The sequence below is a fragment of the Saccostrea echinata genome, unplaced genomic scaffold (assembly GCF_033153115.1).
Source record: "Saccostrea echinata isolate AGI-Se365-2 ecotype Australia unplaced genomic scaffold, CSIRO_AGI_Sech_v1 ptg000014l, whole genome shotgun sequence".
NCBI classification, from domain to species: Eukaryota; Metazoa; Mollusca; class Bivalvia; order Ostreida; family Ostreidae; genus Saccostrea; species Saccostrea echinata.
Window position 1 is genome coordinate 16177090 of NW_026889763.1, and position 51600 is coordinate 16228689.

At 34.0% G+C, this 51600-nt stretch overlaps 3 protein-coding genes and 1 long non-coding RNA gene across 7 annotated transcripts; 3 read left to right on the forward strand and 1 right to left on the reverse strand.

Annotated features, from left to right (window-relative positions):
• The first annotated feature begins 7475 nt into the window (after positions 1-7475).
• LOC133186829 (zinc finger protein ZFP2-like) lies at positions 7476-13250 on the forward strand. Of its 2 annotated transcripts, none has more exons than XM_061322176.1 (3): positions 7476-7910; positions 10151-12125; positions 12794-13250. In XM_061322176.1, the coding sequence occupies exons 2-3, from the start codon at positions 10172-10174 to the stop codon at positions 12955-12957; spliced, it is 2118 nt and encodes a 705-aa protein (XP_061178160.1). In that variant the 5' UTR covers positions 7476-7910; positions 10151-10171; the 3' UTR covers positions 12958-13250. The 2 variants fall into 2 exon arrangements, with proteins under 2 accessions (XP_061178160.1, XP_061178159.1); XM_061322175.1 differs by lacking the exon at positions 7476-7910 and adding an exon at positions 9827-9922.
• Positions 13251-14195: 945 nt separating this feature from the next.
• LOC133187283 (uncharacterized) lies at positions 14196-17946 on the forward strand. Its single transcript, XR_009721163.1, has 4 exons — positions 14196-14326; positions 15245-15338; positions 15602-15731; positions 17197-17946. It is a non-coding gene; the product is annotated as an uncharacterized LOC133187283 (long non-coding RNA).
• A 6083-nt stretch (positions 17947-24029) lies between these two features.
• LOC133186837 (uncharacterized) lies at positions 24030-33549 on the reverse strand. 3 transcript variants are annotated; one of them, XM_061322187.1, is made up of 10 exons: positions 33256-33549; positions 32757-32904; positions 31480-31550; positions 31257-31340; positions 30686-30739; positions 29275-29427; positions 28265-28354; positions 25489-25614; positions 25232-25343; positions 24030-25135 (listed from the first exon to the last, which is right to left on the reverse strand). In XM_061322187.1, the coding sequence occupies exons 1-10, from the start codon at positions 33359-33361 to the stop codon at positions 24373-24375; spliced, it is 1707 nt and encodes a 568-aa protein (XP_061178171.1). In that variant the 5' UTR covers positions 33362-33549; the 3' UTR covers positions 24030-24372. The 3 variants fall into 3 exon arrangements, with proteins under 3 accessions (XP_061178171.1, XP_061178170.1, XP_061178172.1); XM_061322186.1 differs by having other exon boundaries at positions 25444-25614; XM_061322188.1 differs by lacking the exon at positions 30686-30739 and having other exon boundaries at positions 25444-25614; positions 33256-33548.
• A 2951-nt stretch (positions 33550-36500) lies between these two features.
• LOC133186839 (uncharacterized) lies at positions 36501-38658 on the forward strand. The gene is made up of 2 exons (XM_061322191.1): positions 36501-36627; positions 37660-38658. Exons 1-2 carry the CDS (start codon positions 36512-36514, stop codon positions 38105-38107), a joined length of 564 nt encoding a protein of 187 aa, XP_061178175.1. The 5' UTR covers positions 36501-36511; the 3' UTR covers positions 38108-38658.
• The last annotated feature ends 12942 nt before the right edge of the window (positions 38659-51600 follow it).

The window sequence follows — 51600 nt, forward strand, 5'->3', positions numbered from 1 at the left end:
AAAAAATTCTGATTATACACACAGGTACTCTAAAGTTGACATTAAAAAGATGCTTTTATTTCTGATTGACCTTAACGGGTTATCTATGTAGTTTTCGGAGACCAGGTCTTCCAACAATCTATTGGAATTCCCATGGGTACCAATTGTGCCCCGTTATTAGCAGACCTATTTTTGTATTCACGTGAAGCAGAATTTATTCAAATTCTTATACATGAGAAAAAGAAAAGACATGTTCTGGCCTTCAACTCAACATTTAGATACTGAGTATATCGATGACACATTATCAATTAACAATAGTTACATCCATTGTTTGTATATCTCAGTATATCCCAGTGAGCTTGAAATAAAAGATACCACAGAGTCTGATACATCTGTTTCATATTTAGATATTTTACTAGAAAAAGACGTTAATGGTTACTTAACAAGTAAGCATTATGATAAACAGTATGACTTCAACTTTTCAATCATCAATTTCCCTTATTTATTTAGCAATAAACCCTTATCACCTGCATATGGTGTTTATGCCTACCTGTTGATTCGATACGTAAGAGCATGCTCTATGTATAAATAATTTCTAAAACGAGGCAATCTATTGACAAATAAGTCGATGAAACAAGAATATCAACAGTCTCGTTTAAAGTCATCATTTCGCAAGTTCTGTGGTTGATACAATAACCTTGTCAGAATGCTGACTGATCATGACGTTTTTCATACTAATTGTTAGGCCATTATTTACACGCTGAATTGACTTCGGATTTTTCCGATCATGACAAGGAGCACACGGCAGGTGTGACCGGTCGGCAGGGGATGCTCACTCCTCCATGGCACCTTATCCCATCTCTGATGTTTTAAAGGTCCGTATATGCTCTGATCCTGATTTGTATCGTTTGAATGGACTTTGTAGCTTGAATACTGTTCGTTATCTCTTATTTAATTCAGATATATCGACATTTTATGAATTAACAATAGTTACTTCCATTCATATGCATGTCGACCCAATATATTCCAGTGAAGTCAAAATTAAAGATACCACATAGTCTGCAACATCTGTTTCATAACTGGATATTTTACTGATTATAGACGACTATGGCCAACCAACAACTAAATTGTATGACAAACGATCGAGATGACTTCATCTTTTCCATATTGTTAACTTTCCTTAAACACATTCAATCAAAAGCGATCTGCGGAAGAGAATTTATCTATTTTCAAATCCAAATATGAATTCGACAGTAACATCTACTCTCCCCACTTTTCTTTACTTTCTTCATATCCTGGCTAATAAAAATCACCAACAGTTAGGCCAGTAGAGGAATATTTCGGGCATTCCAACAGTCACTAGAAGAATTGGACTTTGCAGATGATTCCTAGCAAAGCGGAAAAAAGGATATTTAAAGCAAAACTGGAAAGTTTTCAACATGGCAGACATATGGGGCTAATTATAAATGTCAACAAAACAAAACTAATGAAGATAAAACTTTAGAAAAAGAAGTCACAGTAAACAACAACAGAATAGCTAAGGTAGATAATTTCGTTTATCTAGGCAGTAAGATCACATCCAACCATTGATAGCAAAAGCCATGACACCTTTGCAAACCTGTGGAACATTTGGAAATCTTCAACATTCAAAACCAAAGCCTAAATGAGGATTTTCAAGAAAATGTAAGTGGAATCTTCCTTTGTGGCTCTGAGTATTGAGGTGACAAATGAGAACACAAATATTAGATACCTTCCATACAAGCTGCCCTCACTGAATGCTCAAATTATTCTGGCTTATATCAGTCAGCAATGAGGATATGCACAAAAGATCATCAACAGCATTCTGAACAGTCATATCTGAAGAGATCAAAGAAGACATCAACAACAGTCATATCTGAACAGATCAAAGACTACATCAACAGCAGTTATATCTGAACAGATCAAAGACGACATCAACAACCAGCAGTCATTTCTGAACAGATCAAAGACGACATCAACAGTCAGCAGTCATATCTGAACAGGTCAAAAACGACATCAACAGCAGTAATATCTGAACAGGTCAAAAACGACATCAACAGCGGTTATATCTGAACAGGTCAAAGACGAAATCAAAAGCAGTCATATCTGAACAGATCTAAGACGTCATGAACAGCAGTTATATGTGAACAGATAAAAGACGACATCAGTAGTAGTCATATCTGAACAGATCAAAGACGTCATCAACAGCGGTTATTTCTGAACAGATCTAAGACGACATCAACAGCAGTCATATCTGAACAGATCAAAGACGACATCAATAGCAGTCATATCTGAACAGATCTAAGACGCCATCAACAGCAGTCATATCTGAACAGATCAAAGACGACATCAACAACAGTTATATCCGAACAGGTCAAAGACGCCGTCAACAGCAGTCATATCTGAACAGATCAAAGACGACATCAACAACAGTTATATCTGAACAGATCTAAGACGACATCAACAACAGTCATATCTGAACAGATCTAAGACGACATCAACAGCAGTTATATGTGAACAGATCTAAGACGTCATGAACAGCAGTTATATGTGAACAGATAAAAGACGACATTAGTAGTAGTCATATCTGAACAGATCAAAGACGTCATCAACAGCGGTTATTTCTGAACAGGTCAAAGACGACATCAACAGCAGTCATATTTGAACAGATCTAAGACGCCATCAACAGCAGTCATATCTGAACATGCAGATCAAAGACGACATCAACAACAGTTATATCCGAACAGTTCAAAGACTCCAACAGCAGTCATATCTGAACAGATCAAAGACGACATAAACAAAAAAAAAAAAAAAAAAAAAAACAAGAAAAAAAAATGGTTTATTCAATCGAAAACTTGCTATAACATATTGATTTTAGAAGAAGGAATATCGTAATTCAAAAGTCCATACTTATTAGTGTAAATTAGGGCCTATTTATTTAAGATCGTTCATGCAATCATTCATACAATTGTAATTTACATATTCTAAATAATGCATTAAGTTTATATAAAGAAGAAAAGGAGATATATGAACAAGGCATACGTCCTTTAGAAGCATTTAGATTCGTCTACTTCTTATTGTTATATAGTTTTTTACCATTATTAGGGGATATTGTTACACATTGCAAATCAAAGTAGCTTAAGCAATAATTAAAACAACTTCATAGATGGACTTAAACCTGTCAGGATATTAATATGTATTTTAATATTACATCAAATAAATACCAATGATCATCAATTAAAACTTACTGTTAATTGATTAATTTGTCATTCTTCCAATAATGAATCAAGTTACTGAACTTTTGTGACGTTGTATGATGGATGTTAATGTATGATGGATGTTAATGTCCGGAGGGATGTATAATATACCGGACGAACAGACCACAACGAAATGACCACTGTCCGAGCACGAGGATGTATAGCATCTCCTCGTCTTCTCTGTACTAGAGTATTCACCTGTTTGACGACGATGTCTTGTTGACTAATTCGTTTGTTTGAACTTGTGTTCTTTTCTAAGATGAATAATGACTGCGTTTGACATAATTGGAAAGTATATACTTTGATACATACATTTGATAAACAATCTTATTAAAGCCAAGTGCTGTGGTTTGTAAATGTAAACATATATTGATACACATTTAAAAATTGTTTCCTATAGATGTATATAAATCTATACTAAAAAAGTCCAAAATTTCCAGTTTTACTGAGCGGTCATAAAAAATCGATGTTTGACCACAGAGTGAGATATGGACCGCTTACGTCACACTGTGGGCGGATCAGCTAAATCTTATTTGCATTCATTGGCGTTCGACAGTGACAGAATTGACCGAGTTTTAGTGCAGATAAAGGAAATTGACATAATGGAAGCCAGCACAAGATACATGTATGTCAAAAAAAAAAAAAAAACAAAACATTTGACTGTTTTCAAGCGCAACGTGCGTTTTGTTTAACCATCGAACCAAACTGTTTGCCTTCGGTCTAACAGCCTCAGACAAACAGTTTGGTTCGAGGGGTACACAAAACGCACGTTGCCCTCTAACCCAGTCAATAAATGTGCATAGTATGCCAAATAAACCCCCACCCTTCCTATTCAAAAAAAAAAAAAAAAAAAAAAAAAAAAAAAAAAAAAATAGATCCGCGCCTGTATAACACAACGAGTCAGTCACTTTGAGAATGAAATATCTTGATTTAGATAGTAAATATATATTTTAAAATATTGTAGTCCATATTTATAAACATATGAATGTATTGGCGAATCCAACGAAAGAAGGGATATTTGGAAATGTCAAATTATTTTATAAAGAAATATGTAAAGAAGATTTAGGGGGAATTATACAACGATCGTAAAGGGACGATGTAGTACAGATTACTGACAGTATGAACAAATTAAGTTACTTAATAGATCGATAAGGCTTTGGATATAAATGCTGGGGTACTAATAGGCATACAATCTAAATCTACTTTAATGACCCATTCTGTACATTTTAGACCATGCCTAATATGTTAGAAAGTGAGAGTGGAATAGCTTAGGGCTAACTCTCGTACAGTGACGGGGTGGAGTCAAGGACAATAAATCTTCCTATTACTTGTTTAAGTGGGGTGGGAGGCTACACATTTCTGTGTCATTTGATCAACAGTGAGAATTACGGACAAATGTTCCTGGAAAAGAGATTCTAAAATATAAATGAAACTTCAACCTCCATGCCATAAAAAAAACACGTTTTCATCTATTGCACATAAAACTTTAATTTCTTTGCAAAAAGTATTTTGTTTTCTGAATATAGAGGATTACTGACGTCTTCTTTTATTTTATCCAGGTAAGTATTACATATATATGAGTATCATAAAATTCCTTATGAAACATTTTGAGGAATAAACCAAGGTTAACTCAGTAAATTTCTTGTAATTGACGTTTTAGAAATAGATTAATTGTTAAAGTACTAAATATAAATATATTTTCCGTATTTCTTTTCAGAGAGATCAATAAAGTTTAAAATTAATTAATATTGATATGTTTTAGTGACCAAATTTTGGGTCCCCCAAAAGGTCTTTATAAGGTATTTAAGCTCCAATATGCCTTTGTTAATACAATGATATGAAATAATTCTCTCTCTTTTTTCGTTATGATTTTTACAAATAAATTTTAGTAAAGTATTTTTTACAGTTACATGCAATATACGTACAAAATTACAGTGCATAAAGACACAAAAAGAAAGGGGGGAACTGAAAATGTTTATTCTGAGGGTAAGGCTTTCTACAGGGATATTATCTTGTAAAGAGTTTTTTAGATAACTTGTTCAACATTGATTTGTGAAAATTAATAAATATGTCATTTCTAGTCGCAGAGTATAATGAGTAGCTTGTGAAACATCAGAGGTGATAAATTTGATAAATTTACTATGTTTATTTTCACATAATTTTCCTATAAGAAGCTTACTTGAGTCGAGTAATAGTTCCACTGGGTAACAGGGAATACAGAACCTTATCCGACACTGCAAAATCTCACGATGTTTACTTATTTTAAAAGTAAGTAGTAAGTAAGGCCATCTTAATTTTTTTTCTGTTTGGCGTCTATCTATCATTCAAGAATCTATCCACCTCTCAAGGCTCTCATAGAAAACAAACAAACCGAAAAATACTACTCAAACTTTAAAGTCATAAACGACATCATTTCCCCGACTTAATTCAGTTTTTGTGCATAGAACTAAGGATAAAACAAGGAAGATTTCTGATGAAGAGGAACGTTCCTCTCTTAAATTGCACCTAAATTTCTCAAAAAGCTCCCTTGTAGAGGCTCAGTTATTGACTTTTAGACCATTTTCGACTTCAGATTTGAAAAAATCAGGTTTAAAAAAGGAATTTTGATTTTCTCTTTTTGATTTGGATTGTGTTCCGTATTTCCCGATCATGACAAGGAGCATACGGCGGGTGTAACCGGTCAGGGGATACTCACTCCTCCAAGGCACCTGACCCCACCTCTGATGTTTAAGAGGCCCATGTTTGCCCTGCTCCTGATTTGTATTGTTTGAATGGACTTATGAGCTTAAATACTGTTCGTTATCTCAATATTTCTTTATTCAACAGATTTAATTTTCGAATTCTCTTTGTCTCCTGAAAAGATACACTCCTTTGAAAAATCGAGGTTGTAAATAAAAATATACACATAATCTTACAGACTCTTGAGAAATGTAGGAAGAAAGCTACAGAATTCAAAAACGTTTCAACCAAAAATTCAATTCCTGGGCTAGTGATTGTCTGTGTGTATGTGTGTGATCTGGGATATCAAAAATTAAGAAGCACGCGACCGGATGCTAAACATTAGAATAACATAGTTTTTGCGTTGCACTTAATATGTCATTTTTGAATTCACCATAGACTGGCACTTTGGAGATGCTTACTTCATTTCGATAGAAATACAAATCTAGAATTATAATACAGGGTATAAATTAAAAAAAATTATTTAAAGATTATTATTTTCATATCAATACTCTATCTAAATACAAGCTTTAAGTTAATGAACTTTTTGGACGTTTAATCAGCCTGACCATGCCCTGAAGGCTTTAAAATTATTTAAATATGTATTCAGAGGCCGCACCATGGCCAGACTGCTACGACATGACCACTACACAATAGCAAGGATGTTACCATCTCGTCCCTGTACTATAGACTGTACCAAAGACTGTACTAGAGTACGTGTGTACGTTTTTTGATGACTTCATTTTAAGATGGTTTACATGCATATTTTGATAAAACCAGGGACCTATATACTAACGGGATAAGCAACTCCTTCAGCGCCATGTTTGATTACCCAAAACGCCAACACAACACTGGAAAGTTTTTGAAAGTACGTTTTTTCCCAAAGAAAAGTTTTTTTTCTGATTAATGTTATCTGTTCTTTTTGTGTATGGGAATGGATTTTTAATAAATTTTCATGCACACATTATAAAATAATTCAAATATCTAGTAAACAACCACCAAAATCGGCGAATTCTCGGAAGTACGGCCGATCAACTGATGAAGGGCATGCACTGATTTTTAAATAAACGTTATTACTACTAAGATAAGGAGTAAAAAGCTAACAACAAATCTTGAATATTTTTTGATAGATAAATTAAGGTTTTATTCTGAAATATTTGCTAGCAAAAGATATATGTTTTAAAATAAAATTGACTAACGAAATCCCGCAACTTACGAGATATCGCGAGACTTGCCTATCCCGTTAGTATATATAGGTTCCTGATAAAACGATAACCTCAAAATTAGTTTTCCCAGGCCTTAAATTCTTAGCGCCATAATGCCATGACTCAGACCGCGTGCTTTGCTATTTATAGCTCTGGTAGAAGTTGGTGGAGGAACACGGATTGGGCGCTTAGATCTATCATCGTGCTTTCTGTAGAGGTGAGTGTGTGGTTCTTTTTTAATCTGCAAATAATTGAAATCAGATTGTGGATTCCACGTTTCCGTTATTCTTCTTCGTAATTTGAAAAAGAAAACGGTGTTAAAAATTAACAAGTGGTCAATGGGTATTTAAAGCAAGAAAATGGCAGTGGATGAGGGAGCCATTATGTTTGGCTTGGCAGAGAACCAACAATACTGACCAGGCAGTGAAGGATATTTATTTAATATTTCTCTCGTACACATGTAGGATACTATAGTGTGGAATCAATTAGGCCAGTCGGGAACCTTTTCTGTGTCTTAAAAAAATGATAAGACGACGCTTTGTTTGTTACCATGTGGTCGGTGTTTGCATTTTATACTCCTCAAACAGTGGAAACAATCGACTGGTAACAATAGGCTTCCCGTGACGAGAGTTGAAAATCTTTGCCCCAGGCTACGGGCACCTGTTAATTGGCCTGTCACACCGACTCCAGTGTTAATCCCGTGAGGAATTCTTTTTACAAACACCGCCCTCAGGTAATTAATGATAAAAAAAAAAGCGTTATTCGTTGAAGAGGAAATTAAATTTTTACTGTCCTAGGAGAAGGTGCAGACCAAATTTCGACTGTGAATTTTACTGTTATTATGAAAGACATGAAATTATAATTATTATTTATTAATGTCTCCGCTAATTGCTCCGCTGATGAACTGTGTTGTCATGGTAAGATCTTTTATTCTCCTAGCCTATGGGAATTATAGAACAACGCAAAGCGTTTCTGTTTAATGGGTATAGAATAGCTTTTGAATTGATGTAATTTTTACATGTAGAATGTTTCCGCATTGTGCGTCATTTTGTTTGCTTATTATTTTTTTTTTATCTTTGATGTCTTTGATTAACTTCCAAATCTGGACGTTGGATCTTGAACATCTTTCATGCAAGCTAGATATACGTGCTTTTTATTTTTGATATCATCACTGATTTTTGTTGTTCTTGTTGATATGAAATTTACATGAAGCATTGCAGAGTAAATATGGATAATATAAAAGACGGGGAAAATCAGCTAGATCCAAGTAGACTTTAATTAAGTTATTCTTTTGTAAATATATATTTTATGTGCCGCTTGTGTAATTAACTGTAGACAATATTCTAACACCCAAACACGTGCGAACGGAGGATTTGTCGGTCTTACCATTCATATGTCCGAATTAAGTCTCGTAAAATTGGTAAATATATCAGATAATTAACTGATTAATATAAATGAATACGATCCATGCATGGTAAGTTTGCGTATAATTTTCTACGGAAAAAAAATTGGTAATGCATTAAATGTTTTTTTTTTCTCTCCTCTTGGCCAACATTTTGGTAATTCCTAAAATTTATACTGTAAAACAAAATGAATTGGAGATGCATATGAATTTAAGCCATTTTATGCGAGAAAAATGGTTCTCTAATTCAATGAGTATAATCTATTTGTCCTGAGATGTCGCAGAGTTATCAGGCCGCGCTCGTTGTGAATTGTGAAACATTCTTAACAAACAGAATTTTGTAATGTGTGATATATTGATGCACTGGTCTAAATTATTGAAAATTTGCACATATTCTGAGATTTTTTCCCCTTCAAATTTCGATGTCAATTAGGTCGTTAAAAATATGCAAAATTACAGACTTTATAACGTGAAATAAATTACGTTAGTTGAATATTCTCATTGATATCGCAATGGTTGCCTTTTGTATCTTAGGTAACCGTATCCTATTATTTATGTTAAATAAGTTGAGTTACAAAATGAGGAAATTCGAAATCCGCATCTAGATATTTACGTGCTCCGGGAAAAATGTAATCGTGAGTAATGTTCAGCATCATATGTAGTTTTATGTTATCTTCCTACTTCATTAATCATGTTAATTAATATCCGGGTCAATAACACTCAATTTTGGTGTAGGGCCATTAGGAGGTAAGGTCCTGTGCTACTCTAGTTTTACTGATTATCTCTAAACAAATATCTGCCTGAGTGATAAATTATATCCAAAAGCATTATTTTAAAAAAAAAAAGCTAAGTTGAAAAGAAAAATGAATTTATTTTAAATTTTTTTTTTAATCGTGTAGCTGATGATAAAGTGTATACACTGCATGAACACTTTTACCAAGAAACTGACATCGTAGGATACTGTTCAAATGATAAGGGTCGATTTTTTTTCCCTCCAAGGCCAATGATAACGTCAAAGACTGACTTTTCTATTTCAGTTTTGCAAGCATCGCGTATGTTGATTTTACAATAAGCTGTACATTCGCTGTTTGGCTAATGGTTCAATAGATAGAGGGGTGCTGTGGAGAACAAATTCCTTCTCTAATTATCATTCCACATATTCCATCTCTCTTGGCAACATACACTGTAGAATTAGAATCTCCCGACATAAAAGCGACAGAGAGTTGTTTTAACTGCATGCGATGGATTTGTACAAAGGGGATTGTCTACAAAACGGGGTCATCTGCTATTGTATTGTATGTACAGATCTTCTTATCTCTGTACAAATGGATATAAGTAGATGAGTAAGTCATATACAAAGTCCAGTGAACTTACACAGTATTCTCGGTCGCACGTGATTCTTGATGAAAATGGACATAATATAATCTGATACAGTGGAGGAAAAATGGTTTGCTTGGAGAAAGTAATAATGTCAATATGCGCTGTGATCGGATCTACTACGTGGTAAATATATAGTAAAATTTGAAAAAGGCTCAATGAAATTAATGAATATAAAATTGGTTCTCTTTCAGTTATATCAAACCAGTGACGCCATGTTGGACGACAGCGACACCACGCGGCTAGAAATACGAAAAGGAAAGTTTGTGTTCAAATTGGCGGTCAGAGGAAATGGAGAGAATTTACCTAAATTTCTAAAACAAGAAGGAGACCAAGAATTGTTCACGGAGAAAAAGCCCGGATCTGTTGAGGGGTACTCTGGACCAGACAGATACAGAGATTCCGGGGAGGGAGGCAGTGATTCTGACAGTATGTGTGGATTTCCACCAATACAAGTGTGTAAAAGTCATCCGGGCTCCTGGAAATCATCAAATTTAAATTTCATTAAAAATGAAAATGAACTAGAGGAACGGAGAATCAAACAAAACGATGAATGTATTATTCATGGAGATGGATATGCAAATGTAAATGACGAAGCTGAAGTTGTAATAGAAACTAAACCGTTTGAGTTTGTTACTGATCATGTGAATGACTTTGTGAATCACGCACGTGATATTGACGAGGGTGGACAGAATGACAGTGATGGACAGTGTGAATACGATTACATTCTGGACTTGGACGACTCTCGATCTCAGTCCCCTTTTATGAATGGAAACTCTACATCCTTAACTGATCTAAATAATGCTGAATTTAAAAACGTTAATGAAGAGAACAATTGTCATACACGCACAGAGTGTACACTCAAAGACATGAAAACTTGCGATAATCATGTAAGCCAAGATAATATTGATGAACTTCCAAGATATAAAAATTGTAAAGCAGACAATATGAATACTGAACAAGAGCAGAACGACGATTCTCATTCTCGGTTTAACAAAATGGTGGACGTTGACGACGGAGACGAGACAGAGACTGAATTTGATCCACTTGAGGGCGACGAATGGGAAGGAATGAAAACAGTGCAATCGAACATCACTTCCGGAATGAATAGAAGAGACGTAGACAAAAGCTTAGGGGCTAAAGGTGGCGCTACTGATGAAGAGAATTCGTCTGATGACGATGATCTCATTAGTCAGTACGTAACCTATATGCCAAGGGAGATCAGTCGATCGGTCAATTCAAAGAGGCGCGCCGCGCGCGAGCCTCCAACTTCCGCGACTTACAGACGGTGCAGTTCCGAATTATCTCGCTATTTTTGTGAGAAATGTGGGATATCATATAAATCGTTTTCAGACTATCAAACCCACAAAAGGACACACAAAAAGAACAAATGCGAAGTATGTTTCAAGCAATTTAAAAATGCGAAAGGTCTTCTTAAGCATTCAAACATTCACACAGGCGACAATTTATCGACTTGTTCTTTTTGTAGGAAAACATTTAATTATAAGAAAAATCTTTATCATCATATTCACAAAATACATTCGTCGCATCTATCTTACGAAAAAGTTACCGAAATTATAAGTGCTAAAAACGAGAAGTCGTCATCTTTTAAATCGAATAAATCGTGTTCCGAAAAACTTAAGACAGAAGGATTGAAGGCAGAAGATGCATCAGGCGCGAAAAGGGCGATCGGGAGTCAGCCAGTTGAATATACACGAAAGAGGAAAGGAATTTTGCTTAAGGAGTGCTCTGTTTGTATAAAAAAGTTCGAGCCCCGGATTTTAGAACGGCACATGCGCTCACACACTGGAGAGCGTCCACACGCTTGTGATATGTGTCCGTTTAGATGTTCCCAGCTTGGTAATCTCAACAAACACAAAGCACACGTACATGAGAGGAAGGAGGGAGACCAGATACTGAGATACAAATGTGACAAGTGTGACAAGCGATTTTACGACAAAACCCACTTACGACGCCACGCCCTCACACATTTTGAGAAGTCTGTGAAACATTACGAATGCCCTGTATGTAAGAAACAGTTTCGGTTTGACAGTGGACTACGGAGGCACATGCAGCTTCGCAAAGACGGACTAAAGATCAGCTGTGGTATTTGTAACAGACAATTCTATGATTCCTCTGGACTGAAGAAACATCTTGAACAACACACAAGTAAGACTGAACTACCCCTTTCCGATTAATTTGTCGTCCATACAGCTGTAAGAATACAATTTTAGTTATCGCCCAACAACTGTGTTGTTCAGCGTTGAAATTGTCAATATCAGAATTACTACAGAATCACTAATAGACATTAAATTAGAATCTCAACTTTAATAGTAATTAAAACTGCATACCACATAATGAGTCAACATCGGGCTTAGTAAACACATGGGAGAATACATCTGGTGCACAGAAAACTAAAAAAGAAATATTTTCGATAATTTTGAAAATTACCTGTTAAAGTTGCATGAGTTTGATAAATGTGACTTACCATGTTTACGTATTGTGGAGGTTGGGACCGATTTAATATTTGTCAGGAAATGCATTTACTTGATTAAGCAGTTTGTATTTTTTTTAAAGGTCCAAAAAATTAAAAAAAAAAAAAAAAACTTTAAAACTGTCATTGGCGTTAAAATTTTCTGAATTTCATCGAATAGTGCTGGTATCAGTTACAAACACGGATCTACATAATTAATTTGGAGCTCATAGAAATTAGAACGGGTTTCATAATCGGCATCTGATGTCTGCATTGCTTGAAGGAGGCGAGCGTATTAATATGGAGATGTTTGTAGTATTAACTATTAGTACTACTAGTATATAATTTTTTCCTATCTACGCAGGCCAGCTGCCTTACAGATGTGAACCATGTCAGTGTTCATTCAACTCAGTCCACGCCCTAAGAAGACACAAAGCCAGTCATACTGGAACCAAGAGATCACGTGTAACAAAAGCTTCTCCAGCAAGGAAAGAAACAAATGAAAATCGAACACGCACAAATAAGTGAACTTCCGGTGTTTTTATGTGTATCACACTCCTATGTGAACAATGCACCGTTAATTGGAAAACTCCATAATGAACTCCGTGTAAAGATTGTTTAAAGAGAAAATAAGAAAAACAAATATGCTATTGTTTATAGACTGTGATAATTTACAAAAATTTGAAGTGTCAAGATATTGAAAGTATGTATCATGTAACTACTGATTTTGAAAGACAAAATGAGTTTCTCGTGGAAGAGGAAAACTCATTTCTTTAGCTGATACTAGGAACATATGTTTTTAATGAATAGAAATACTCTCAGTGTTGACTTGTAAATAATGATGGATGTTTCTCGATATTGGTACAGACGTTAATGTAGATGAAATTCGTCCTGAACATCTGTTATCAATATGATGTAGTTAGTTTTCTGCAAGAAATCCGCGATAACTTTATACATAATCCCAAATTTCCTCTGAAGTTAATCATAATTAGTTCATGTAAGAAGAGCTATCCTGTTAAAAAAACACTGTGATTTTTAAAGTTTATTCATCTGGCAATAATGCGGTGTATTAAAAAGGGTCTTAGGAAGCAATTTTAGTTGGGGAAGGGACCACCTACCGCCTAACAACAATTCCTTGACAAGCCCCCTCCCCAAAAAGGTACCAGACATTACTTTTGAGGAGGCACAACAATAAAACTTGTTTATTGTCCTTCGCGAAGGCGAGGGACATTAAATCTCATTCGTCTGTTACAAAACTTAACCTTGCTCATAACTTTTGAATGAGAAAAGATCTAAGTATAAGGGGTTTTATATTTCATGTGTACACAACCTGTGATAAGATCTTTTCAAATATAATATGATTTTTGATCGCCTGACCTTTACCTTGAAATTTGACCTTTTCAGAAATTTCAATATTGGTTATAACTTTTGAATGAGAGAAGACAAGGCATTCATATTTGACGCGCATTACTTGTGACTTAAGGATATGTGAACCTGACGATTTTGAACCTACCGCGCAACTCGAACTGCTGAAGATCAGGTCAATGTCGTGATCATACGTGGTTTTGCTATTAAACTATTCTAAAGGATCGTAAACACCGAATTCCTTGTGAAATAAAGTCAAATTAAATTAATATTGCATGTTTTTCATAAATTTTTGCTTTTTGCTTGTTCTTCCGACCTCGGAGCATTTACGACATACCCTTGCCGTTTTGCGACACCATGTCGGTAGAGAGGGACGCCACGATACATTTGCACGGAAAACACAGTATATATTCCAGTAAAGGATTATATTTAGGCAAGAAATATAGAGATTGATGCTGTTAGGTTTCGTGCAACAACTTCCCAAGCGATGTCACCTCTGAATACAGTATCATGATGCACTACATGGTTTCAGGTTAGTAAAAATAAACAGCAGAATAAACATGCACCAAACACTGAAACAGAATGATAACTTCACACCTTATATACTTATTCTTTGGTTGTAATTAATATCATTATAGCACCATCGACATTCATTTTCTTACTAACCGGGATTTACATCATTCACGTCAGTTTAAACTTTTTAATTTAAGCTTTAATTTAAAATTGCAGAAAATCTGCCAAATTTTCCTATACAGTTTCATATATATAGATATCTCGCTCATAAATTCAAAAAGATGGGAAAAATAAACATCTAGCATGACATCAGTGACCTCTGAGTATGATATTTGGTGCCAGATATTTTGTACCTGTGTTTTTCAGACTTGAAAATATACAAGTTGCATAAAATATTTACCTCTTGGGGTTGCTTTAAAGTCTTTTAATTCTTAGTGGGGTCAAAATTTTCCTTCATTTATGAATATGGAATTATAATATAGTCTGAAGTGACATTTCTAAGATAAACATTGTAATTACTTTTTGTTTACTAGAGTCAAACTATCAAATTACACTTCACTAGCCAAGTGACAAACTTAATGATAAACAATTCAGTATGATGCATGTCTGTGCAATACAAGATATGACTTATTAAAAAATGATGGGTTATGTACTTAGCCTAAGAAATGAAGTAATGTGGGGAAAAAAAGACTTGATCAAAAAGTGTTCATAATTTTTTTTAAGACAACAAATTGACCAATTTTATTCTTATTTCAAAAGAACAGGACTCCTTTTCTTGAGTGAGCTTGAACACTGTGGTGACTTTACACATTCATTCATTAGTCTTTGTTGTTGGTTATGGATGCTTATATGCTGCATAATTCTTTTAGAATTTTGGAATTGTATGAAAATTTTAATAAATAATAATTAGCACTTTTTATTATTATATCAATTTCAGATAAAGGAAGGAAGATGTTTTAGAGAGAGATAATTCCCAAAACAATGTGAGATTACAGATTATGGAAGATTGCTGGGCATTATGACAAACAAAGGTCTGATTAAACATTAAATATCCATTTGCCATTCAATCATTTGCAAACAATTTAACTTCAAGACCTATATGGCTTTGGATCTCTACTAAAATAAATTTTAGCAAATGAATAATTATACTGCTTTAAATGATGTAACTGTTCTATGAAATTATTTACTTACTACCGGTAATAACTAATTGACATTGATTGTACATATTCAAAGAATATCTATAAAATTTACTTGTAAATTGAATATATTTGTGACTGATTTGTTTTTTGTACAGGTATCAAGGAGAAATATGAACAATGTAGGTCAGCAGTCAAAATCTCTCACCTTATTCAACTCTTAGCAGCATGTTCCTATGGATCCAGATGCATTAAAAGATTTCTATTGTGTTGCAACCAATGGGATAGGTAGGAATGAATTAATTTTATTAAAATAAAAAAAAATGGGTTCACTATGCATTCAATTCTGGTGGTGGTGGTGATGGGGGGGGGGGGGGGTAATATATTTTCTGGCCTTCAATAAGGACAAAATGTTTTTATTTCCCAGCTTACCAAAGACAAATTATGACAGCAAGATTATTATTTTATTTTCACTGGAATAAATTAGACAAAAGAAAAAAATATTCACAGTGGAGAAGAATTTTTTTATTTTATTAACATCTTCTAGGTCAGATTATTTCCAAAATCTGCCCTCAAAATCAAAAGGTCCTCCTTTAACTTGCTAGCATGATAATAGAATTTTTAAAAATATAACTTTTTGAAGCCTCATTAGACTAGTAGTCATATTTCATAAATAACTGGAAAGGTGTCAAATTATTAAAATGTTATATAGTAATGTAGTAAATTTTAAATAGGTATTATATACAGTTTAACTTTGATATCTCGAACACTGATATCTTGAATACCATGGATATGTCGAAGTGATTAGGTAGTCCCAACTACTTATCCTTAAAGTATTTTACCCCTTATATCTTGAATGCTCGGATATCTCGAAGTTTTTTCTCAGTCCCATCTAGTTCGAGATAATGAGGTTTGACTGTATTTACAATTTTACTTGTATATATATATATATATATATATATATATATAATATATATATATATATATATATATATATATATATATATATATATATATAAAGCACTAAAAATGACCAACGACACGAACAATAATAATTGTCGTTGGTCATTTTTAGTGCTTTATATAAATTTCCATCCGTGACCTTGTATCTACTTAGTAGATCCGACACTTAGGATATACAGTGTTGTTGGTTTTTAGTGCTTTTTATATATATATATATATTTATATATATATATATATATATATATATATATATATATATATATATATATATATATACACCCATAAGATAAACCTATGCTGTATCCACGGGTATGTGCTTTATCAATAGCACGTCTTCCAGTTTCGACACAATCCCTAGGCCTCGCTTCAAGATGTAGACTTATCAAATCTTCTAATTGTGAAAGTTCTGTGTTATCAAATGAATGCTGATGAGCAAAAATGTTCATTAAAAATGACAAAAAAACTAATTACACTTCAATGAAATGTCAAAATTTATCAATGTACTGGCTACAGCGATAAAGGATGTAACCCCCCCCCCCCCCCCCCCCCCCCACACACACACACCCACACCCACCCACACCCACACACCCACACACACACAATTGCTCTCATAGGAAATGTTAGATCTAGCAGTTAAGTTGTAGTTGGAATATATTGGCAAGCCTTGCGAATATACACCATTCAACTCATTGGATAAAGCAAATATCAAATCACACAATATAGATATCCTCTATATATCCATGTCCACTTATCATTTGAAGGTTAACACTAAAATGGATTTTATTTTCAGGCTAAGAATCACACTGTTTTGCCTCTGTCACCAAAGACTGAAATGTTTACTTCAAAAGACCTTCACCTGCAGTTATTAATATTTCAGCAAAGTTCGTGGCCCAAAAAAGCTTGCAGTTGAAAAGGAAAGGAAAGATAAAAAAGATTCACTATGTCATAGAAGCTAGCCTTACTAGAAGTGTGTAGAAACTTTTGTCAAGGTTAAAGAAATCATTTTGTATAAACAGAACTAACAGTTATTGCTCAAACTTTTTAACAGGGATAATTTAAACTGGTGATTGTTATCGTTATATGTTGTACATTTTGATACTATTTCCAATTAGATTATGCAAAAATATGTCATTTGTATCAGATAATGCTTATAAGTGTTAATGTGAGTTTAAACAGAGGAAATTCGGACTGCAATTTTTGGGGAATTAGATTATGAAAATACACTACTTTTATATAGGATTTAGATCCTTTTGTCCTATATTCTAATACATTGTACATTCAATGGTTAAAAGTTCCTTGTATAGATATTTAATGGGAATTTATTGTTCATTTTTTCTGCCATCATTCAGAATAAAAAAGTAATGTTTAAAGGAAAATAGGAAATCGGGGTGATAATTATCTTAATTATTAAAGACCGATTCATAATTTTCTTTATATGCATGATTTTTAGTTTTATTTCAAGATAGTAATATATTTAAAATCAAATAAAATAATTTTTTTGTTTGATTTTTTATACATCAACACAGATAAATGTGCTTTAGGAATCAGTTTTTAAAAAAAGTTAGAGAAAATTCAGGTTACCATATCTTTTTTTCCGATTCATGTACATACCAATTTTTTTCCTCTGTTACATAGCTATATATCACTTCTTTAAAATGAAGTTGAAAAATAAAATATTCAATTATACCAAGTGTGATTTTATAACCTTTTTTGTAGTCAAGGGCAAGGAAATATAGTCAAATTTAAAGAGGGCAGAGGAAATTCAGACTGTGATTGTGAGCTATTTAAATATGATAGCTATGAAAAAAGCTTAGATCAATAAAAGGTGTCCACAGGCCTTTTATATATTTGCAAATAACTACTTCTTCTTATATTTTGTTTCCATTTTATTGCCTTTATTACAGAAAATCATGCATCAGAAGTATTTTTTTAAAAGAGGTCAGAGACAATTCAGATTACCATATCTTTTTTTCTGACTCATGTACATACCATTTTTTCCCTTTATTACTTAGTTCTATAACACTACTTTAAAATGGAATTTAGAAATTAAGTTTTTGATTATAGCCAATGTGATTTTATATCCTTTTTTGAAGTCAAGGTCAAGGAAAAATAGTCAAATTTAAAGAGGGCAGAGGAAATTCAGACTGTGATTGTGAGCTATTTAAATATGATAGCTATGAAAAAAGCTTAGATCAATAAAAGGTGTCCACAGGCCTTTTATATATTTGCAAATAACTACTTCTTCTTATATTTTGTTTCCATTTTATTGCCTTTATTACAGATAATCGTGCATCGGAAGTATTTTTTTAAAAGAGGTCAGAGACAATTCAGATTACCATATCTTTTTTTCTGACTCATGTACATACCATTTTTTCCCTTTATTACTTAGTTCTATAACACTACTTTAAAATGGAATTTAGAAATTAAGTTTTTAATTATAGCCAATGTGATTTTATATCCTTTTTTATAGTCAAGGTCAAGGAAAAATAGTCAAAGTTTAAGAGTGCAGAGGAAATTCAGACTGTGATTGTGAGCTATTTAAATATGATAGCTATGAAAAAAAAGCTTAGATCAATAAAAGGTGTCCACAGACCTTTTATATATTTGCAAATAACTACTTCTTCTTATATTTTGTTTCCATTTTATTGCCTTTATTACAGATAATCATGCATCAGAAGTAATTTTTTAAAAGAGGTCAGAGACAATTCAGATTACCATATCTTTTTTTCTGACACATGTACATACCAATTTTTTTCCTCTGTTACATAGCTCTATAACACTGCTTTAAAATGGAATTTAGAAATTAAGTTTTTAATTATAGCCAATGTGATTTTATATCCTTTTTTGAAGACGAGGTCAAGGAAAAATAGTCAATTTTTAAGAGGACAGAGGAAATTCAGACTGTGATTGTCTGCTCTCTGAATATGACACCTATAAAAAAGCTTTACTACATTATGCTCATTCATAAGTCTTTAAGATAACTGCATAAGATTAAATTCTAATCATAATTTATGAGATTTTTTTTATCTTTAATTAATTACAGTAGACTTTTCTTCATAGCTTTAATCTTTTTAAACAAGGGCAAGTTCAGAGGCTGTTGCCATGGAAACCAACTCATGTACATATATCAGAATTGTTGTTATTTGAACAAGGGACTTGTCCTCTATGCAACGGAACCTATTTTTTAACTTTCCAATTACTTTTATTTCAGGTTCACATATCCTTAAGACAAGGCATTCATATTTGACGCGCATTACTTGTGACTTGACGTCTCGAACATGCTATGAATTTTTGACACCTTGAGCTTGAAATTATACCTGATTTAAATAAAAAAACATTGGTGATTAGCTTTTGAATGAGAAAGGTTGACACGTGCATTACCTATGAAAATAAGTTTCCGATGTGCTATGACGCTATGATATTTGACGCCATGACCTTGAACTTTGACATATTTTCAAAAATGTTGTTATTACTGCTGAAGGAGAGAAGATGGGGCATTCATATTTGACATGTTCATTACCTGTGAAACGATGTTACCAAATGTAGTATGATTTTGAACCCTATAAGCGTAACATTGAAGTTTAAAAGAATTTAACATTTTTGATAACTTTTGAATGAGAAAAGATATGGCATTTATATTTGTCACGTGCATTACATACTTGTTTCAAGATTTTTCTGAATATACTCGGGCTTTTGACCTCGTGACCTTGATTAAAGTTTAAACTACAGTCTTTTACAATAATTTTTAACAATGGTTAAAACTTTTGAATGAAAGAAGATGTAGTTTTGATTTTTAGATAAAATATACGTGAACATAACCTATGACAACACCTTTCAGAAACGTATATCAATTTTGGGTTAGGAACTTGACCTTAAAATTTGACCTACTTATCAAAACTTTTACCTTTGGTCATAACTTTTACTCCAGAAAAGACGGGGCTTTCATATATTTTTTTTTCAAATGTGCATAATACTTGTGACAAGACCTTTCGATTGTATCATGATATTTGACCTCATGAACTTGGCCTAGAGGAACCTTTAATCGTTGCCATAATTTTTATTAATTCAATAATCTATATCTTGTTTGTTTGATTGACAGAGAAGACAAGACACGCAAACAAAACAGTTACAACGTGCCATAAAAACGGCACCCCAACTACCAAGACAACAAAAGCGGGGGACCACAATTCTTTGAATTTGTTTTCTATTGAATCGTATATGCTGGCAAATTTATTGAGGGAAGCACAACCGTAAATTAAGTTTGTTTTCTATTCTTTTTTTATATCCTGGCAAAATTTTACCGTACGGTCCTGTATTAGCAATGATAGTTCGTTGAGGAACATTGTGCATCGAAATAAAAATTGACTTGTCTTGAAGGTTATATGGATCACACCCTTCGATCTTTGTAGTGTTTATAACGGAAAAAGTGAAGTAGGGAGATGTTATTTGATCTTAAATGTTGATCGACCGTGTTGGATAACAATAAAAAATAATAAAATGAATTTATAAAGCGATAAATATTAATAAAATTACTTTAAAGTGCTGTACAATAAAACGCAAATAAACATAATTTAATAATAATTTTACATATGTGTGTTAGAAATTATAACATTAAAATTCTAAAGTTACATACAGAAAATTACTTCATTAAAAAACTGTGAATAGGAGAACGTCTTTTGATATTTTTTGCTAAAAGAAGTTGGGCATGTTTGGCGTGTGATCTGCAGGAATAAGACGTACGAAACATTTCTAGTTTAAATGTCTACGATTTGGTAGGTTGACCACAGCTGGACATACTTTACAAAGTTACGCACATGGGAAAATGTTACATTTAGTTTGAAATACTTTGCCAAATTTAATATATCAGTCCGCTTATCTTAATAATTACTACATCTAAAACTTAGTAACGCTTCACATAAATAATAAACACATATAGGGTATAGTTAAATGCGATTACAAGTACATACTTGTATATATTAAAGTATTAGTAGGTTGGAAGAATTGCTTTCGCTTTCGGTGCAACAGAACCAGAATTTATCTATTTGAAAATAAATCAGTTCATAAAATTAAACTGACAAAAGAATTGATTGTTTGTACTAAAAAAAACTATTAACGCTCCATGCGAGGTTCGATCCAAAAATATTTCTTTTTTATTGCACTGGACGGGTAACGCATGCTACTGAGCTATCACCGCCACACACTAAGGTTTTTAAAGCGACAATGAAGCACCGCATTTACACATTGGATTTTTTTGGAAAAAGTTCATTTTTTATCGTCTCTGGGTCTTCTCTCCATTTTTTACAAATGTTTGTTAGTTTCTTTGAATTAAAATGCACACAAATAACGTTTCAAAATCATGGAGAGATGACCCAGAGATAGCAATTTTTTTTTTTAGAAAAACATGTTTAAAAATGTAACATTTTGTACCAAATGACTCATCTAGCCAACTTTCAAGTTCTTTTTTAGCAAATCAAAATACAATATCGGGAAAATATTTAACTTTTTCAATTTCACAGGAACCCGATACATCAAAAGAATGCTAAAATTTCATGTGACAGATCAATGAAATTTTCACTTTTCAAGTGCGCCCAGATTCCTGCCGAATGCCAATCAAAAGCGCCCTCGTTCTTTGTGCGCCAAGAATTTAAGAAGCTATTCTATAAAAAATGTGTCTTTGAATGTCTTTCAAAAATGTCCAGGGACTGGGCCTGTTTTATGTCATTAGGAAGGTCGTTCCAAAAAAAAAAATAATAATAAATAAAAAAAAAAAAATAAAAAAAATAAAAAACGCTGCTGCCCAAGTGAGCCGACGTTCACCAGATGTCTTTGTCCTGATTTTTGGAATAACTTACCGCGATATTGACTCAGATCGCAGTGATCTGGCGGGCTTGTTTTCAATTATAAGATCCTCGATATAAGATGGAGCTAACCCGTGTATTGATTGGTGGACATATGTCAATATTTTATATTGTGGCCGAAATTAAATAAACAGGTAGCCAATGACGATCTGCTAGAATAGGAATAATGTGCTCCCGTTGCGATAATCTTGTAACTAGACGAGCTGTAGTGTTCTGGACTCTCTGCATCCGTTCTATTGTATTCTTTAGTGTATAGAGGAACACCTCGTATTTCTTTTGTTGCAAATTTGAAATGTATCAATTTAAACTTATCTCTAACAATCTTATTTTAAATTGATAGCATTTGTCAGTTTACACTCGTTTTGTAACTAGTTGACTTTTCTATGTATATTAATCATGATATTTCTACAGATTTCTGTCCTGGTTCCTTTTGAAACAAATTGTTTTTTTGAAATAAGCTTGACACTTCTAAAAACTAGTGTCGATAATTTTTAAAATTCTACTGCCTGCTTTCAGCCAAACATAATTCGTTCTTAATTATAATTTTTTGTTGCTTTGTCAACTCGAATATTAAGAGTCAATTTTATCAAAGAAAAAATTCCCGAAATTGGCATTATCTTTGTTCTTAATGTGTTTGGAACGCACTTTGTTCGTTCATAAGATCGAAGAATATTGAGATTCCGAGCAAAATGTACAGGCATTACGCAGGGCACGTGCTCGGAGATAGTCACAATCACCAAAGAAAAAAGATCAATTGTAAAAGTAAGTAGATTTATGTTGATAAACTTTAGGCTATATAAAAATAGGCACCGATCCTTATACAATTATAATTTGAACCTACAATTGCATTGCTATGGTTTATAAATTGATCGTTGTACAATTGAATTGCTATGGATTGTAAACTGAATTAGGGTTTTATATTCTCGATCACAATTGTGACCTTCATTCTTTGAATAAGGTAAGATCCGATAGATTGTATTTGCAAACAAAGTCTTTATAACGACCATAGAATTTTCAAGAGGCTGACTTTAAATAAGATTTAAAAAAAAAACCCTGTTACATCAACTTATTTGTGAGTAGCTTGCCTCGGTTTTAAATATGATCATACTCAGAACATGCTCTTGTGTACCGAATCACCTGGGAAACTAGACATATGCAGGTGATATAAGTTTGAAACGGCTATGAATAAATACGATTTACCAATGTCTATAATTCAAAAATGAGAATTTGCATGTGGAACCTTGAAAATTGTATGCATCATTTATACAGCAAAATGAGAACTTTTTGAGTTTTGTGGTTGTAGCTTGTTCGGGTATGACTGCTGAGCTATAAACTACTAAACATAAAAACTCAATTTGTTTGGTTAGCCATTAGAGTATATACTGAAACACGTAACAATTCGCTGATTTTTTTTTTCAGAAACATTTCTTTATCATTTCCATCGCGTCCTTTAATTCTGAGTGAGGAATATTTCAAATGCACCGGACATGAATGCACAAATACGAACAAAAAAGTTTTCCCGAAATTTATGATACCACAAAGTTAAAGGCGTTTCCTTAACTGTGGCTTGCAACGATGTCTTAAATTTATGTGATGCCAAATTCTAAAACTACTTATCAATCAATCTTCAATGATTAGATTCAAATTGATTTTGCACGACTTTCCCAGGAACTTGAAACTGGTTAAAAACATATCCACCATATCTTATAATTCTTAAGAATTTGTATAACCCGTATATAACTTACAAAATTAATGAATTCAAAACAACCGAATTATATACTTTATAAATAACAAGTTAATGCCTCAAACATAAGGAAAATGAAGACTAGTTTGTAAAATAAATAACAAATGAAAAATACAATTGTGCATGTACATAAAATCCCTAAAACCTTCCTTTTTCAACTTTCTGTATCTTACATGGTGGCGCTCTGACATTTTAAAAATGCTGTAAAATACTTCGTAAACATGTAAACGATAACCGTGTTGCGAACAACCTTTATGGTTTGTCTCTAAACCAGCTCTGACACTATGATCTTAATACCCTGTCACCGCCTGTTATTCCCTTCCATAAGATCTTGCTTAGTAAACTCGTAAAGTGCATTGTATCATCACATGTAGGGGTTCTCCCCCTCCCCCATAGCCTTTATAAACCTTTTCACTTTAGTGTCTCCCTCGATGGAAAACACGTGTTTTATTTCCGAGTAAGGACTGTCTCGTGATTTATCCGTTTCCGGTGGTTTGGATGGAGTAGGGCTTTTTTTGTCGCAATCTGGAACAGCGTATGGATTTTCCGTTAAATTTGTCTCCTCAGTACTCATTTTACAAGCTTCGTTGCTTTTATATTTGTCTGGTAATGATTCATAGGGGGCGTCTGCATTTTCTTGTCTCTGTGAGGTTGAACATAATTTTTGTTTTTCCTTGAGCCCACTCATCGGTAAAGTAAATCGAACACCAGACTCCTTTTTGTCATTATCTCCCCTGCCATTGGGTTTTCCGTCGACTAATGTGTACGAGGGGTTGCTCAATGATTTCGTTACATTCAAATTTGTCAAAGGAATCTCCATATACTGGGCCTCTTTACTTTCCATTTGATCCTCCTTTCCTGACACTTTGCTTACGTCACTCTCTAGAAGATCACTAAATCCCGAATCATTGTCGCGCCTTCTCCCTCTTGGTCTAGAAGAACTGAATCTCTGACTTAATTTCTTTCTAAGTGAAACTTTGTTTTTACCCGCTCCCTTGGCTTTAGCAGTCACCTTGACTACCTTATTTCTCGCTTTACACGTGTCATACGGCGTAGAATATTCTGCTCCACTGCTGGATGCAATGACGTCACTTGGATCTGCGTATTCCACCTTATACGAAGGACGCCTATACGCACACAAAAAAAATGAGTATATGCAAATATAAAATCATTTTTTGATTGAAAAATCTGTAGGTAATGAAATAGAATAAAGTAAAACAAACCGTTTTGGGGTGCAGCAAAATTTACAGCACAGGAAAAAGAGACATAAAACAGCAAATATGGCGCCTATGAATATTAGCAGTATCTTAATGGCGTTACCTGCTTTTGAATTGTCTGTAAAAAAAAAATTAAAAAAAATATTAAAAACAGGTAGACCGTCTGAAATATTATTTTTAATTTTTAAGTCCCGAAGTTGTGTTAGCGGCGTGTTTACCTGTTGATTTGGTGGTGGTTATGACTGTAGGGTGGTGTTGTTTACCTTTGGGTGTGGTGCCGGGGTCAACTGTTGTAGAATCTGCAGTAGACGACACATCACAGCAAGGCTTGATTTGTACAGAAAAGTTTTGGAAACTTGTGAAACGAATCGTCTTGCGTAGAAACAAATCTGAAAATGGATGTTATCTTGATGTTTCCAATTAAAAAAAAATCAGATATGGGATATGTAACTCTCTCTAATCAATGTCATTCACCATTGATTTGTGCTTCAATGCATTTTACTGGCTATCATAAGATACATGTATTGTGCCCCTACTAGTCTTTCTTTGATATCATAGTATTTCCTCTCTGGTTTCGGCTCACCGGAGCTGAAAGCCAGTTTAACAGAATTTTAATCAAGATAACAATGGACAAGGGATGCATCAATATGACTAACTGCCTGGCCTTAGTGTTCTTTAGAGTTTTTAAATTGAATGTTGTTCCCGTAAAAATGTTGACCCCATATTGTTACCCCACCTTAGCCCCAAGAGGGTTTGATTTAACTGAAATTTAATCCACATAACATGCATATGCATTATAACTAACATGGCCTTGCCAGTCATGACTCTAAAGAAGATTTTTACAATACATTTGACTCCCAGTTCATGCCCATCCTGACCCCAGGTTTTAAAATTTGAATCCGCACAACTTATTCAAAGAATGTTTGCATTTAAGAAATACGATATCGTTTTTTAGAGTTTCATTGGGATATGACATGAAGTCGGTCACGTGATCAAATTCTATAACGCCCAAAGGGTACCTTATTTCTTATATTTATATTTTTTCTTTTTTATTCGCGTTACAAGGAAAAATTGGCACTATTTAGACTTTGTTATGAAAATGCAACATATATCTTATCTACGACGTCATGTGACGTCACAATTTGAACTTTCCAAATGGCTCGTGCAATTTGCTTTCCATACGCAAAAAAAGTCTGATCATGTGACCAACTGCATGTCATTGAAAATTGAATTTCAATTTAATTAGTATTGTCATATAAGGAAAGACATCGGCAAATGTAAATAGATCAATATGAATGTCATCCTGCTAATTTCTGAATATATATTTTGATTTCCTATGCAGTATATTTTTTGTTAAATTTTGATCCACTGTTGTGGCTGCACCCTAACCCTCCCTCTCTCCCCGGGTGGGTGGGCATGATTTGAACAAACTTAAATGTGCACTACCTGAGAATGCTTGCAAATTGATATATTACTTTGTTCATCGGATTGTGGCCCCACCTGCCACCAGGGGTCATGATTTGAACAAACTTTAATCTACACTATGTCAGAAAATTTCATCTTTTTTGGTCCTGTACTTCTCAAAAGATTTTAAAGATATCCACTCTATCTTTAATAATCTCCCCTTTCCATACAGAGGACATGATCCTTCATTTGAATAACTTAGAATCTCCTTTTCCCAATAATGCTTTGTTTGGATGATATTGCTTCAGTGGGTTTCTGGAGAGGAAGTCGAAATGTTAAACATTTATAGTTGGAAGGAAAACAGCAGGACAGAATAAAGGCAAAATGGGAACAGAGAAGCTCAACTGAGGGATTCTTCTCATATTTCTTGTATTTAAAAATTAATGAAATTTTTATAGACTCAAGAAGACAAGACATTGTCACTAAGTGATGGTATCAATTAGATTAAATCTGGCCGTTTTATTTTAGAAGCAAGGTCAGGTCAAGGTCATTATGCTTTTCCTTCACATTAAAAATAAAAAATTAATGCTGTCATCATACGATGCCTACTTCTATTTCAAAAGTTTAAATGTTTTTCTTTTTGCATAAAAATATATTAGCATATAGGGTCTTTCAGATGATACTACCAAATCGAGATGAATAATTCAACTAAAATAGATATTGGCTAATCCGAATTTCCTCTATTTTTGTTAAATTTTTAGGATATATTAGTTATTTTTATATGCTTCGTATATTTAAATTTTTCTTATTTTCACAAATGGTAAAATAGTCATTTAAAGATACAAATTGATACAAAAACAAAAAGTGTTGACCGTTTAGTAAGAGAGAAAAAACTCTTTTTTACGGATTTTTGCTCAAATCTGTACTTAGATTGGAAGCCTTTTAAAGGTTAAAAAATTGTTGTTTATTTGGATAATCATATTTATTTGATATATTTTAAAACTTCAGTCCTTTAATATTAATTTTACATTTGAATTTTTTAAGTCTCTGATTGTTAAATTTTTTAAACTAAACTCATTGTTCTATTAGTATAGTAAATTTGAGAAGCAGAAAAGGAGATATTTTCATACGCTGTCGTTCCGCCAAAAATATAGTCCCTGCTAGATTTCAAACTCAGTTCATCATTTCTATTTAAAGTTGTACAACTATGATGAGGAAAGAAAAATATGATTTTATAAATCTCTTACATCTAAATATATAAGACATATAAGCAAATATACTTTGAATATTTCATCTAGTCAGAAACCAGACAAGAACCCCTCCTTAATGACAAATAAGATTTAAGATTCAGTGACAATATTGATTCAGTTTAAAGACAATATTGAGGAAGATTCAGTGACGACATTGAGTCGGATTTTATAACAATATTGAGTTCGCATTAAATGACAATATTGAGGTGATTCAATGACAATATCGAGGTTGATTCAATGACAATATTGAGGTGATTCAATGACAATATTGAGGTGATTCAATGACAATATCGAGGTTGACTCAGTGATTATATTGAGATTGATTTAATGACAATATCGAGTCGGATTAAATGACAATATTTAGTTGTATTTAACGTACTCCCACCTGTAGCAGCTGTTGTTGTCTTTTCCTCGCGGTTTATTTTATAACATGAACCCTCTTCTGTACTCATCTCATAATTGTAGAATAGCAACGCTGTCAAGTAAAGAAGGACATATGTTAAGTTTAGTTTATTTTAGGAATGGCTATAATTCCTGACAAATTATTCGAGTATAACCTGGTTTGGGTCAGTTTACGCTTTATAATCCGCGAAGCGGTATATTCCTTACTCTAGTACTTTTCAACCAATAAAAAAAAAACATTTTTCAGACTGCTCCATCTTTAAACAAACATCCCCAGAGGAACACCTTGCAGACATCATACCAGCTGCCCTACCACGCTCTTCTATATCATAGACTATGGTCAAACGCTGAATGCCAGTCATGTTTTTCGTTTTATTTTTAAATGAATGCAAAAATAAAGAACACAATTTCAACAAGAGGCCCATGGCTCACCTGAGTCAATACGAACCTGCTGTTTTTCATCAACAGATTTTTTTCTATTATATATTCCTATGTAAAACTTTTATCCCAATTGTGACCCCCCTAACCCTAATCTTTGGAAATTCCGATTACATCCTCTATTCCTCTAATTAAAGTCTTAATAATATTTTTCAATCAAGAGTAACTGTAATTATTATGAAAGACGTATTCAGGCTCTACTTTGTTTTATATTTGTAACTGCTTGAAAAGCAATATTACATTTTTTTTTATCAATCACATAAGAAAAACAATATAGCATCCTAATAAAATTGCTAAAACTAATGTATTAATTGTTTATCACATTTTAAGCAATGTCTCCTTTAAATGCTCATGTAAAGAGACTGTACTTGATAAATTCTCTATTTGTATACACATCAAGTAGTTTGTCTTCTTTAGAAACGTTTACAAATTACAAACAAAACTAATCAAATGCAAAGGACTAAATGAGTTTTAAAACAGATGCTCAAAGAAAATCAAAGGTCAATGTACATGTACATAATTGAATTTTTCACACAGAATCATAATATTTCAGACCTTCTCTGTCTATAGTCTCGCTCTGTATCCAGCAGGGATCGCTGATGCTGATATTGCTAAAATAATCAAGATTCACTTTCGTGATGTTCCGAAGGGAACACGAACTCTCGGCGGAAGAGAAGTTAGCGGGATCAGCAGAAAGTGTTCCATTTGCTTAAATAAAATAAAAAAAAATATTTTTTTTCCTAAATATTGCTTTTCTATAATGTGTAGATGCTATTTTTGTTCACAAATATACATATTATATATTTTAAAATATAGTCACACACTTTGCTATTATCTTTCTCAATAGGATACCGACCCTCACGGCACGGTAGCTCAGTTGGTAGAGCGCTTGCTCCATGATCAGAATGTCGTGTGTTCGAATCACGACCGCAACCAACTTAAGTCGATAAAAAATAGGCAGCAACTATTCCTTCGCCAAGCGCTCGGCACTTTGAAACTGTGAAAGTTGCGGGTCCTTCGGATGAGACCTTAAAATCCGAGGCCCCGTGTCACGGTAGGGGTTGGCACAATCAAGAACCCTCAGTCCTCAATGGCCCTGAGTGCCGAGAAAAGGTCTAAATTTGAAGCCCTTCACCGGTATTTAGTGACGTCTCTAAATGAGTGAAAAATTCTCGAACGGGACGTAAAACAACATAGAATCAATCAATCAATCTATAGGATACCAACAATATAGACACAAAAATGGTTGAACCATACGCAATATTTAATGAAATACGTTGTAGAGTAGATGCAATTTTTTTTTATTTCTTTTAAGCTCTCTGCAAAGAAAGAAAAGTGCAAACTTATCTCTTCGTATGGAACAATTATCCTTGGTCTTCTGTATATTTTGTTATAATTTCGCATGAAACCCTGGTAGCGAAGGAATTCTGGGAATGTTTCAAAAGAAAATTTGCCTAACGTATGTACAGATTTCATTCCGAATTTCCTCTGTTCCTACACGTTAGTCTATTGAGCTCGCCTCGCGAGCAGCGCTTCGAGCTCCTCTCGCTATAATTAGAGAACAACAGATAAAAAATTACACCATAGCTCAGATGTAATGGAAACAAAAATGACATTATCTTTGTGCTGGTGTAATTTAGTCAGGGTAAATATTAATGAATAAATTTCTGACCATAAATTTATCATTGTCAATGATTGAACTTCTAAACATTTTTCATCATAGTTATTGACATGTTAATTTAGCACATCCAACGCTTATGTACTTAGGCAAATGACCTTGGATCAAGATGTTTACTTCAAAAGTTTTGATCAAGGTTAGAGTTCTAGATTGTCATGGATGAAGAGACAGACAGACTAAGCGACTATAAATTCTCTGAAACATCTAAAGTTCCTATCGTTTTGTCAAAGAATTATAATTCAATAATCAATGTAAAGTTAATTATATGTGACTCTAGTAAGCACATACCACAAAGATACCGTAAGGATTCATTTTTGGGGTAACTTTGTATAATGATGACCACTGTAAAATAAAGCAATACAGACTGTAATCATAGTTTTTATTTATTTTCAACTTCGAATCAATATATTCATTATTTAAAACAAAACAAGAAAAAATAACTGATACAAGAAAGCAGATTTTTGAGAAACAAGACATTGAAGATATGGCCGGAAAGCAGACTTCTTGGGATTTTTGTTAGACTTGAATGACAAATTTAAGTTTCTAAAAAAAACCAATCTCCTAAAGAATTTAATATATAAAAAGAAATCTATCAAAATTTAAAAGAAATCAAAATATGATTTAAGGGGTTAGTGGAAAAAAATGCCCATTTTGATGAATAAAACAACAGAAGTACAGAAAAATTTGGTTAACAGCTCAGATTAATACATCTTTAAGACACCATAGTTAGAATTAACTTTTTTTTAAGGTAATTAACATGTTACAATATTAAAGTTGTTATACATATCCATGCTCAATACTTCATGGAATTTAATGTGTATTTTACTTCATAGCTTAAAAATGCAAAAAAAGTCCTCACCATTTTTCGGCAAAATTGCCAGACTAAATGTCGGTGCACCTTTAAGAGACATATCTCCGATCTTCTTCAAAAACTTACATTTATCTGTTAAATAGAAACCATTGTAATAAATTGGAAACAAGCATATAATTCAATGATTTGCCTCTAATTTTTGTACCTTTATTGTAATATCAAGGTTACAGTGACAAGTTTTGATTCGAGGTTAATGACGTCACCCTGATACCTGGAGCTGACCTCTCCTGAATTGCGTTTGAGTGGCTTTCTTTGACCTCTTTCGACGTTACCGGAAGTTCACTTGAAACAAAAATATATAATTCAATGAAACATGAAGTCAATGAGTACATTTTAAAACGTGTTCCCTTAGTGAATCTTTGATCGTGTTTTATGAATAAAACAATCTGGTAGGACAGAGCAAGGAGTGTTGTGTTGACTGTTAATTTCCGGAGTGAAATTACAAATAAGTAACTGTGTACAGTGGGAGGAGGACTGATAAACAATAAAATGTTCTGTTTTCTTAAATACAATAGGATGCTTTAGTGATAATATCTACATGTATTTCATCAAAGTCTTACCCTTTCCTTATTAGAAAAAAGAAAAGTCCTTAGTCATTGGACGCTAAAGATAGAAATAATTTTCAGGGATCGGTTTTATATTCTAAACCTCCTTACCCTTTCTTTACACTCTTTTGATTTTAAATGCATCTCTCTATGGGTCAACATTTGTTCAGAGGAAAAAAGGAGAACCTAGAAGGGGAATATTTTGATTAAGTAGGTCATATTAGGAGTGGGAGATTTCCGTACTTTTGACTGTACATCTACTGGGTTTTCATACCGTAATATTTATAAACAAAGTGACACAATGTTATTTCTTTTACATTCCCAATATTAAGTTTGTTAAACATGGAAACACATTTGTTGTAGGTATTGTTAATTTTTAACATGATGGGGGTTCACAGAATGTGAACATTTGTTTAAAGACGACTCAACAAATTAATCTTACAATACAACCTAACATACTCTCTCTGTATTGCTGTATCTTCAAAACTAGATGAAAATATCATTTCACCACTTCATGTGCATATAATTTTATCCTCCCAAATTCAGATATCCTACCAGTGAGGTGGGTGAGGCACCGATACATGGAAAAATATCCTCTGAGCAACAAATATCTCAGATCAATAATTTCTTCTTTGTGAGATTTCATAATAAGGATTAATAACTAATAACTACATGTGCATACTGTTCAAATTCTGATGATGAAAAAATTGTACTACTGCTGTGGTGGATAATTTTACTGATTTACACAGGTTTCTGTGTTTAAAGGTTTTCTATCTGTGTCTGAACTTTTTTGAGAAAGTTTTTAGAGTTTTCTAGTTTTATAGAATATCCCAAATAGAATTTATTTCTGTTAATCCATATAAGGATCACGGCAAGTACATGTGCATATTTTTTGGCCAGATCCGGTATCTCAAGTTTTGGCTAATGGACTAGGAATACTCACTTTTTTATCTCCTCTAATTGGTTCCTCCCCAATGTGACCTCCGGTGATTCGAACTCCCTCTCCCTATCGTCCCATGGAGTCTGAATTTCCACCTCCATTGAATCATTTAACAGAAATAATTTTGTGTGTCTTTGTGTTGGAGCGGCAGCTGAAATAGGGTTCATTGTATACATTATTGCCAGTGTATATAAATACATAATGTATAGTCTGTATTTATCTGAACTTATTGTCTAACTACATCTCCAGCACTGATTTTAACGAGCATGGTTAGGCATAACAAGCTATTTACTTGGGTGGTTCCTTTTTTGGGCTTTGCCGATATTTTCCTCGTATCGACCATGCTCTCTGACTCACTTGTCTGCATATGTACAGGACTAAAAAACTTTTAACTGCTTAATGAAATAGAAAAACAGAAAATGTCTACCAATGTTTAAGGCAGCTCCTCTGGTGGTCAATTTCTGTCTTACGCCTAGTCATAACAAGTACAGTAAACTCTTACCTATATGGAGGTTCCGTAGAAGCTCATTGAAACACAGAAGAGTTAAATACACCAATAGAATCCCCTCAGTAAAAATCCTACATCTAAATAAATGATTCCTCTCCATTATGGAAAACTGTTGTATGTAACTTTAAGGAGTGCAGATTCACTAACAAGACACAGGGATAAGTCTGTTTTAGGCGCATCTTCTTACATGAACACAGAAGGGCTTTCTGACGGGGCGAATTTGGGGGCAATGGCAATGTGCCCGAGATTTGTCACGGAGAGATAGAATGTGACTAATACGGATGAACAAACATTATATCCCGGGTTTTGAAATTCTCCAATATGATAAAATATAATCGTACAAAAGTTCTCAATCTTCCTCTTCAGTTGAGTCGCCTTTGGGGAGCCTCTTCCGTCAAATCTAGTATGGAAAGAATACTTATATAATGCGTGCAGCACTGAGTGAAATCACACCTACTAAAACAGAAGTATAAGTCATTGTAAACAAAGGCAGTTTATATTTGTATGAATTAGTCAATCGACGTGACAGCTTCTCTGAACAAGGGAATGGCACAGCAGCAAAGAGTTGCCGCTGTGAGGTATTAAGATAATGAGACCCAGTACCGCCCTCTCAAAGGGCCTCCTAAAGTGGCAGCATAACGTGAAAAAAAATTGTTAAACTACTTCCTCCGATGCGGGGTCAGAGTTCACAGCTGTAGTTGGCGAGGGACGAGGATACGGGTCTGATTTCTGTAAATACTCTATGGTTCCAAACACCTTCCAGAAAATGCAGAAGTTTAGGCCATTTAATAAGTGATCTTCGACAAGAGACGACATCGATTCTTAGAAGTTCCGGAAGAAAAACTCTTTGTATTTCTTTTCTTAACTAATCCTTAAAAGTAATAGATAAGGAAGATGTACTTTAAGAAATTTAAACAGGGGAATTAGAAGTGTTAACAAATAATTTTGGCCACAGAATGTGTCTGAAAATAAAAAAAAAACAATCCCCCCGTAAGACGAGGTTAATTATCACTCAGTATATTAATTAAGACAATTTTATAGGTTTCAGACCAATATTTCCTTTAAAAAATGAAGCCTCTCATCAAATTGTCATAAATAACCTAGAAACCACTAAAAGCGTATACGTTTACCAGTTTATCTATTCTATAATTAAAACATAATTACTCAAATGGCCTTTTAATGTGGAAAAATGAGAGGGAAAAAATCCACTATTTGATACCTCTAATGCGTCCGACAAAAAAAAAATCGTGCAGAAAGACATTTCTTTAAACTTATAATTTCCCCCCTATCATGACAGAACACACGACGGATATGGCCGTTCGACAGGGGATGCTTACTTCTCCATGGTACCTGATCCCACCTCTAATGGTTTTACAAATAATACAAATTTGTATTATTTCATTGGACTTAATTAGTTTAATTTATGTTCGGTATCCTCATATTTCGTTGTTCTAGAAATCAACAATTTCTTCAACATTTGTGTTTCCTGAGATCCGGATTTGGTTGGTCATGGCAAGTATGATTGTTTAGTTTTAATCAAATAGTGTATGTCTGGAATTAACTCACTTACTGCAAGGCCTTGGAAAGTTCTGTAACGTTTTCAGTAAAGTGAATACATTAATTTTTTGCACTGAATTTTACATTCAGTATTGATAGTCTCCCCTTTTCCTTCTGTGACAGCAGTGTTAAGATCTTTAGCTCACGTGGTCTGAAAAATGGGATGGACGACTAGAGAAGTATAGTTCTATGCATTAAGGTATTGGAGAGATCAATGGGGATTTAAACATTGCATGAATTCAATGTTCGTCCTTTTGTTCTTCTTTGGTGATCTGGAGGAATAAGAAGAAACCATAACGTGTACTGTGCTGTTTCGAATTGAATGTGCCAAGATGTAAAATCCTACAAAATCCTCATCCCCATGAAAAGATAAATAGTAAAATTAAATATATAAATAAAATTAAATAAATAAATATACCAAAATGTGATAGAAAAAAACTAGGTCATCAGATGTCTATGTGAGGCGAGGTGGACTGTAAACCCCTGGCTTTCAAAGATGGTGAATTGTATTAACATTGCGATCTTGCTATAGTACATGATCCTCGCAAATATATACTCTGGCAGGACACAAAGAAATTATCGCGTCGTTTTTAATGAAAATTTTGATTATTTTGCGATGGTATTGTCTGAAAAAACGATTTCCAGCTTTTATCACACCAGACAATATAGGGTGTATTTGGTGTCCTGTCCCAGGATTATAAACACCTTAGACTTACATGTAAGTCACAATCTGTATATTGAGCTGAAAAATATGTTTTTTGAAGGATTGCGTTATCGGATTCCTCCTGTAAATTCTAAAGTTTGAGTTTGATTCTACAGTCAATAAGCATCTTACAGTCTCGTTTAAAGTGATAATTTCGTAAGTTCTATGGTCGATCATTGAGTCAAATGCTGACTGACGTTTTTCATACTAGTTGTTAGACCATTATTTACACACTGAATTGTCGACGGATTTTTCCATTATTTCCCGATCATGACAAGGAGCACACGGCGGATGTGACCGGTCCGCAGGGGATGATCACTCCTCCATGGCACCTGATCCCACCTATGATGTTTTGGAGGTCCGTGTTTGCTCTGCTCCTATTTTGTATTGTTTAATGGACTTTGGAGCTTGAATACTGTTTGTTATCTCCGTATATTTCATTACAGAAGGAAACTTTACCGTCAAAGTCTGTTTCATGATCCTGGGGTCTGGAGCACGAAAATAGTACTCGTATTGTCACTTTTGGCGCAGATATCAATCGACGGGAACTCATGTACTCCTGCTTAGACACTCAATGCTAATTTATTCGCCAACCACAGGGTTTGTTTTGTTTTGAACATATTTTATTGACAATATGTCAAAGGGATTGGACACAAGTTCTAAAAACTTAGATAGTCCTCTCCCACAGGGTTTAGATCCTTTTCCAAGGTACAATGCATCATTTCAATTATCCTCGTTTATTCATTGTGTATATGTAGGTTTACATGATCCGCGCCTGACATGTGCTTCGTCATATATAGTAATTCTAATAATATAGGAAATGCTTGAAATTTTTACGGAAACAGCCGCTAAATAACTGAGTACATATTTCTCATTTTGTTTTCCAACGAAATCTCATCAACAATGTTATTCATTCCTTTCTACATGCCTCATATCAAAATACTATTCAACTGAAAAACTCCATAGTCTTTAGGTGCTTAGTCTATCGGAATGGGGTTTCTAGGTGAAAAAACGCACTTGGCCATTGGTCTGATTGGTGGCATAGTAGTGTTCACAACTTTAGTAATAATCCTAATTTGTTTTCTTTGCTACCGTCAAAGAAACAGGTATGTGAATATTCTTATTCTTCAAAACGAACGAAAAAAACTTCTTTTTAGTTACAGAAAATCTGAAATATCTGATTCATCGATGGAAGAGAAACTTCCGTGTAAAGTACATAATATTCTGGCATTGATTACATTTGACTGAAATAATAATAAGCACTGGATAAAGTAGGAAAAATATTATCATTTATACGCTTGGCTCTAGCTTGTCAGACTTACAGGAAAGAAAAACCAAGATTTTTATCGTCTTTCTGTTTGTTGGAAATAGGCAGGTTTTTGTTCAAATTTAATTCTACCATCGATATATTTTTCTTCCCTATATTAAATCATACTCAAGTACGCCAGCCAAGTTGTGTAAATATTACTATAAAAGGAAGAAAATCACAAACCAAAACGGTCTACATGTGTGATTGATCCAACATTGATAATATCTCATGAAAATGGTGAAGTGTATGTTACTTATCATATCGCGTTAGATATTCATGTGAACAGTAGGACGGATCCAGGTTTTCAGGTTTGGAGGGGTGGGGGCTTTATTAAATAGATTAAATGACAACATAAACTTCCAATACTTGGAGGTCCTATGAGTTCAGTAACACAATTTTTATCAAGGCTTCCTTAAATTTAAAAAAGGGGGGTGTATCAGTAGATTTGGTTTATTATTTTTTAAATTGCAATACTTCGTAATAAATATGTCAGTGAAAAATAATTTATGAAAATCAAACAGCCCTTGGGGTATAGAAAGCGGAGAGGAGAGTGTCCTGTCCATAAGAAAAACCTGCGACATGAACTTTTTTTATAACATACTGCGAGAAGGGTCTTTTCATAGGTTCAAAGGACCAAGATTCAAACAAATGAAATACTATTAAGTGGCGCAATTTGCTAAGGGTTTGCGGGGAGTGTTGCAGACCGAAAAGCCTTCAAGTTGGCTTGCGAAATGAAAGTTTTTAAACTGTTTTCTGATTTCTATGGGTCTGAGATGCACGTACTGCAGTCTGAAATAAGTTTTTATTTTCTCCATGTTTCTTATTTTAGAAATATAATCAACAGGGCGGTAGCCCCAACTAACTATACAGACCCTAGTGATGCTATCACGGCAAAGAGGAGTTCTACTTATGCAACACCTTATGATCAGTGGAAGTCACAGAACGGGGTCCTATCCGTCCGCCATGTCTCACAAAAGAAAAGCCCCGGATATTATAATGTGGACGTACAAGACGGACTCTGTGAGCGAGTACGTCCACCAAGAAAAGGCAAAAAGGGATCACATCGGGAGTATTTCAACGTCCAAGTAAAGGCCACCAAAAAGAACCAGAAAGGCTCACAGAAGGAATACTGGGACGTTCATGTAAAGAACGATTCAACAGAACCACAAACACCCGGAAGTGGGTCAGGAACTCCGCAGAATGACGGAGTTCCGATTCGACAGGAAAGCCGGCGAAAAGATCTACCAACGCCTTACTCTTGTATAGAACTCGATTGAAAAGAACGTCCGATTTTCAGCAAAATGTGATAAAAATTATTGTACTGTGTGAAGAAAAACTTTGCAATTGTGAAACCCACATTTTTGATGCGATTGTGACTCTAAGCATGTTTAAATAAAGCGAGACTATGCGACTGTAAAACCGGACATATCACACTATCATCTACATGTATGCTGTATTCCTGATTATTTTGTTTTCTGGGTGGTGATATGTCTCTTATCTTTGTATAATGACAAGTGTGATGACATGGAATGTTCACGTGTGGTGACATAATATACTTTATGTTCACCTGTGCGGTGACATGACGTGCTGTTATGTTCACCTGTGTGATGACATGACGTACTGTTATGTTTATCTGTGTGATGACATGACGTACTGTTATGTTCACCTGTGTGGTGACAAGATGACATGACGTGCTGTTATGTTCACATGTGTGGTACCATTACGTGCTGTGTGGTGACACAACATGCAAATGTTGTAATCGTGTTGTGAAAAGACACGTCTTCACCTGTATGATGAAAACTATGTTCAATAATGACTTATTATTTTTCTCTATCGTTCCATGGCTATCTTATTGGTTTAAACTTATTCACATGATCAAGAATCCCCCCCCCCAACCCCCCCAACCCCCGTTTGATTTTTGTTTGTTTGTATAACAAGCATTTACCTTCAGTTTAGTCCAGTTTAGTACATAAGTTATTTAAATGAATTTGTCAGCTTCTGCTAAGGCTTTGCCTCAGACCCCCTGCCTTCTACTGCGCCCCTCCTCCCGTTATATAATTCCTGGATCCGCCACTGTATAAACTGGCCGTTATATAATTCCTGGATCCGCCACTGTATAAACTGGTAGTTTCGATCTTAAGCTTCTGAAAAGCCTACAAACCTTTGCGTTTCTAAACTTGGAAACAATCATATGTGAAGCAACAATAATGATGAGGTCCTTAAGGCTTTAGATCGCTATAATCCGACTTACAAAAAAAAAAATTGGGTGTAAAAAAAAAGATAAAGGTATCGAACTTCTTACATAGGGTACCCACTTTCGCCAACGAAATACTTTTAAATCTTATGATCTAAAGTTTTACTTTTTATTCATATATATCCATTAACAATCTACATAACTACCGAAGTTAATTCCGAAATTCCATATACTTTCCGAGATATGCTGAAAGCAATTCCAAAATTGACCTATTTCTTTTTACTCGAAATTACCTGTGAATGAGGTCACAATAGTCAATATAAACTGAATATTTCTTAGATCTTCAGCTCCAATATGTAACTGTGACGTCATAATGTGTATGACATAACAATGCCTTATACAGGAAACTGTTGACGATTAGAAACATGGATTTTAAAGACATTTCTCAATAACTGATATATAAAAAATAATAAAACAAATATATTCTTTTGATTTGGTACAATCCTTAGATATACAGACCTTGGAGAAAGTATATCACCAGGTGCAAAATAGGCATTCGTCCTGGACAAGTGACAATCGACCAGGATAAGTGGATCCTGTCATAATATTGACAATTTTCTGTGTATATATGGTTATGTCATGAAAATGAAACAAAGTGCTTCTAGATTTGACAAAGGACTCCGATTCCCTATAAATAAATATACTATATGATTTAATAATAATTCCTATCCCTCTGATTGGCTAAGATCCAACAATGTGACCTTCCAGGTGAATATAAGGATTTATTTTCTCTACATTGGTCTAAAAATAGATCGGGAAATTATAAATTGATACAAATCATTTTGGAAAGCTATTTCACTTGCTACCGACTTCCTAAGGGAGTATATAATTTGTGGTGGGGTTGGTTGGGGGATGCAGGGGACCCCTCTTAAAGGTTTTCTCTGAACGTTAATTTTTACTTTTAATTAAGACTAAAAATATTCATTGAAAGGCTGGTACCCCTGTAATGGACTTTAATCCCCCAAACCTAATCCCACAACAAAATTTGAAGTTAAGAGAATTCTCTTTTCGTGGGGGCTAATCAAAGATGTTTTTTTTTCTTTTTACAGATGTCAGATTTTTCCTGATAATGCCCCCTTCAAAATCAAATCTATAAAAGAGCCTGGCATTATTTCTTTTTTTTTCATAGCAACTAAAGTAGATTTTAAATATTCCAAATTAATACCACTGGTAATATTTATCTAACCCTGCTTCTCGCATTGCATTTGGCTAGGAATGTAAACATGTAAGATGGCATGCACTGCTAAATGAGTTTATATCATTAAATCATTGAACCATATGATTAATCACTTATTGCTGTTTTTTTAAAGTCAATACAATGATTTAACCACCTTTGAAGTACAATATTCACCTCGCTCTTCGTGCTCGGTGAATATTGTACTTCTCAGGTGACTAAATCATTGTATCGTCCTCAAAAACAGCAATAATGATATAATCATGTACATCAGACAGTTTGAAACAATAAAGAAAACAAGCTTTATAAGGGGCAAGTAAAATCATTATGGGCATTTTTTTTTACCTCCCTCTGTATCAAGTTTGCACTTTGTGCTTAGCTGATATGCTTTCTCTAAGGTCTATATATCTAGGTATTGCCTTCATCAAAAGGCTATATTTATTTAGCATTATTAGAATCAGTGAGATATTTTTCTGATACACTCCCTTTATTTGAGAACAAGTTTGCATATACCATACTTTTCTCATGAAGGATACTGCAATAGTTTCTAAAATTCCATCCAATGGTATTTAGCAAGACCTTTTTGACATGGTAGTCATTTAATAATAGTTTAACAAACTGGTAAACACATCAGATTACCAGAAAATTACACAATAAAAGAGCTTGTATTCAGTAGGGTTTAATCATTCAAAAGGTACATTAAATAATATATACACTGGTATGTCTTCTATGAATAAAATGCCAATAATTTACAAATCATTTCTTCTGTCATCACATTATCCTAATTGCTAATCTACTGTTGTAGAGCTATCTATAGCTATTCATACCTACTGTTGTATAGCTATCTATAGCTGTTCTTACCTACTGTTGTATAGCTATCTATAGCTATTCATACCTACTGTTTCTCTAAAAGGAAAAATAAAGACTAAAATTCTTTATCTGTACAGGTGCACCTTTGACTACAAGGTCACAGAGTAAAAAATCAAACACCACCTTAAAAAAAAATCAGTGACACGACATTTAATCACAGCTTTAATATGTGTGAGTTTATGTGTGTAGATCTGTTTAATCACAACAAATTCACAATCAACACAAACGTCTCTAATGAGCCTAGGGAAGACTGACAGTGATATACATAAAGGTTTATACCTAATACAAATTAAAGAAAACAATCAGTCACATTGTACACATTGTCAGAACCAGTCATGTAGAGAAAAGACACAGAGACATTTTCAATCCTAAAATCAGCAAATCTAGAAATAATTTTAATTATGGCACAAAGACAATGAAAAATTGCACAAAAACCTTAAATCTAAATATTCTAGAGTACTTAATATATGCATCAGCTGTTTTTTAGGATTAAGGAAAAAAAACTTACATAAAATAAATGGCATTTCAGAAGTGGTATAAGTCGACCCTCAAAATAAATAATAAATACATGATTACCCAAAAATTAATACCTCATTTGATTAAGGGAATGATTAAAAGTTCAACTAGGAGAAAAAACACTTCCATAAATCACAAACTTCAAAATATGTGGTGCAGTATAAACACTGTTAGAGCTATTTAAACAAATTAAAATAAAAAAAAATAATAGCAAATCAATAAATTAATGGTAAGTTTGCTTATTCTTGCATTAATAACGACAGATTTTCAACAGTTGCTTGATGTGGGTGTCGTTGTATTGGGTTTGTACTTTTTGGTAAGAGGGACTAAAGTAGGGGGGTTTCTGATGTAGATTGATTGATTGTATGTTGTTTTACGTCCCATTCGAGAATTTTTCACTCATATAGAGACGTCACCTTATACCGGTGAAGGGCTTCAAATTTTGACCTTTACTCGGCACTCAGGGCCATTGAGCAGTGAGGGATCTTTATCGTGCCAACGCCTGCCGTGACACGGGGCCTCGATTTTTAATGTCTCATCCGAAGGACCCGCAACTTTCACTTCAAAGTGCCGAGCGCATGGCGAAGGAACAGTTGCTACCTATTTTTTATCCACTTAGGTCTGTCGCGGTCGAGATTCGAACTCACGACCTCCCGATCACGGAGCGAGCGCTCTACCGACTGAGCTACTGTAAACGGTTCCGGATGTAGACGTAAAGATCCTAACACGGGGGAAGATCAAGGGAGGATAACCCTTTCCATCCAATAGACTGGACGTGCTCTCTTGACCAGTCATCCTGAAAAAGCAAACAAACAATAATGAAAATCACGCAGGTGAAACAATACAATTCAAATGATTTTTTAAATCAATATTACATGTAAGTGCATTGTAAGTTTTTCATATAAAATATTACGTGGTCAAAAAACATCACTATAAAGTATTAGAATAGTAGGTTATTTCAGGAGACGTCACCTCTGCAAAGAAAGATAACTATAATGCACTTTTTTTTGCAAATTAATTAAGCTTTCAAATTTTGCCCCATATATTGTGTTCAGGAGGAATCCTATGAGAAAAACAAAGAAAGTTTTGACAAAAGAGTGAAGAATTCAAAATTAGAAATTGGGGATTGCGTTCTTGTTAGAAAGAAAAATATGAACTTGCAGACAAGTGGGATAGAGATGTTTATATTATTTTAGATATTCCAAATTTAGATACCCCAGTTTATATTGTTAAACGTGAGGATAGGAAAGGAGTACCCGTACCATCCATAGAAATTTTCTTTTGCCTTTTACCAACTAATATAAATTCTTCTCCAGTTCCTAAACAGGTGAAAAAGAAACTGAGTCATCAGACCATAGCAACCATTTCTTTAGATGATTCATCCCAGAGTTCATCAGAGTCTTCGGATGAGAGTAATAGAGGAGTGTACACAATTCCGCAACGTCATCATCGACAAAACCCTCGGTACTCTCTTCAACATTCTTCTTCTCACCATTCTTCTACAAATCATTCTTCTTCACATCATTCTTCAATACCATCTTCTTCTTCTTCTAGATCTTCAATTTCATTGAATTCACCAAGAAGTACGGTAGTACTCCACCTCACAGAAGAACAACTAGAGTCAGTAGACACAGCGGTATGGAGAGTGGCAGTATGTACAGGATGTGAACCATAAATGTGTTTATTTAGAGACCCTAGTATAGGTGAAGACAAATGTGAATAGTTAAAGACACCTGTGTAGTTTGTCTGTGTCTGTGTGTTTGTAAATAGAGATCTTTTCGTGACGTTAGATACTTCTAATCATTATCTCTTTTACTGTGTATGTATATAATTACAGGATGATTATATATTATGATGACAACAATGAAGTTTGTTCTTCATCAGTGTTACTACTGATGTATGAAGATGATGATATTTTTTTTCACTTGACCATTGCCCTGGTACCCTTGTCTTGGTTCGAAGTTAGGTAATGTGTTATCAGCCATTTTCTCCAGGTAGGGGGGAATCTGTAGCCAGGTATTGGATCTTGGATCCACCTATTCGTGGTTAAGGTACTACAGTGAAGCGTCTTCATTTTTTGTCTGTCGTTCATTGTGTTTGTCTGTCTTGTGATTCTGTATGAGATAAAGAGGTGTATGAGAGAGAGTGTGAGTGAGTTGTGTTCACTACTAACACAACCCGTTTTTAAACTACCTGCCCGTCCATACCCATGCACGCCGTCAAGGTAGAAGCATATGATTTATTTATGAAGATACTAGTATAGGGTGATGTTGACTGGTAAGGTTTTATCTATTTATTTATATTAATAATTCATAATTTCAAGTTACATATATATTTAAGTAATTTAAATGTAAAGTTAATATTGTAAGATTTGTAATACGGGTGTTTAAAGTTAGCGAACTGCGTGTAAAGTATGAATGTTTAGTATGTTGTATGAATGTTGTAGGTTTTTTCTCCATAATTTTTATATAAATTATAAAACCCCAAGAAGTCTTCTTCTGATCTCTACCGACGGGTTACATAAAGGAAATTTTCTTTTCAGTGAAATTTGTTTCTGACCTTTTCTTAAGTCTTTGGTTTGATATGGAAAATCAATTTCAACAGGAATGGTATGTGACTTTACTCTGTGTTTATATGACTACCATCTGTTAATGTGATCATAACACCTGTCCCTGTTACAATTCCTCTATTTATTTAACTTGCCTCTGTGTCTCTGATGTATCCTCTGCTTTTATGACATCTATTTCTGTAATTTAAACACTGTTTATTTGACTTACCCTCTGTTTATTTGACTTACTTATAAAAATGATTATATAATCTTATCCAATATTTATATAAAGTTATCCAATGTTTATATGACAAACCAACTGTTTATATGACTTATCCACTGTTTATATGACTATACCTCTAATTATTTGACTTACCCTCTGTTTATATGACTTTACCTCTGTTTACAAAGCTTACCCTCTGTTTATATGACTTACCCTTTGTTTGTATGATTTATCCACTGTTTATATGACTTACCCACTGTTTATATGACTTACCCACTGTTTATATGATTTATCCAATGTTTACATGACTAAACCTCTAATTATTTGACTTACCCTCTGTTTATGTAACTTACCCTCTGTTTAAATGACTTACCCACTCTTTATATGACTTTACTTACTCATTATATGACAGCCTCTGTTCATGACTTACCCTCTTTTTAAGAGCATGTTTCTGGAGTAACTTCCTTTACTGGTGATACGGTGGATCAAGATTGTCCTTCATCAACCAAGAAGTCTCGACGGTCTAAGAAGAAGACTCTCCCTTTCAAGACACCTACTAGAGCCAAACCACAGAAGCCCAGTAGTGTTTGTGTTGTTGTAACCGAGGAAGTGAACACTGAACACCCGAGCGAGCGACAGCGCCCTGATAGTGACAGTCCACTACAAGTCCTTCAAGACACTCTCCGTCCTCCAGTATTTCTTCAGAAGTGCCCATTTCCAGGATGTGAGAAGAGGGTGAGGAAGATCAAGCATCATGTACAGAAGACCCATCTTCCTAACATTTTCAACGACATTAGGCCACTATGTTCGTTATTTGAATCCGCCGTGTGTCAACTCCAGATTCCTGCGCTAGAGTCTCTGGCGAAGAGTGCACTAGGACATCATGCAGATTTAATTGCAGCGGTAGACTACTTGAACTGATTCCTCTAAATGCAGTGGTACATCCACACAATGTTATATTCATGAAGAGGCTTTATTTTTATCAGGGATGGACAGAACCATCTGAGGGATTCAAGCTGTCAACAATCAATTCCCCAGCTGCTCTCTTTCACTGGAGATGTTTGGTTGGTCAACCCATCTCCCCAAAAGCCGGTTTTAAGAAGCCTGGAAGCCTAAACTCATGTGAATAAATACAGGTAGTGGAGAAGTACCATGCAGGCTATTCGAACGAGAGGTCCAGAATAGGATAACTGAAAGAGACTACGGAACACAGTTAGCACAATAATCACAATAATTCTAAAATACGTTACAAGACAATTAAACTATACATGTACAACACCGTAAATGGAACACAAGGCTACTCAAACGTTTGCTTTTTTAAATTATTTTGACCGCGTTTTCTGTATAAATCTTTGCTTTTTTGGAGGAATTTGAGAAATAGCAGCAGAAAACCATTATTTGGATCTTGGATCTATCTCTATATACATCCCAATACATTACTGATGTCCAAAAGAATCCCAAGCTCCTGACTTTAATCCAAAAGAAACTAAGGCAAGACTGTCTTCATACATTGATGAAGATGCTTTGAATATGCAGGAATGAACCTTCTTGTGTTTGAAAACTGTTCACTGTGGACCGTCACCTGATCTGTTACAGACAAGAAGATATATCCCTGAGGGTATAATTATCACATCTGGGCCTGTACATGCACCAGTCATTATTTGATGATCATTATCTTGATACAATTAAAAAGAAACACACTAGAGTTGTGAATAAATAGATAGAGACACAAAGGGTTTAATTTCTCCTGTGAAACATGTACATTGTATTAAGTATGTGTTGTTAGAATTTTCCCTCACCATTCGATTTGGTCCCTCGCTTCGCTCGGCATCAAATCTAATGGAACTCGGGAAAAGTTTACCAACATATACTTAGTAATCCAAAGTAGTAGTGGCAAATATGTTTAGGTTAACATGAATAATGGTAAAAAGATCTTAATTCTCTACTAAAAAAATATATCCATCGATGGATAAAAACCAGGATGATCTGCAAATTTGTGTATTTTTCAAGTGAAATGAAACATAATAATGATGATGTAAAATTAGTTTCTTATTCAGTTAATAAGACTTATTAAATATATGTATGAATGTATGCAGGCATACAGGTACAACGAAATAATATTATTTGGCAAAAGAGGGGAATTGTCACTTAACTACATCAAAACCTGATTGGTTATTGGATAAAAAATTTACATGATTCTATAATTTTCAGCATGAATTATAATTCATTGGAATAATTTAAAAAAAAAAGATTTTTTAAAAAGTCCAATCTTACCCTTGGAGTATTCTTTACAAAATAAGGAATAAGCAGTTGACCTTACTGCTGGGAGAGTCTTCCTTTGAATTGATTTACCTCGTCCACTTTTGGACTTGTGGTAATTTCCCAAGCAATTCTGAAATAAAGCCCACAGTCATACATATAATATTCATAGTACTTCTGTTATGATAAAAAATTCGGATAAACCTAGAACTTTTAATCAATCTGAGGCAAAAACATACATGTGCCAATATTATATTTTAAAAACAAATTTAAAGCCTAAATGATTAAGGGAAATACCTGTACTTGAAGTTCTGTTAAATTTAATTTCGTTTCCAATTCCTGGCGAGCACCTAACCAGGCCTTTCCTTTCCTCATGTCCTGTCCATTGGCCTCCTCCAGCATCTCCACTTGTTCTGGTGTAAATTCTACAATCTGATGTTACTCTTTGACCACATACTATATTCTCGCCTTACTCTGGGGTCGTAACTTGACCAAATTAAGCCTACTCGTTATAGGGATGCTTTTACGTTATTTTTACTATTTGTTGTCCATTTATTATTGAAGATATTTTAAAAGATTTTGTTTTATATCATTTATATATACCTAGTATAGAAAATATCAATCCCCTAATAACTACTTATTATGCCCTAGGCATGTTCGATCAAAACTAAATTTTCACTATATTCAGTTTTAAAACAGAATTTGAGATAAAAATTAATTTTTGGGGACGTTTATCAAAGTGTACATGTATAGAATTATTTAGATTTATCAATTACATGGACATGTTTGTATTTGGTACAAAACATACTTAAAAAATAAACACCCTTACTCTAATACCTGAAGAACCTTTCATCAGTGTTACTGTGGGTACCCACATGTACGTTTTATACTTTAAAATAGTCAATTGACGAATACACTTGTATATAAATCTATATATAAATGCATTCCTATACATGTTGCAGAGCATGGGTATTTTTTCTAATCAAAAAGGGGGGTTATTTGGTATGCGGTTGATGAATTTGAATTGTTGACTGGAGCTTTATGTCCAGTGGTAAGAAATTCCATGATTTTTCCTAGCGCCCCCACTTTTTTCAATAGATCTGGGGGAGGGGGGTTGTCGCGCCGGGTTTCGTCGTCACCCCTTTTGTTTTGCTGAAATATGCGATAGAAAACAAAGCTATTATGTGCCCCTTCCCCCAGTGATTACGTCCGAGAACTTTTTTGCTTGGTAAAGCCAGTCCAAACTGAAAATGTTTGCCCACTCCCACCTCTACCCCCAACTGAAATTGTTTCGAACGCGCCTGAATTTATTCATTAAAACACTTCTTCTAACTAAACAGCTAGTGTATGAAATTTCTCTTATTTGATGTGAATATTCAATGCAAAAAGGTAAATTTATTATAATATCATTAGGCTTGTGTATGTATAAATTAATACTGAGTGTACACATAAATTTACAATTCTATGGAAAATAACCCTCGGAACCCCCCCCCCCCCCCCCCGATTGATTCACATCACCTTCCATTTATCCACATGTTTCTAAAAACAAAATGATATTTTACACTTACCTTTTTCATTTTAAATCTTCAAATCAATGACAGATTTAGAGAACTAGACTAGACTTCGTTAATTACTCTCTTCTTTTGTCTTTGTAAAGCGCACGAGCGATATAAAAAGGCGAAAGTGACATGAAGCGTTTACATATATCAACACCCGTCTTCAATATATCACGTGACAAAATTCTACGCCAGTATATGTCAAATATTTCATAATTTACTAGTCTATCATATAAGTATGACATAAATCAAAGTGTACACATGTAATGGTCAGCAGGAGCGAGCATCTGGTATTGATAACAATCATGGCAAAGGGGGGAGTCTGATAAGTATGCAGCTGGCACTGTATCTCAATAAAAAAACGACAAAGAAATTTCAAATCAATTAATTATTATTCATTCAAATTATCGTTTCATTGTTACTTGATTTGTTCCTCTCATTAAATGAAATTAATTTAAAAAAAGAAATGAAAAGACACTGAGGTATTAGGCCTAGTGCAGGACGTGCTCAGCAAAATCGTTTTCAAAAAGTCCCGTATCCTGATATCTGACCTTATCGTATATATATATATATATATATATATATATATATATATATATATATATATATATATATATATATATATATATATATATATATATATGTATGTATGTATGTATATATATACCACAGACAGCATTGAGAGCTGTTAACCCCGTTAACTTTTTTTGTCTGTTCAATCAAAACAGGTATGACCGTCTGAAATATTATTTTTAATTTTCAGTCCCGAAGTTGTATTAGCGGCGTGTTTACCTGTTGATTTGGTGGTGGTTATGACTGTAGGGGGGGTGTTGTTTACCTGTGGGTGTGGTGCCGGGGTCAACTGTTGTAGAATCTGCAGCAGACGACACATGACAGCAAGGCTTGATTTGAACAGAAAAATTTTGGAAACTTGTGAAACGAATCGTCTTGTGTAGAGACAAATCTGAAATGGATGTAATCTTGATGCCTCCATTTTTTTAAAATCACATATGGGATATGTAACTCTCTCTCTCTCTCTCTCTCACCAATGTCATTCACCATTGATTTGTGCTTCAATGCATTTTACTGGCTCTTATAAGATACAAATATTTTTATAGTTTAGCAAAAAAAGATTTCTTTTTTGTGGATTATGTCAATGAGAATGGTATGTTGCTTATCAAGCTGGATAATTTTTTTTAATCAATATTTTTAAAATAAGAAATAGTGAATTATATAATATTAAAAAGAACCAAATAAATGCAAAAGAGTAGTAATATTAATACTCTAGTACATGTTCAAATATATTACAAATTCTTTGTACGTATGTTAATTATATATGTCTTGTAAGCATTTATTATAGGTAATCCCCATCTGCTATAATCATCATAATCTTCTTTAGTAAGTTTCTTTTCTTTTATTCATTTTATTTTTTTCTATGTCGACATGTTGCTGCTATCAATTTTGAATTTCTTCTTGTGTATATTATTCTTTACTTGTATGCTCTGATGAAGGGCTCCAAATTGTTATCAATAAATCTTATCTTATATTGTACCCCTACTAGTCTTTCTTTGATTTCATAGTATATCCAATTAAAAAATCTATTTTCTTTCTCGTTTTCGGCTCACCTGAGCTGAAAGCAAATTTAACAGAGATTTTAATCCACATAACGATGGGTCAGAGATGCATCAATATGATTAACTGCCTGGCCTTATTGTTCTTCTTTAAAGGGTTATTAAATCAAATGTTATTCCGACAAAAAAATGACCCAGTATTGTTACCCCACCTTAGTCCCAAGAGGGTGTGATTTAACCGAACTTGAATCCATATACCAGGCGAATGCATTATAACTATCATAGCCTTGTTGGTTTTGAGAAGAGTTTAAAAACATTTTCCCCTGTACATACGTATGTACATGTATTATGTGAAAGTTGACTCCTGAATTATGCCCACCCTGACCCCAGGGCTTTTATTTGAAAACTTGAACCCACACAACTTATTCTAAGAATATTTGCATATCAATATAAATAAGTTCTGAATATATTTTTTTGATTTCCTATACAGTATCTTTCTTGTCAAACTTTGATCCACTGTTGTGACTGAACCCTATCCCCGGGGGCCATGATTTGAACAAATTTAAATGTGCACTACTACCTGAGAATACTTGCAAATTGATACATTACTTTGTTTATCGGATTGTTGCCCCGCATGTCACCAGAGGTCATGATTTGAACGAACTTTAATCTAAACTATGTCAGAAAGTTTTTAAAAAAATCATCTTTTCTGGCCCTGTACATCTTGAAAGATTTTAAAGACACCCACCCTGTTTTCCTTATTTTTGATTATCTCTCCTTTCAATACAATAATGCTTTGTTCGATTGATATTGGTTCAGTGGGTTTGGAGAGGAAGTCGAAATGTTAAACATTTATAGTTGGAAACAACAGAACAGAATCAAAGCAAAATGTGAACAGATCTAGAGAAGCCCAACTGAGGGAAATGATTAAGCCGCAGCAAGTAATGGAACTCATAAAAAATTCTTTTGGTATACATATCTCCCAAATTTATCAAATGAAAATGTTGAGCTGGATTTAATAACAAATACGATTTAAGATTCAATGACAATATTGATTCGGTTTAAAGACAATATAGAGATTGATTCAGTGACGACATTGAGTCGGATTTAATGACAATATTGATTTCGCATTAAATAATATTGAGGTGATTCAATGACAATATCGAGGTTGATTCAATGACAATATTGAGGTGATTCAATGACAATACTGACTCGGATTAAATGACAATATTTAGTTGTATTTAATGGACACCCACCTGTAGCAGCTGTTGTTGTCATTTCCTCGCGGTTTATTTCATAACATGAACCCTCTTCTGTACTCATCTCATAATTGTAGAATAGCAACGCTGTCAAGTAAAGCAGGACATATGTTAAGTTTAGTTTATTTTAGGAATAACTCTAACTCTTGGACAAATTATTCGTGTATAACCTGGTTTGGGTCAGTTTACGCTTTATAATCCGCGAAGCGGTACATTCCTTACTCTAGTCAAAGTACTTTTCAACCAATAAAACATTTTTTTAAACTGTTTCATTTTTAACCAAACATCTCCAGAGGAACAATTTACAGACATTACACCAGCTGCCCTTCCACGCTCTTCTATGCCATAGACTATGGTCAAATGCTGAATACAAGTCACGTTTTTCGTTTTTTTAATGAATGCAAAATAAAGAAACACGATTTCAACAAGAGGCCCATGGGCCCCAACGCTTTCCTGAGTCAATACGGCACTGCTGTTTTTCATCAGCAGATTTTTTATATCATATATTCCTATGTAAAACTTTTATCCCAATTGTGCCCC

Coding starts and splice junctions, on each gene's coding strand:
- LOC133186829 (XM_061322176.1), top strand. CDS start 10,172: ATGTTGGACGACAGCGACACCACGCGGCTAGAAATACGAAAAGGAAAG. Junction 12,126..12,793: donor ACATCTTGAACAACACACAA/GTAAGACTGAAC, acceptor CTATCTACGCAG/GCCAGCTGCCTTACAGATGT.
- LOC133186837 (XM_061322186.1), bottom strand. CDS start 33,361: ATGGAGAGGAATCATTTATTTAGATGTAGGATTTTTACTGAGGGGATT. Junction 28,355..29,274: donor CGAGACTATAGACAGAGAAG/GTCTGAAATATT, acceptor TTTACTTGACAG/CGTTGCTATTCTACAATTAT. Junction 25,344..25,443: donor AACCACCACCAAATCAACAG/GTAAACACGCCG, acceptor TTTTTTTTACAG/ACAATTCAAAAGCAGGTAAC.
- LOC133186839 (XM_061322191.1), top strand. CDS start 36,512: ATGGGGTTTCTAGGTGAAAAAACGCACTTGGCCATTGGTCTGATTGGT. Junction 36,628..37,659: donor TGCTACCGTCAAAGAAACAG/GTATGTGAATAT, acceptor TTCTTATTTTAG/AAATATAATCAACAGGGCGG.